At 56.1% G+C, this 69,511-nt stretch overlaps 1 protein-coding gene across 1 annotated transcript; it reads right to left on the bottom strand.

Annotated features, from left to right (window-relative positions):
- Positions 1 to 899: 899 nt before the first annotated feature.
- COL1A1 (collagen type I alpha 1 chain) lies at positions 900 to 27,693 on the bottom strand. Its single transcript, XM_044999148.1, has 51 exons — positions 27,488 to 27,693; positions 25,087 to 25,281; positions 24,471 to 24,496; positions 24,325 to 24,360; positions 24,022 to 24,114; positions 23,847 to 23,921; positions 23,197 to 23,241; positions 22,664 to 22,717; positions 22,310 to 22,363; positions 21,931 to 21,984; positions 21,487 to 21,540; positions 20,870 to 20,923; positions 20,718 to 20,762; positions 20,349 to 20,402; positions 20,125 to 20,169; positions 19,729 to 19,782; positions 19,137 to 19,235; positions 19,005 to 19,049; positions 18,806 to 18,904; positions 18,281 to 18,334; positions 18,071 to 18,178; positions 17,517 to 17,570; positions 16,867 to 16,965; positions 16,476 to 16,529; positions 16,283 to 16,381; positions 15,713 to 15,766; positions 15,150 to 15,203; positions 14,989 to 15,042; positions 14,799 to 14,852; positions 13,825 to 13,869; positions 13,608 to 13,706; positions 13,000 to 13,107; positions 12,165 to 12,272; positions 11,639 to 11,692; positions 11,491 to 11,544; positions 10,937 to 11,044; positions 10,795 to 10,848; positions 9,809 to 9,862; positions 9,217 to 9,378; positions 9,000 to 9,107; positions 8,280 to 8,387; positions 7,669 to 7,722; positions 7,449 to 7,556; positions 6,624 to 6,677; positions 6,383 to 6,490; positions 5,854 to 5,907; positions 4,797 to 4,904; positions 4,415 to 4,697; positions 4,009 to 4,199; positions 3,635 to 3,877; positions 900 to 2,787 (listed from the first exon to the last, which is right to left on the bottom strand). The coding sequence occupies exons 1-51, from the start codon at positions 27,567 to 27,569 to the stop codon at positions 2,641 to 2,643; spliced, it is 4,359 nt and encodes a 1,452-aa protein (XP_044855083.1). The 5' UTR covers positions 27,570 to 27,693; the 3' UTR covers positions 900 to 2,640.
- Positions 27,694 to 69,511: the final 41,818 nt, after the last annotated feature.

The following is a 69,511-nucleotide window of genomic DNA, read 5'->3' on the forward strand; positions in this document are numbered from 1 at the left end:
GAATCCAGGGCTCAGCTGCCCCCCAAGCTCAGCCCCATGCTGTTCCCCAGTTTCCCCATCCCCCTCTGCCCTTCCTGCAGAGGAAGCTGGTCTCGCTGTGGATGGAGAGGACCCGTGTGGCTCCTTCCTTCCAAGCATTAGGGAAAGAAAACTTGCTTTCCCCCGCTCCTGGCAAGGGGAGTGGAAAGGAGTGCCGGGAGCAGCTGGAGGACGCCAGACACGGGGGAGAAGGGAAGAGAGAGCCGGCCGTACACAGCTGGCAGAGGGGCTAGAGAGAGAAGACGGAGGAGCGAAAGAAGGAGACAGGCATTGAGGGGGAGAAAGAGATCCAGGCCCAGGCACTCCGGCGGGGCAAAGTGCAAGGGACGTGGGGGACAGAGGGTGGGGAGAGAAGGAATGCGTTGGGGAAGTGACCGAAAGAGAGAACGTGGCAGACAGAGCGAGAGAGGTGTGAGGGCAGGGATGAGACGGGAAAGAAAGGGACGGAAGGCGGCAGAGGAAGAGAGGGAGCGTAAGAGATGAAAAAGAGGAGAAGGAAAGCGGGAGGAGGTGTGACAAAGCGGGAGGTTGGAAGTCCCACCTCTGCGACTGCGGGGCTCCGGGCACCTGCCTCTGAAACAGCCGGTACTAGCCACCGGCCGCTGGACTACCTGATCCAATTTGGCAACCCCTGTGTTCCTAAGTGGCAGAGCAAGAGGCCGGCTCGGAGGTGAGAGAGGAAAGGACAGAGAGAAAGGAAAGTGGAGCGGAGACAGACACAGCTGGGGACAGGGCTCATCTTCCTCGTTCCCGTTGGCCCTGCCTATGGGGCGCTGCCCATCAGCTCCCCCCCCACCCCGCCCCCCAGGACCTGTCTGCCGATGCGCCATGCGCGAGAGAAGAGTCCAGAGCACCACAGGTTTGTTTGGATCATTTCACATGCTTTATTTCAGCAGTCAAAATAATTAAAAACATCTCAAATTATTATACATATACAAAATAGGTACAGAATCCTCGGTTGCTCTCCCTCCCTAGAACATCTGCTTCTGGCTAGGAATGGGGCTTTGCTGCGGGGTTGCTTTGAAACCCGTGGAGAGAAGCACAGAAGAGGAGGACGGGACGAGGAAAGGGAAAGAGAGAGAGAAAGCAGCAGCAGCGGCGGAGGATGGCGGGAGAGCGAGAGGGGACAGGAGTGTGCATGGAAGAGAAGAAGCAGCAGGATAAAGGAGGGGGATGGAGGGATGGGAAAAGAGAATGAACGGAGGAGGGGAAGCAGAAATGGAATCCACCTGCTTAACTGGAAAGATAGGATTGCACACACCTTCGTTCCCTTCCAAGGCTACTTGGATCTAGTTTGCATTAGTTTCCTGTCCTTGTTTTTAGGGGTTTTTTTTTTGTTTGTTTTTAAATAGCACCTTCAGAAAATTCACAAGTTGACCCTGGGCAGCAAAAGAACTGAGTTTCTTTCCTGAAAACAACAGTCCTATCTCTATAGCACCAATCGGTCCCTATCGCAGCCTCGCCGTGTGTCGGACTGTGCAGTTTTAAACCACCAACAAACCGAAAAGGGACCTAGAACTGAAAAAACATTAACACAGCGAACGAAGAAAAAAAAAAAAAAAGAAAGAAAAGACAAAGTTAGCACCTTTGATTGAAACCTGAAAGCCGAGCCCCCTTCTCCACAACCTGGTGTCAGTTAAAAAAAACAACACCCCAAAGCAACTTAAAACTACTCGGAAAACACAGTTGAGAGGTAACCTTCCATACAACAATAATATACAGTTTGAACATTACATTTTCTCTGCTTTGGGTATTATTATTATTAATCATTTTTCCCCCTCATTGTTCACCGACAAAACGTTTGATTTTTCTCTAAGCGGATTTTATCTCCCAGCTGGCCTGCAAAAAGCGCTTTCTGCTTAAAAGTCAACACACCAAATGCCAGATTTTGGCTGTTTTCCACACGACTGGGTTTTGCTTAGGCAAACAATTACGACACCTGGATTTGACGTTTTTCTCATATTTATTTCTTTTGCCAACTGAACAAATGAAAGGGAAAAAAAACGGTACATTACACACGATTTTAAGTGCCTTCCTTTCAGTGGTATAAAAAATATATATATAGTAAAGACACCAGCAGGGAGAGGTCGGCTGTAGGTTAATTTTGGAATTTTTTTCCAACTCCAGGTTATAAAAAGAGATTTTTGCATTGGCGGGAGAGGAGTAGGAGCAGGGGAGCAGGTTCTAAACCATTTGGACTAGCTTAGCATCGCTCTTGTTGCTGCAGAATTTTCAGAGCAGGTTGTTGTGATTTGGGTGTTTTGGTAGGGTCGATTTTGGATGGTATTTTTGTTTCGATTGTGCAAGTAGTGGTCCCAAGATATTACTTTAAAAAAAATATAACCAAACCAACCCCAATCTGTCTTCAGGGATTAAAAAAAAAAATAAAATAGAACCATGTCAAGCAAGTGGACCCACTTCCTTAATTTTTTTGAAAAGTCATTTATTTTTATTTTTTTGGTTTAATGCTTTTTTTTTTTAATGGAAACAAAATAGTTTTAGAGATGATGGATAGAAAAAAACACGAATTCAAGTCCATGTGAAATTGTCTCCTTTTTGGCTGTTTTTGATTTTCTTTCCGGGGGGGGTTTTAGCTCCGGTTTACAAGAAGCAGACGGGTCCGATGTCAATTCCGAATTCCTGATCTGGCGCGCCAACGTCCATGGGGGCCACGTCAATGACGGGCAGGCGAGAGGTTTTCGTTGTCTTGTATTCGATGACTGTCTTGCCCCAGGTGCCGGTGTGACTCTGTGGGGAAGGGACGGGGAAAAGGAGAACGTTAGGGTCGCTGATAGAGCCGCTCCTCCAGGCAGCAAAGCTGGCTGCAAGGAAACGCTGCCTGAGCATCGGAGAGAGCGTTGCACAATGGGTGGCTAGTGATTAGGGTAGGCGGGGTCTGGGAATCAGGACTCCTGGGTTCTCTTCCCAGCTCTCAGAGTTTGCAGGGGACCCTGGGAGTCAGAGCTCCTGGGTTCTCTTCCCAGCTCTCAAGTTAGAGGGGGCCCTGGGAATCATGACTCCTGAGTTCCCTTCCCTGCTCTCAGAGGGTGCTGGGGTCCCTGGGAATCAGAACTCCTGGGTTCTCTTCCCTGCTCTCAGAGGGTGCTGGGGTCCCTGGGAATCAGAGCTCCTGGGTTCTCTTCCCTGCTCTCAGAGGGTGCTGGGGTCCCTGGGAATCAGAGCTCCTGGGTTCTCTTCCCTGCTCTCAGAGGGTGCTGGGGTCCCTGGGAATCAGAACTCCTGGGTTCTCTTCCCTGCTCTCAGAGGGTGCTGGGGTCCCTGGGAATCAGAACTCCTGGGTTCTCTTCCCAGCTCTCAGAGGGTGCAGGGGGCCCTAGGAATCAGGACTCCTGGGTTCTGTTGCTGGCTCTGACACTGACTCACAGTGGGATCTAGGGCAAGTCACCTTCCTGAGCCACCATATACGAGAACTCTGCCAGTCACGTCCAGGGCTGGAGAGACTGATTCACAGCTCTGCTCTGCCTCTCCACCCTCACCCTCTCCGCCCTCTCATCGCAAGGGCCTGGGGAGGCGTGGGTGCACCAGCTCCCGCTACCACCCGGGCTGGCAGAGCCAAAGGCAGTGGGACACTCACTGTGCATCCATCCTCGGTGACTCCATAGGTGAAGCGGCTGTTGCCCTCTGCTCTGATCTCGATCTCGTTGGAGCCCTGGAGGAGCAGAGCCTTCTTCAGGTTGCCAGTCTCCTGGTCCATGTAGGCCACGCTGTTCTTGCAGTGGTAGGTGATGTTCTGGGAAGCCTCAGTGGACATCAGGCGCAGGAAGGTCAGTTGGATGGCAACGTCAGCTGGGTTGGATCCCTCGCCACCATATTCGAACTGCAGAGGAGAGAGAGAGACCCCCGGCAGGAAAGCAATGTTAGTCCTCAGGTCCTTTCCCCCATTCCGAGTCTCCAGATCCAGCCCTTTCGCTTCCCACCCGTCCCGCCTCGCCAGTCCCCTAAGCTGACCTGGAAGCCATCGCTCATTGTCTCGCCGAACCAGACGTGCTTCTTCTCCTTGGGGTTCTTGCTGACGTACCAGCTCTTCTGGGCAGTGTTAGCCTGGGTTGGGTAGACGCAAGTCTCGCCAGTCTCCATGTTACAGTAGACCTTGATGGCATCCAGGTTGCAGCCTTGGTTGGGGTCAATCCAGTACTCGCCTGGCGGGGAGAGGAGAAGGACGAGTGAATGGGTGAAGAAAGAAAGAAAGTGATGGAGGAAGAAAAGAAGGAAGGAAGGAATTCAGTAGGAACGGAGGAGGCGTGTGAGTTAGTGAGGGGGGCTAAAGGCAGGGCAGGACAAGAGGAGCAAGACAGGCCGCTAAGAGAGAAGGAGCTCAGTGAGGATGCGCCCAGGATGAGGCCGGGAAGCTCACCGCTCTTCCAGTCATTGTGGCACATCTTCAGGTCGCGGCAGGTGCGGGCTGGGTTCTTCCTGGTGCCCTCGGGGCTGCGGATGTTCTCGATCTGCAGGCTCAGGCTCTTGAGGGTGGTGTCCACCTCCAGGTCGCGGTCACGCATCACGTTGGCGTCGTCAGCCCGGTAGTAGCGGCTGTCGGTGTGGGCCTTCTCCTGAGGAGGCTGGGGCAGGAAGCTGAAGTCGAAACCGCCGCTGGGTGCGCCTGGGGGACCTGGGGGTCCAGGAGGTCCGGGGGGACCCTGTTGGAGGAGGAGAGCAGAGCAAGTTGAAGGCAGGAAGCCCTTTCACCCAGCGGCCAGCAGATCCCAACCACCCAAGCCCCAGAGAGGGATACGTACAGCGGGACCGACATCACCAGTGCGACCACGTGGACCTGGTGGGCCAATGGGGCCAGGGAGACCATTCAGACCATCTTTGCCAGGGGAACCAGAAGAGCCAGGGGGACCCTGTTTGGAAAAGGCAAACACAAAATGAGATCGGTGGGTTTTGGAGAGAGGAAAGTGGAGTGAAGGTATGTCCATCTTGAAAGACAGACCAAGGGAGAACATGCCAACTCAATCAAGACCCATCCCATTGCCCATCCGTCCACCCCTCTTGTCTGTTCCATCCACCCAGCTCTCTCACCTAGCTTACCTCCCTCTATTCTTATCTGTCTCACGAATTAACAGAGCACCAGTGACCACAGGACCAAGGACCAAGCTCCACTGGAGATGCACTCAGATCCACTAAAGCCACTGGAATACTCTGGGTTTGTCCAGGTCCAGCTGAGAACAGAACCAGGCCCTGTCCTCGCCAACTGTCTGGGAAGCCCTCGGCACACAGGGAGTGCTGAGAAACCTTACAATGACATCTCCTTATGGGCGCTGTGATACCTGCAGGAGGACTTCGATTTTAGGAGTCTCCTTATCCCCTGGATCATTTTTGTTCCCTTCCCAGCACCGCCTCTGCCTGGGAAAGGATTTTCTAAGGCTGACCCACACTGCGCAGGGCCTCTCTTATTAAGGCACCTCCCTGCTAAGGTGGAAGAGTAAAGGGTCAGTAGAAAGCAGCAGGCATCTATCCTGGGTTCCGTGTCTCCTTGATAGAAGACCAGTGCTTACAAGAGTCTCTGCTGCATGCTCAGAGGCTACACGGATGTTTTTTTAAGCTACTGGCTACACTACGGTCCATGTTCTGCCTCTGGCCGATATCCGTGCCACCCCAGCTCGGGGATCAGGCAGGATCTGACCTTTAAAAGGTGATGCCACCTGTTGTGTTGGACGCCAGCTTGAAAACGGTGCTGATTATTTCATTCATGAGCCCTCTGCCCCCAGCCCAGAATTTCCCAAGGCATCCGGTGTCTGCGCCGGATGGGCTCATGAAAGCGGCTGTTGGCTTCACTGGGGCGGTACTTACCCTTGGACCAGCGGGACCGGAAGCTCCAGAAGGACCTTGTTCACCAGGAGAACCCTGCCCCGAATGGGAAAGCAAACGTCAGTTCTGCAACAACACTGGAGGCCCGTGAGGCCAGTGCAGAGGTGCCTATGAGAAACTCCCACTGGGCTCCGATCAGCTAGGCTGCTCCAGTGGCTGAAGCTCATGAGAGAGGGCAAACAACAGGGCAGCTTTGGAGGTTCTAGGGGGCAGCTGTTGGCCTGTGGCCTAAGATCAAGGGGCTGAGGCAACAGCAGCCGGCCGGACGCCTGCCCTTCCCAGCCGCTGCATGTGCGAGGCCAGTTGTGAGCTGAAGGTCTAAGGGCAGCCTGAAACTGGGGCAGGCCAAGGCTTGCCCATCTCCTCATCAGGTGATGGCCTTCACTGGGATTCTCCCATGATTCCCTGGGGCAGTGAGGAAGAGGGTCCATACTCTTCTCTCCAGAGACCTGCTATGGGCTTATCTCCTGGAGCCGGCTCTATCGGGGGAGCGGGAGGCAGCCATACTCACGGGAGGACCAGGTGGGCCCTGGAGACCAGAGAATCCTCTGTGACCCTTCAAGCCTCTGTCACCGTGTTCACCAGTTTCACCTTTGTCACCGCGGGCACCTTGTGGGCCCTGGAAGAGGAAGCAGAGTCACCTCGCTGAGTGGCTGGGAAGGACACCTCCCTGCCCGTTGCTCAGCAATGTTGCTGCCAAGGCAGTTGCTTTTTCATAGCAATAAAAAGCGGAATCTGAACCCATAACTTACAGAAGGACCACGAGCACCAGCAGGGCCAGCGGGGCCAGCGGGACCAGCAGGACCCTAGGAAAGAAAAGAGAGGAAAAGATTAGGACATTCACTGGGTTCATTAGCGTACCCTTGTGTTCGTTTCTCTGCACTGTTGTGGGGAGTTAGAGCAGGGCAGACTGGGAGTCAGGACTCCTGGGTATCGTTTTCAGCTCTGAGAGGAGAGCTGGGAATCAGGACTCCTGGGTCCAAGGCCTGACTCTGAAAAGGAGAAGTGTCCAGTGATTAGAGCAGGCAGCTGCTCTGCTTGATCCTGTCTTGATAACTGGGCTGATTATTTCATATCTCCCCAATTCTGTTCCTGGGGTCTGTTCCCAGCTCCGGGGATGAGCATTGGCCGGGGGTTGGGGCAGGGGACTGGGAGCAGGACTCCTGGGGTCTGTTCCCAGCTCTGGGGATGAGCATTGGCCGGGGGTTGGGGCAGGGGACTGGGAGCAGGACTCCTGGGGTCTGTTCCCAGCTCCGGGGATGAGCATTGGCTGGGGGTTGGGGCAGGGGACTGGGAGCAGGACTCCTGGGGTCTGTTCCCAGCTCCGGGGATGAGCATTGGCTGGGGGTTGGGGCAGGGGACTGGGAGCAGGACTCCTGGGGTCTATTCCCAGCTCTGGGGATGAGCATTGGCTGGGGGTTGGGGCAGGGGACTGGGAGCAGGACTCCTGGGGTCTATTCCCAGCTCCGGGGATGAGCATTGGCAGGGGACTGGGAGCAGGACTCCTGGGTTCTATTCCCAGCTCAGGGCAGGGAGTGGGTTTTATATTTGGGCGAATGTAAAGAAGCATCACTTACAGTCTCACCACGATCTCCATTCTTGCCAGCGGGACCAACAGGGCCGGGAGCACCAGGGGCACCGGGAGCACCAGGAGGACCAGATGGGCCAGTCTCACCACGGTCACCCTATTTCCAGAGAAGACGAGGAGAGAGGGAAGCAAAGCAGCCAGTTAACATTTGCCTGAAGTTCAACCCCCAGTAAAAGCCTCTTGCCATGACCCTTCGGGGTCGAACTCACCTTGGGACCAGCAGCTCCATCACGACCAGGAGCACCTTCAGAACCGGGAGAGCCCTGAGGACAAGCAGAGAGACCCAGCATTAGGCATGAGCAGGACAGAGGGGCCTTGGATAGGAGACAACCAATGAGTGACGAATTAACCAGGGGACTGGCTGCGCTGAGGCCTGGGAGAGCAGGAAGAGATGGGTGAGGTCTAGAGATCAAAAGAGAAAGGGACCCACGGGGCTTCCGTTTCCTCTCTGGAACTGGCCCATTCCCTGATCCCTCCCATACTCAGCTCCTTTGGAACCCATCCCGTCCTGGGACCCTGGCTGTTCTCCCTTCTCTTGGGCACTGCGCTCCGGGCATCGTGCCGTTGCTCGCTGGCACCAGTCCCTGCAGGAGACCGGGGGCAAGGTCTGTCCTACCCTTCGATGGAGCAGAGCATTCTGAGTGTTGGCCCAGGGGCATGGAAAGGGTTTTCTCTCCTTGTCTTTGGTGCTGCTCCTGGTGATGGTGGTGGGTTCTGGAGCAGCTAGGACACTAATCCACACTGGCTTTTAGCGTTTCTTGGCCTTGTCGGTGTTTGGGCAAAGGAGAGTCCTAACAAGCCAAGCATGGTGGCAGCTCACCTCACGTCCAGCTTCACCAGGGGGTCCGGCCAAGCCAGGAGGTCCTACTGGGCCAGGAGGACCACGTTCGCCGGGGGAGCCAGATGGACCTTGTTTGCCAGGTTCGCCCTGGGGAGGAGCGAGAGAGAGACCAGCCCGGGTTAGAGAAGAGGGAGAGGTGTGGCTGAGACCGAAGAACCCGCTTGTGACGGGAGAGGGGTTGAATCCCCTCTCACCACCCCCACATGAAGACACCCTGTCCCAAACTGGATCCCACGCCCTCAGAGTTTGGGGCTGGAGTTCTGGCTACAGGCTCAGAGAGAGTTGGGGACCAAGCAAGAAGGTCAGATCCAGGGGTGGTGAACTTCTGAGCACCCCTCAGCCTGGGAGGATTGGCTCCACCATCCTCTTCTATAATAATGATAAGATCACAGGTTCCTCCCCGCTATTCCTCCTCTCTTATCTCCTGGCCAGAACAGCTCCCTGGACAAGGGGGAAGAGTCAAGGACTCCATTCCTTGCATGGAGAGCTCCCAATCACGCCAGCAGCGACGCATGCCCAGCTCCTGTCTCTCCCACCCCTTCCCTGCCCTGCCAATGCCAGGAGAAAGTCTGAGCCTCCGCGGCTGGGCCGTAAGATCCACTCCTGCTTGGATCCTTTTTGGGCAAGGGCAACGGGTTGAAGCCACAAGCCTCCTTTGAGGACCGGCTGGAGGGCGTACGGGTTCGACTTCCTACTCACAGATGGGCCAGGGAGACCAGGGAAACCTCTCTCGCCTCTCTGTCCGGGAAGGCCGACGACACCACGCTGTCCAGAAATACCCTGTGGGCCTGGAGTACCAGGTGCACCCTGGAGGGGAGAGAGAGACCCTGGTTACAAACCCACCCATCTTGCTCTGGGGCACACGCTCCGACGACACCTGCCAAGGGGCCTGTGGTAGGACTGAACGGGTACTTACTGGGGCACCATCGGCACCAGGGGAGCCCTTCTCACCAGAAGGTCCGGGTGGGCCAGCGGGGCCAGGTTCGCCACTGCGGCCAGCGGGGCCAGTCTCACCACGGGGTCCCTTGCCACCTTCCTTTCCGCTGGGGCCTGGTGGGCCAGGGAGACCGATGTTTCCCTGGGAGAGAGCAGAGAGGTGAGGTCAGGCAGGGAAGCCCAAGACTTTGAGAGGCAAGCCCTCTCCAAGGGGCGCTCATTTCCGACGGTCCGGCCCCTCAAGCGGAGCGGGGAGAAGGCCTGGCTCCATGCTCCAGTGCCACCATGGGGCAGACGGAGCCACTGCTGGGCTGCAAGTGGTATCAGGCTACCGTGGAAGCTCTGCGGCAGGGCCTTGGCATTCCTCCTGCCAGCTCCACCGCTCCTCACGCCCCTCACGGGTCCCATCTCCTCCCCATTTGGCTTCCAGGCCATCACCCATCCTCCCCAGCGGCTGGAGGCTGCCAGTCCCGTGGCAGATCCCCCCACCAGCCTCCCCATCCCCACCCCTGCCAGTGCTGTCGGCCCTCCCCCAACGCTACCAGCAAGGGGAGCAAAAAGGAGATACTCACAGAGGGGCCAGGAGGACCAACTCTTCCAGCAGCACCAGGGAAACCAGTAGCACCCTGCACAAGGTGGGGAGAGAAGGCGTTAAGTCCCACGGCTCCGTTAGCCACGGATCTGTACTACGAGCACCGCCCAAAACGCTGCCGTGCCCGTGGGCTGGGAGAGGCCTGCAGCTAAGGCTGAGAGTGAGAGTCATCATGGCAAGGTGGAAGGTCAAGATGCTGCCTGATCTGCCAGGTCAGTCTTGCCCCTCAGGGCGAAACCCAGCCAGCTCCGGACAAAGAGACGTTCTCTGAAGCTCGGGTGGAATTTTAAGGCCCCTGACATATAGCGTTCATGGCTAATGGGTTGCTAGTTCAGGGAGCAGTTTCCCTCCATGCAGAGGTCCATGAACGCGCAGGACACTCGGGCAGGTGTATGGCGGGGACACGTTCTCGGAGCTGCACAGAGACGGCCACGTTCAAATAACCTGAGCCATGCGGGAGGGGCATGCCTTCCATTGCACCTAGGGTCTGGTTTTAATGCTCTAGCCAGAGGGAAGCAAAATATTTCTTGACCCAGGGAAGAAGCTGCTCCCACTCCCAGAGGGACAGGAGGAGGGTGGGGTGGTTTTTTTGTGTGGCATTTTGCAACAAACTCAGAAAGCAACCCCCTTTCCCAACCTGCCTCCTTCCCAGGGATGGGGGAAAAGCTGGCCCAGGGCAAAGGCCATGCTGGAAAGGTGGATTCTCACATGCTGCGGGCGGGGGCGGAATCAACCTTCAACCAATTTTGGTGGGAGAAGCCGAATCAGAAGGGGAGTGAAAACTGCTCCATGCAAAACAGAGAGAGATTCCATGAAGGAATCATCAGCTGTTTGTTAGTCCCAGCTAGTCCGTAACCTGCCAGGAACTCGGGCATTTCCACTGTGGCTAAGAGAGGGACATTTTGCAAGGTGGCTCCCATCCCTGGCAGCCCAGAGGCTGAGCACAAAGGTGGAGGAAATACTCACAGGGGGTCCAGCACTTCCGCGAGCACCTTTGGGTCCGGGAGCACCAACAGCACCCTGCGGGAGAGGAAGGAGCAGGAGGTCAGAGGCGGGAACGGAACACTGGCCGAATGGGGAGGGATCGGGGCAGTGGAGAGTCACTTACAGCGGGGCCAGGAGCGCCAGTGGGCCCAGCAGGGCCTGCGGGACCAGCATCGCCCTTAGCACCAGCATCGCCAGATTCACCTTTAGCACCAGGCTGGCCGTCAGCACCCTGTGGAGGAGAGCAGAGCAGAGGGTGAGGGGCAGCGTCCGTGCGGGGAGCTCGCGGAGATGGGGGCGGAGGGTGATGGGGGAACGGTCCTTCACTGAACAAACATGGGCTGATGTGACTAGGCTGTCTCAATGGGGAAAGCCCCGTCGAGCTCACATGGGAGCCAGAGGATCACAGGCCGTAGGACTGCTCCTGTTCCCTCTCGGAGGCCTGGTGTAGGACAACTCGGTGAGTCCACCGGCCAGGGATGAGTCCCATTTCCGTACGCAGGAACAGCGCTCCCAGTATTGCAATGGTAGGTAGGATTGCTTCTGCCCCATAGCCCTGGGCTGCATGGGATTACCCCCGCAGCCCACCCCACTGAATACCATCCTCCCGAGGGAGGTCTGGGTGAGGGGAGGAGCCACTGGGGCCAGTGAGGGCCACCTCTTAACCAGCATACTTACAGGGGGACCAGCGAATCCAGCGGGACCAGGTGGGCCGGGCTCACCACGATCTCCCTGGAAGAGAAGGAAACGAGAGAGACGGGGTCAGCGAGGAGAGGGAGGGGTCGATCTTTGCCTCTGAAGCCAATCAGGGAGGAATGGTACTTACAGGAGCACCACGAGCACCAGTGGGACCAGCGGGGCCGGAGGGACCAGATTCACCCTGCGCAAGGAGAGAAGAGGGAGGAGGTCAAGGCTGGGGCCTGGCAGACCAGGGCTCTTCGGAGGTGCCTCTGGGGCGAGGCTGGCTAGCTCGGGGGTCGCTCGTGAGACGTGGGGAGAGCAAGAAGTTGCCTCCTCTCTGGAAATGGGGGTTAGGGATGCAGGACCCTCCTGGGCACTGCCCTGATTGGGCAGGCCGGGTCCGTAGGAAGCATTCCCGGGGGAAGCTGATGAAGCCCCATGCTCTCACTGGGAGGATCCAGAGGCACCTCTGCACCGAATGATCAGCTGGGGCCTTCCTCTCTGTCTCCCAGGAAACAGAAGCCGGGTCGAGAGCTGCTGGGCACAAATGGGACTGGCTTTTGCACCAATGCCAGGGGCCCATGGCACCAGCTCAGGTGCCCGAGAGGCTAGGAGAGTCACTGCCCTGCTCCTTCCAAGGAGACAGGGAAAGGGGGTGGGGCGATCCTTACCTTGTCACCAGGAGCACCAGCTGGGCCAGGAGGACCAATGGGGCCAGTCAGACCTCTTGGGCCATCTTTGCCGGGAGATCCATCAGCACCCTTGGGACCTGCATCACCCTGGGGAGAGAGGGCAAAGCAAGGTTACCTTCTGGTTACGGAGCACGGAGCAGGGTGGGGGCTTGTGCCAGCTCTGGTGTGGGGGTGGGGGTGGGGGTGTTTATCTGCCCTGCACTGGAAGCCGTTCACTCCAAGCATCCAGACCATTAGCCAGTCAGCTCGGCCAATGGAAAAAGACAGCGCAGTGCTGGTCATGTCCAAGCCATTCAAGCTGGTGGAGAAGACCTCTTCCAAGGGCATAACTAGGCCTCGTGGAGCAGAGACCCCAGCAGCGCACTGGGCAAGAACCAGGGCACTTCGCTGGACTCCTGGAGAGACACACACAGCAAGGCCCGGGAGTTCCTTGGTTTGGGCGGGGGGCTGGCTTTGGCCTATAGCGAATGTCGGACGAGGACAACTAGATCTTAAAGTGGCCCAGGCACCTGGCCTAGATTCTCCAAGAGCAGAGAGGAGAGGCAGAGGAGGTGGGGGCCGGAGCTGGAGCTGGAGCAGAGAGATGAAAGAAGAGCGGAGCGGGGCGAGATGGAAGGGAAAAGGGGACAGAAAGGCAAGGAAGGAGGGGGCACAGAGAGAGCTGGGGAGAGGTGGAGAAGAGAGAAGCCGGAAGAGTGGAGGGGGGAAAAGAGGGGTAACAAGCTGAGCGTGAGCAGGGAGATCTGAGGCATGGTCTCCATGGTGAAGACTGGGGGTCACTTTGCTGGTAGGCCTTCGGGGGGCTCGTACGTACTCTGTCACCCCTGGCACCAGGCAGACCAGCAGCACCACGTTCGCCGGGCATTCCCTGCAGACCGGGAGGACCTTGGTTTCCGGGAGCGCCAGGAGCGCCAGCATCACCCTAAAGCCCCACAAGGCAGAGCGAGGGGGAAAAAGAGAGTCGGGGTTAGAAACGGAGCTATGGCCTCATCACAGCAAAAGCCACCCGCCTTCCAGAGACCCGCGACCCGTCCCCCATTCTCCGGTGCCAGGGCAGGCTGCCTCTGGAGCCATGCAAGGCTGGGCCATGAGTGCTGCCCAGGCCAAACAGGGCCTTCTGCGCCTTGGGCAGAGAGAGGAGAATCCTGCTGTAGTTGCAGGACTGGGGCTAAGTCGATGGGGGAAGATGGAGTCCCCCCTTCCTGCTTTGCATCTGGTTCGAGGCAGCTGCTGGCTGGCTGGACACCAAACCTCAGCCCCCTCCAAAGCAGGAGGATTATATCCCATTGCCAATCCCATTCCAGAGCCTGCTTCCCCTGGACATGTCAGAGGCACTGATTTTCCCCTGGTTTCCCCTCCCATTTCGAGCTGAGCCTCCTTCACCCATCATGGAGGAGGAGGAGGAGGGAGATAGGTACATACCTTAGCACCATCATTACCAGGAGCACCGTTACTCCCACGTGGGCCCTGTGGACCGGGCGCACCTTGGACACCACGCTCTCCGGGGAAACCTCTCTCACCCTAGAGGACGGAGGAGAAAGAACCGAAACGAGTTACTGCGCCATCCCGAGGGGCAGCAGGCGAGAGAGACAGAAGGGTGAGAGATTGCCGATAGCAGAGAAAACGGGTCGCAACTTACTCTTGCACCAGCTGGACCGGGGGCACCGAGGTCTCCGGGGGCACCCTGTCACGGGAGAGACAGAGAAGGCAGAATTAGAGCTGAGGGCTTGGAAAGGGGCATGCTACCTGCTGGAGAAGCCCAGATGTTGCTCCTGAACTGGCTGGGGTGGAGCAGTGAGTGGCCGGGAAGGGGGACATCTGCTCCAACCCCTCCATCACTAATCACCAAGCTCCATCCTCATGAGGGCCAGACTCTGCCTCTGCCTCTGTCTTTCCACCGCTGGAATTTTGCATGGCTCGTACCGGTTAGAGACAGGAGCGCTCTATGGTGCCAGAGCACCGAGTCTCCTCCCAAGCAAAGCCAGGGCCTGGTCTCACCCAACAGAGGATGCGTCAGTTGTTACATTGAAATTACATTTGCTCTTAGCCGAAAGGCTGGTCTTGGGCCCCCGGCCTGGATATCTGGGCTGAATACAGAGAGAATCCCAAGTGGTCACACTGAGATCTGGATCCAGAGTTCAGTGCCACCCCTCACCAGCCCCAGTTTACAGGTGCTCAGATCCAGGGCCTGGGCCCATGTCCACCCAAAAGGCTTTCGGAGAAGAGGTTGGAGGCCTGGAATGAAGGAGTTTCATGGTTGCTGTGGCCTCTGAGATGAGTTTTGGGGCTGGGTGGGGGGGAGAAAGTCTGACAGCGGCCAAGGCCCTGTCTGGAGGCAGCTCTCCCCATTCATTGGCTAAGGGGGAATCTGATACGTTTCATCACTCTGGACGTACGTCCAGTGTTGGAGGAACATCTCCAGCTGGGGGTGGGAGCCCTAAGGAAGTGAGAACGGCCATGAAAGGCACTGATGAGGCGCAGGCCAGCGAGGGACTGGGAGTCAGGGGGCAGGATCTGTCATGGAGACACCTCTCCTTGGCTTTTGGCGCTAAGCGGAGCTCTCCTCCTTCTTTCTGTAAATCCCACCCACCGCCATGGTTTCTTGGCACTTACCTGCTCACCAGGCTTGCCAGATTCACCAGCTGGACCAGCGGGACCGGGCAGACCCTGGGAGGGGAAGAAAAAAACCCAAGAGTTGAGATTTCCTGGGGGAAGGGGGGTGTGTGCAAAAAATGGAACAAAATATGATTGATCAGGAGGGATTCCCCCCCTGTGATGGGGCCTTTAATGGAACACTCTTCACCTGGAATCCAGGAGCACCTGAAGGTCCTTGTTCACCTCTCTCTCCAGAGGGACCCTGAAAGAGGAGGGGAGAAAGTCAGGAGGAATCCAGCGGGGTTCGGAGCAGCACGCTCCCCAACAAGCCAGTGCAGAGGGCAGGGGCGAGAAAGGATTCATACTCACAGCTGCGCCAGGAGATCCCTGGGCACCAGCTTCACCATCTTTGCCAGGAGCACCCTGTGGGGAGAGGAGGAAGAGGTTAGAAAGAGCTCAGGGAAGGTGTGGTGAGCCTACAAGGTTCAGAAGCAGAAAATCTCAGGGGGCTTCAAAGGTTGGCTTCACGGGTTACGTAGTTAACCTGTGGAACTCATTGCCACAAGGTATTAGTAACAAGGCGAAAAGGGCATAAGGGATATAAACCCTCCCCCAGAAGTCCAGGGAATAAGCAATTCTGTGGCTTAGGAAGAACCAGCCACCATAGGCATGTCATCCCAATGCAGAAGTTTTTATATCTTCCACTGAATCCTGTGGTGGTAGGCCAGAGCCCAGATATTGGCTAGACGGACCCCGGTCTGCTCTGCTGTGGAAAGCCCTATACTATATAGGTCCGTTTTACTGTCATGGTAAATTCTCTCTTTCTCATCTTGAAGAAAAGAGGCCTCGGGCTGGCAAACTCCAGGCTGGATCCAGCCCTGGCTGCGAGAGACAGATTGTTAGAGGCCATCAGTACCAAGAAAAATACGTACAACAGCGCCAGCGGGTCCGGGAACGCCTCTTTCACCGGGTTTGCCGGGCTCGCCCTGAGAAAGGGAACAAAATGGCTTCAGTGAAGGAACGCGGTACGCCCCGGGAACAAGCAGCGAGGGGATATCGGGGACGATTGGCTCTCATATGGCCCTAGGATGCAGCCACAGGAGGACACGAAAGGCGCCATGACAGGAAGCAGGCGGGGCTGGCCCTGCGGCAGTTCTATTGACGCTCTAGGCTGCCTCCCATGACCGCCCCAGCTTTGTCTTTCCTCAGGGCCTGGTCATCTCCCCGCCCCATGGTGGGATGTCTTCTGGGCCGCCTGTCTCTGCCGGCAGCTAACCCCTGAGGGAGAGGTTCCCAGAGTGCCTCCCCTCACATAAGGCCCTTCTTTACAAAACGGTACCCAAAGGGGCCACTTATCCATTGTGCTCTGTATGCAACCACTCCCGGGCGGCAGCCAGGGTGACAGGAAGTCCTGAAGGCGGCCATTTTGTCACGTCCCTATCACTGGGCTGGGCGACTCGCCCCGAGGCGACAGTACAGGAAGGGAGCACGTTGATACTCACAGCAGCACCTTTAGGTCCAGGGAAACCCATGACACCAGCCTGACCTCTGGCACCGGGTGGGCCTGCGGGTCCGGGGCGACCATCTTGACCAGCGGGACCCTAGCATGGACAAAGCAAAGGCACGGTTCAGAGGACGCCATTGCAAGCAAAGGGAGAGGAGGAGGAGGAAGGGCCTTGATAAACCACGACTTACAGTGGGGCCGGTCTTGCCATCGGGGCCTGGGCTACCTGGGCTTCCAGTCAGACCCTGAAAAGGAAGAAGAGCTGGGTTAAGCCATCGGGCGTCCGGCCTCCTTCGCTGTGCGCGAGGGGTCAGAGCAGGGTAGGATGTGGTGGGCGAGGGCGGGCAGCGCAGCCGATGGGTCGCTGCAGGGGGTGGATGTGGGATGGCCTAAAACGCCCAGTTGCTCGAAGCCGGCTGCACCCACAGAGCGCTGGCACCAGAAGAGGCCGGGGGAAGGATGTGGGCAGAGAGTTCACCTTGAGATGGCGCTTGGCAGAAATAGCAGCAAAGTTCGGTGGGACTTCTCGGGCCGCCCCTCCATCCCGCTCAGAACCATTGCCCGGCTCCTCCACCTTCTTACCTTGGCGCCGGGCAGACCAGGCTCGCCAGGACGTCCAGATTCACCAGGGGATCCTTTGGGACCAGCAGGGCCAGGGGAACCGCGTTCGCCAGAGGGACCCTAGGGTGGGGAGGGAAGCAGGAGAGAGGTTACACGCTGCAGTAGAGACCCGTGTGGCTTCTTCTTGCTGGCACGGCATGACGAGCCAGCAGGGACCCACCGTGTCACTTGACAGAGGAGGGTGACTAAACAGAGCCGAGTGGGCACTGGATGGGCATTGAAAGAGCTTTGCCAGGGCTGGCCACAAAGAAATCACTGGGCTATGCCATGGGGTGAATAACCCTAGTGAAAGGGTCATCCTAGCGTATGTACCATGTGGAGACGAGCCAATTCCCACCCCCAAATCCAGAACGTGGGGTGTAAAGAAAGGGGATGGGGCCAGGGAGCGGCTGGGTAATCGACCAGATCCCACAGGGCAGAATGCACCGCTCCCAGAAAGCCCCACAAACTCCCCCTTCCACAGGCGTTAGCTGCTCCCAAGCCCCTTGCAAAGGAGGCCCAGGTGGGAGCCTGCCTCCGAGCCCCTTGTGTATTTCAGTGTGATGGACATCTGAGCCTCTTCTGTCTCTCTCACATTAGGAGGGAGCAAACGGCGGGAGACTAGCACCTACCTTAGGACCAGAAATGCCATCAGAGCCAGGGAAACCACGGCTTCCAGGAGCACCCTGCAATGGGACACAAGAGAAACCAGTGAGGTAAAAGCCCACTCAGCCAGCAAGTGAAACAGGGAGAAGATGGGAACGGAAAGGGAGCTTCACAGAACCCCCCATCCCAATTCCCATCCCCTCCTGGGATTGCAGTGGGGAGCAACAGGCCCTAGCTGCCAACTTTGGGGGTGAAAATTTGAGCGGGGAGGCGACTCCAGAGTTGGTTGGGTTTGGGATGGTGATGGGGCTGGATTGCATGTTCAGCTGATCTGGGTCTGACCTCCTCCCAGAACCTGGGCGTGTGCCGGGCTGGGATTTCAGGTCAGGCCCCTTATGGGATCTGGATTTGGTTCTGGGTCCAGATCTGAATTTCCCATCCCAAGATTCGGGAGGTGCTTGGATCACTGAGAAGGTAGGTCGGGAGCCCTGTGTCCGAGAGACGGAGCTCCGGGTCTGACCGGAGGACCCAGCACCATGCCAATGGGCATGATCTCCAGGGAAACACAGCTGTTACTTACACGTTCGCCAGCAGGGCCGGGCAGACCAGCAGGGCCGGGCTCACCACGGGATCCTCTCTTGCCTTCTTCACCAGATGGACCAGGGGGGCCTTGGACACCAGCAGGACCCTAGAAAGCACAAGCAAGTCAAAGCGGTGAGTGTCTCCCTGTGGCTAGCAAACCAGACTGTGGGCAAAGCTTCTAGCAGGCCCCAGCGGGGCTGGTACTTACAGGTTCTCCCTTGGCACCAGCATCTCCCTTGTTGCCTTGAGCACCAGGTTCGCCCTGAAGGTAGAAGGAAAGAGAAACGAATTCATATCAGACGTCTCCCTGCATGAACAAGGGCTTAATGCTGCCTGCCATCTATGTTGCACCCTCAACCCCTTTTCGGCGCCAGAGGGAATGACAGACACAAAAGGCCCAGCCCCGTGAAGGGACAGGGACCTTCGATATTCTGGAGGGGGAGGGGAACTGTGCTGGCTGTAACCCAGGTCAGAGGATCCCCGTCCCAGGGCAGAGGGTGGAGCAGAGACACCTCCAGCAGAGACAGGTGGCTGATAAGGAGGGAGGTGCTGGTAGATGCAGAGCTGCAGAGGTGAAGGCTCAGAGAAGGAGCCGAGGGAGGGGATGCACTGGGCGCTGGGGTGCCAGGGGCAGAGATCACTTCACAAGGCCTGGCGCATCCCTGCCTAGCCCTGGATGGTGAAGAAGGCCAATCTAATTCAGCAGAGACGGGGAAGGAGGAAGGACACTTACGCTGTTACCCTTGGGACCAGGAGCACCGCTGGGACCCTGGGGTCCGGAGGGGCCACGAGCACCGGGGAAGCCGGGAGCGCCAGCGATGCCAGGAGAACCCTACGGGAGGCAGAAGAGATGGTGAGGCAGCTGGGAAAACCTGGCTCCTGAGAGCCGACCCGCTACAGAGGACGGAAGGAGGGGGGAGATGGCTACTTACAGTTGCACCTTTGGCACCAGGTTGACCATCGCTACCAGGGTTGCCCTAGGAGAGAGAAGAGAGGGAGGGTTATCACCGGAGACGACAGGGCAACGGGCAAGAGGTGGGAGGGGATCGTGCAGTTCCACTCACAGCAGGGCCGGCAGCGCCAGCGGGGCCGGGGGCACCGGGCTCACCACGGGCGCCCTGTGGGCCTTCACCACCACGACCGCCTTGGGGACCAGTTTCACCCTAGAGGACAAGAGAGGAGAGAAAGACCGGTGAGCACAGTGACTGCTGGGAGACCCCCACACACCCCCACGCTCCGCGGAAGCCATTTGCCCTCAGGCCTGACCAGGCTCTGACTGGAACTGAATGTCTTGCTGCACCGAGGCCTGGTGCTCCATCCCTCCAGCCCACTCGGGGGGTGGGGGACTGACTGGGGCTCGCCATGTTTGCTCAGGGGGCAGCTGCGAGGCCTTTGGGGATGACTGGATGCAACAATCGTGCTGGTATCAGCTTAGCAGGGGGTAGGGTCGGCATAAGGCAGAGATGGACCCGCAAGGCTCCTGACCCACGGTTTGGCGAGGGTTATGGGGCCAGGCCATCTGGACAGTATATTTGAACTATGATGAAACCTCTAGTTGAAGGCTGGGATCAGCTTCCACCCAAGCCGGCTGCGGGGCAAGCTCCCACCGCAGCGATGGGGAGGTGCCCCCCGGCGAAGAGGGGCTCGTGTCCTTACCTTAGTACCGACAGCGCCAGGGAAGCCAGGGGGGCCAGCTGGGCCAGTTGGACCCTAGGTGAGAAGGAAGCGGGTTAGAGAGTGATAGCAAGGAACCTCCGGGGCCGGCAGGTTCTCATCACTGCAGCCATCTTGGCCTTGGCCAGAGATCTGGGCTGTGCTTTGACGTGGGTGGGAACAGAGGCCGGAGGGAGGAAACCTTCCCATCCGGGCACTGGCCAGTTCCTGAGCGGGGCTGTGCTGTTGCCACCTGTGGGGCTCAAGCCAGCAAAGCTCCAGGAGGGGAGCGACATGGAGGTCGTTGTGGCCAGTGTCCGTGTGGCCGCACCACCCAACGGCCAGGGCCCCGCGGCTGAACCATCTCATCTCAGGGCAGCGCGAGGTGAAAATACTCACTGGGGGGCCAGCACCACCGGGAGCACCGTCGTTACCACGAGCACCCTGCCGGGAAGAGAGGAGAGACGCACTGGTTACAGACAGGCTGGCCCAAGACCCAGAAGCTCTGAGAGGAGGAGCATGATGCACATTGGAGCTATCCCAGCCGGCATGGCCCAGAGAGGTGCCACCGGGGAGGATGCTTCAAGGTGCCCGCAGCCCAGCAGTGCAGCACCGATACTCACAGCGGGGCCAGATGGACCAGGGCGGCCTCTCTCGCCAGGAAGACCACGGGGCCCCTAGAAAGGAGGAGAGATGTGAGTTCATCTAGAGATGCCACTGTCATCATCTGCACCCTGCCCTCTCCCCCAGATCTCCCAGCCCTGCCCTGCTCCCCACCCCCTGTGGGGCTTCATGCTGGTAAATCTGCCCCACTTTGTTCTCTAGTCCCTTGGAAAACCAAGCGCTCCGGAGAGCCAGCTCGACCCTCCCCACGACCCCTCTTCTTGCAGGTCCCTGCTGCTCTCATAAGCTCAACGCCTGCCCCCCTCACCACCTCCTAGTCCAGACTCCTGCTATCAATGGGCAACAGGAAGGTGTGACGAGCTACTCACTATTTGTCCGGGAGCTCCGTTCTCACCAGGGCTACCAGGCTCACCCTAGAAGGAAGACAAAGCTGGGGTCAACGGCTGGTTCCCAAAGGGGACAAGGAAACTTTTCAAGGGAGCAGAGAGGGCCAACATGCCTCCTGGCAGAGGGACCTTACCTTGGGGCCAGCTGGACCGGTATCACCCTTAGCACCATCAAGACCGCTGAAACCCTGGAGGGAAGGGGAAACAGAAACATAAGTGTCCAGTGATGAGGGTCAGGAGAAGACACTGTCCTCCCAGGCGGAGGCATGATTGAAAATCATCTGGCTTTGCAATGGTCCCTCACAATGTGCATGGTGGGGTGGGGTGGGAGGGTAAGGCCCCATCTGTTTGCCAGCTGAGTGGCATGAGAAGGGGGGAATTCCTCCAAATGGTGGTGAGGACAAGGGGCTCCATCAGACCACTCCTGGTAGAAAGGAACTTGCAGGACTGCCTTGCAATAAGGCCAGCTGAGGGAACTGTGGTGCGAGCTCAGCTACTGCTTATGTTTCTGCCGGGGCCAAGCATTGGCCTGCTAAACCCACAGTTGTGAGTTCAATCCTTGAGGGGGCCATTTAGGGATCTGGGGCAAAAATCTGTCTGGGGATTAGTCCTGCTTTGAGCAGGGGTTTGGATGAGATGACCTCCTGAGGCCCCTTCCAACCCTGATATTCTATGGTTCTATTTTTGGGGTTGTAGGGGTCCACCTTTCCTTTTCCTTTTCCAAGTGTAAAGAACTAGAGAATCAACTTACTCTGTGACCCTTCATGCCTGGCAGGCCAGCAGTTCCGGGCAGACCACGGGCACCCTGGGGAGAGGAAAAGACAACGATTTAGAGACAAGGACACCAAGGCCGCCCCACATCAAGCCAGTTACCGCCGAGGGGAACCCAGCGCCCCAGGCAAGGTTGGATAATTGGAGCATCCCTGGTCATGAGCATCTCTTGCTGTGATCATGACTCCTAGCCATTGACAGTGATCAGCTTTAGCCAGGACCAGCTTGCTAGAGCCAACCGTCTTCCCCAGTGAATGGCAGTCATGTGAAGTAAGCGAAACCAGACAATGAGACCAAGAGGTTTCGGGCAGGTTTGCCCAGCCAGTGCTTTTCCAGCCGTGTCACAATGGTGATGCTGGTCAAAGGTAAAAACCCACCTTAACCCGAATGCCAAGGGGGGAACCAGACAGAAGGGATGTCTCACCTGGGGGCCGGGAGCACCACGTTCGCCAGGACGTCCAGGCTTTCCAGCTTCACCCTTGGAGAAGGAAGAAGAGATGGAGTCAGGTCAGTAGTCCACCCGGCTCGTTTGCAGTGACAACTGATCAGATGCTAAATGCACTGGGAAAGGGACTCAACTCTTCGCAAAACCCTGTCTGGGGAGAGGTCCCATTTTCTTTTCTCTCGGTGTTGCACGGCATCATGGAAGCCAAAGGCTCACCTGGCTCGTGCAAGGAAGCCCATGTACCCGACAGGCTTAGCACAGCCACAGCTATCTGGCTAGCAAGCAAGGCTATCCCCTGCATTTGGGGGCAGGGTGGGGGATCTTCTCTAGAGGGACTTTGATTTTGAAGGACACTTACATCATCTCCGTTCTTGCCAGGTGGACCAGGTGGACCACGGGGACCCATGGGACCCTAGAAGAGGCAGAAGAAACATGCGTTAATATTCGGAGACCGGGCAAGACTTTCCCATTGCCACCCCCCCACTAGCCATTCACCCCACAGGCCTGGGACGGGTTCCCGGCTTGGCTAGAGAAATCCCATTCCCCGATGAAGTCTTTTCCGCAAAGGTAGGCCAGGCTTTGCATCAGCTGCCCCCAAGTGGCAGAAGAGGGGAGGTGCAAGGACTAGTCCCAGGCTGGGGCCGGGAGGTTCAGCGTGCAGCCCATCCCGTTATGAAAATGAAGAGCGAGAAGACGATTGACCATGACTTACAGAAGCCCCAGCCTCTCCAGGCTCACCGGGAGGACCTTGGAAACCTTGAGGACCCTAGAAGAGTAGGAGGAGAGGACGGGTTAGAAAATGAACATACCCGCGCCCAGTTGCTCACGCATCAGTCCGATTTCCCTCCGCTGCTGGCAACGGCTGCCTCGCACGGAGCATCTGTGTCTATCGCGGTGCGAGGTGTCTATCGCCGTCCACCAGGAGGGAGCCAAGCCCACACTCCTCCCCCACCCCAGGCAACTAGGGTGACCAAATGTCCCGATTTTATAGGGACAGTCCCGATTTTTGGGTCTTTTTCTTCTATAAGCTCCTACTACTCCCCAGTCCCCATCCCGATTTTTCACACTTGCTGTCTGGTCACCCTACAGGCAACTTCCCGTCCCTTCACTGAGAAGGTCTCTGGGAGCTGAGGAGCCTGAAAGGGCACTGGGGGTAGCTCGTTCCCAAAGGGGGCAGTTACAAGGCGCTGGCTGAGGGCTCAAATGGGCCATGTTTTCTCGACAGGGAAGATGTGAGGTACTTACAGGAGAACCAGGAGGGCCGGGGAGACCACGGGGACCAGCTGGGCCCTGGAAATGAAGAGAGAGAAAAGAATAAGTCAGGTGTGGAGATGAGCTGGAGCAGCCCAGGCCCGGCCTCCCCTCCATCTTGGTTTTCGGTGACCTCCTGTTTTCCAGCAGGCCTCTCTCTTCCCTCGCCACCCACAGCCGCCTGGCTCGGGGCTGACTCTCCCTGGCACAGACCATGCCGCCTCTTGCTGATCTTTTCCCACCCCTCCCCTTGTGGCCGGAGTCCCTGGTGACCCCCGGAGGTCCCAATCCACGGAGCCACCTGCCAAGATGTTCTACTTGGGGAAGAGAGCAGGCCAGGTCTCAAGCTGGCCTAGGATTAAGGCAAATTCAAGTATCCCTTGCCGATCCTGCGTAGCACTGGCCAGGAAAACACCAGCCCCAACCAGCTGGTGGTCCTGTGCCTGCCCCCAGGAAGAGATCTGCTGCCCCCTCCCCTCGGCCTTGTGCGTTCTAAAGCCAAGCTAGGCCAAGCTAGCTCCTGTCCCTCCTGCTACGTAACTCCGACTCCACTCCCTCCCATCCTTTCTCCCTAACGTCTTCTCCTGTCTCAGTCCTGGCCCTCAGGCCGGCCCCTGCCCCAGCCCCTCGAGGGGGACGCTCACCATAGGGCCGGGCATGGACAGGCCACCACCAACGGATTTCTCGTCATAGCCGTAAGACAGTTGAGGTGCGAAGTTCTATGGGAGAAAGAAAGAAGGGAAAGCCGGTGTGAAAATACTGTGCTGCATTCATCCCGTGCCGGGGAAGACCTGAGTGAATGATTGGAACCCAACTCACTCCGCCAAGGCCTGGAGGTCCTGGGGGGCCTGGGGGGCCAGGAAGACCAGGCTGTCCGGGAATGCCATCTCTACCAGGTTGGCCTGGGGGTCCCTGCAAAAGAAGAGGAGAGAACCCAGAGGTTAGTACTGCGGTAGCGTCATCCGGGCATGAGACAAGGCAGGATAACTGGACTCGGTCGCCATTGTCCACAGTTCAAAATTTTTCTTTAACACGGCCATGGAAATCTTTCCCCCTCCCTCATCCCCATTTCCTGACCAAACTCCAGCGACCAATGGCCAAAGCATGGCTGGAGAGACCTACCCTGTCTCCTTTGGGGCCGCGTTCTCCTTTGGGGCCCTGGTGGGGAGAAGAAAGAGAGGTGTTTAGAGAATTAGCGTGGAGAGAAAAGACCCTTCAGAAAACAACAGGGAAAAGGTTTGTGGAGGAAGGCTACGGAGTGTCATTACCTCTATTCCAGTGCCTTTTGGAGAGGCTGCGGAGAGAAGGACAAGGGATCATTTAAAAGGGTCAAGTCGTGTGCTTCTCTAAAAGCCACCCCCACGCTGCACCCTGCCCTGATATAAATGACAGTAAAATGCACCCCCGTTGCTTGAGTAACACCTGCTTAAGTAGCATGGCTGGCAGAAAGATGCACAAATGTTCTATCTGCAAAAGACCTGCATGTCTCACTCACTGTCTCCCTGACCGTGATGCACGCTAAGGAGAGGTCATAATTGTGTCCACCACAGTTTATGCTGGTCCCCTGGGCACCTCCGCCAAGAAATAATCAGTCCCGTTTGAAATGTCTCTTTAGAAAGAAACGCCCTAGAAGCTCAAAGGCGAGGAACAGGCTTGCTATGCCTTATCTGTGACGCCATAGCTAGGGGCTCTAGCTTTACCAGGGATGATGGTGAAGCTAGCAGGTCTCCAAGCTAGGCTCTGCTGATGTCCTGGTCTCCAACCCCCTCCCTGTCTCTGCATGTGTAGGAGGAGCTGATTGTATCTGGTGCCAGCATATCCTGGTGCTTCGCACCTTATATCAGGCTAGACAGACAGAGCATGCACACGAGTGTCAGTCAGTACCATCGGCGCCAGGGCAGGTAGGACAGCATTCTCCGGGTGCGATCTTGGCATTGGGGCAGTCTGCGACGTCGTCGCAGGTCAGCTCATCGCACAGGATGTTCCCGTTGTCGCACACGCAGAGCTCGCAGGGTACAGGTTTCCACACTTCTCCTTCGCTGTATGTTAGTCCGTTATGTATGCAGCTTCCAGATGGAACTAGAGAGACAACGAGAAACAGGAGGGAAGGGGGGGGCGTCAGGAGCGTAAGAACTGAATCAGGCCCTAGCCCAGAAGCTGCAGGCGAGGAACCCCCAATCCAGGGACAAAGAGGCTGATTAGACTCAGTTCCTTTTTTATCCAAAGGCGTTTTTCTTTCCTGTCCAGTTCCCCCAACGTAGGCCTTTCCTGCCCCCCCACTTCTCCTGGAACCTTTATACACTCATCTGCTTCTCATCAGTGCAGCTCCATGACATAGGAAACATGCCAACACCACAATAACTATTTCCAGTGTCTCTGGAATTTAAACAAAACCCGCGGCCAATTGTTACATCCAACTATAACCTCAGCTTGCTGGAGCCGAGGCCAAGCCAAATGAAAGTCTCCTAAAGGGAAGAGGGCTGGACTAGAAGTGGAGTGGGGAGAAGGGAGGCAGGGGTCCAGAGACAAGCCGTTCTGTGGAGGGGCAAGGCGGGGGAGTGAAATCTATTCTGTCTGTTGCTTGGGAAATGGGATCAAGTGAAAATGGTTTGGGTGGGAAGGCGAATGAGACCAGGGTGGGATACGAGGCCAGGCGAGCCAGGTTGTAATTAGATTCAGGAGATGACACATTCAGGCAGGCAAGATCTGGGAGGTGGCGGCGATGGATCAGACCCAGTAAAGCAGGAGGTGGCCTCAATAAAGAGAAGCCCGTGATGGGGAAGAAAAGCGGGCCGGCTGTTTTTCTCAGCATGGAATTGCTTCCACGCCGGTTTCAGGTTTGGTAAAATCTCGGCGTCGTTCCCCCACCGCGGGGAGACAAACGGGATCAACCTTCCTCGCGTGTGAAATCCCGTAGGGCGGGATCACGGCGGAGAGGCCAGATGTTTCTACTCTGTCGTCCCCAACTTCTCATGTCTAGCTTAAATTAAAAAAAAAAAAAGCTATGGCTGGCGGAGTCCCTGGGAGCCAGCGGTTTTGCAACAGGAAACTGCTGTGTTGACACCCGCGGGGTATGCAGTGGGGGTGCAGTCAGTCACTCCGCCTGTAGGTGGCAGGCCAAGGCTGGATACATGCCTGCAGCAGGACCGAATTAGGGATGTTACTCCTAGCATGGGGATGAGGGAAAGTTTGCTCAGCAAACCTAGTCCACAGCTGACCCCGGAAATATGGCCCCTTTGGTGAGCGCTGTCCAGTCCCAGGGCTCCCAATGGGCCCCAGGGGGCGGTGATGCAGTCCAGAGAGGGCTTTGCAGGAGCAAGGCCAGGTGATGGCCACCAGAGGTCGCCATGGGACACCCCCCACACACACCATGAAACTTCACTGCAGAAACATGAATCCAGTTCCTTAGCATCCAGGAGGTTTTGTCTGTGAAGTGATGTCTAGACTCCTCCGCTTCTAAAACATTTTCCTTATGAATCATCTGAGACTTTTCTAATTCTTTCCTGATGGCTTTTGCAGATCAGAAAACCCCAGCCCCCCGGGCTCGCTCCCCGCTCCCTTCGCTTTCCAAGGCACACCATGGCTTTTCCATAACTGGCTTCCCCCCTCCCCTGCCTGCCTTAGCCTCCCTCCCATGACAACCCCTCCTAGAGGCTGATTGTGCTGCTTCCCCCCCCCCCACCCCAACTTGGCAAGGAACCTCACAGCTTCTAACTGATACAACTTGTCTGCACAGAACATAATGAACACGCCCAGTTCCCTTCTGCAGCTGGTTAACTTTGCTGGTGGAAGGGGCTGTTTGCCACCACCGAGCAACTTCAGTGGGGGAAGAAGAACGGACATCAACAAATACATTTGTCCACTCCCACTTTTTAAGCCACATATTCAATCCCCTTCTGACCTCACCCCTCCCCCCCCACACAATTCCAAAGGCTCTGTAAAGTTGAGAAATTCTTGCCAGCCTCATCCCATTTTAAGACACACAATCCTTTTTTAAAAAAAAACACATTTCTCCCCATCTCCCTAACCTGATCTTGCAAACGCAGTTTCCTAACTAGAAAAGCATGCAAAATCCCCCCCCCAAACCCATCCAACTCATGCAAAGGCATTAAGTGTTGCAATCCCACTCAAGACTTTTTCTTTGCAGAGCAGTCCAGCTTTGCATCCCTCTTTGCTCTGAAGTGCAAGGTTTACATTCCCCCCCCCTGTGCATAGGGGAAACTGCTTAAACAGACAATTTCTCTATTTCTCGTACAGAAAGTTAGCGAGAAAGTTTTTTACTTACTGTCTTCTTCGCCTTGACCTTTGGTGAGTAGTACAGTCGCTGCTATCAACAGCAGTAACCGAGAATCCACAAAGCTGAACATGTCTAAATATTAGACATGTAGACTCTTTGGGCCCCTTTGGTCTGTTTTAGAGTCCAGTCATACAGGGATGATCTGACTATGTAGTTCCAATCCAGACCCCAGCAGAAACCTCCTACTGACTCTGTAAGAGCCTAGGTTCCCTTTTTATATGATCCAGCATCCCAGAGAGGTGGGTCCCAACCTAGCTTGCCTCTCAGTGCAGAGGGGAGCCTGGACCAACCCCTCAGCCAATCAGAGGAGCTCAGCTAACATAGTCCCAGGCGGGGACACACACACACACACACACACACAAAGTTGGGAGGCAATAGCCAACCCCCTTTCAGTCCAATCACAAGGGTACGGACCCATCTATGTAGACTTCCAAAAATCACTGGATCCTCTACGTTGGCAGGGCAGGTTGCATGGACAGAAGGGATGTGCTGGGTTCTAGTGACACGGAAAAAGACCCAGAGGAAACCAGGGGGAAATTCTTTTGGGGCAGTAGCCCCCTTTGCTTTTGACAGGTTAAAAGGTTGGACGAGTGGTTCGTTAGGAACAATTCTGCCCAGAGTGGAAACCCATTGCGTGGCACCACCAGATGGAATGCGGTGGGTTCTAGGTGTCCCAGGGATGCACCAGTAAAGGGGTTTGGGGGCAGAGATTATCACCTTTTCTTTTGCATGTCTCAAAGTGTTTACAATGGTTTTTCCGGGTGGGAATTGCAAACAACTTCCAGATAAGGCGGGGGAGCGAGCTGAATCCCTGCCTCGCTGTGGCTTTCTCTAGCAGGAAACCTGCCTTGTTTTGGTTTTTGAAATAACCGTAATCCTTTGTTAATTACGAGTAATGGCTCAAAAACTGTATTAAAACATTGTCCGATGGGACCGTTCTACTTGTTAAATTGTGCTGGAAATGACAGAAAAGGACCAGGTTTGAAAGGATCTAGAAAGAGGAGGAAAAAAGAGAGAAGAGAGAGACAGAACCACTGGAAAAATGCTGTAATTTCACAAAATTAAGCTCTGCAAAATAATGTCTTTAACATCTAGAACAAATATGCACATGGGACATTAAACATCGTAAATATAATCGTTCATTAACCCCAACTCTGTGTGTGTATATATAGATCTAAACAGCTATATCGATGTAGATCTATACCTATGTATATATTGCAATATACACCTTGCATACAGGCATTGCACAGAGCAGTAATGCAATACACAATTGCTCATGAGCGTTTTTCTAAAAGCAGAAACAGTGTGAAACCCTAAATAAATTAAAAAGCCCCATTGTTTGTCTCTGATGGAGATTTCAGTGGGCTGGTAAAGTCCCTGATTTGTAACTTTTCATTCTCAGCCCCTCGGCAAAGCAAAGTAAAGGAAAAAGTCACCCAGCTGCCAGAAAGTGGGACACTGAACTTTGAAAAGAAAACTTGGTGCCATCTCGGTGAGAATGCAACGGCACCGAATGATAAAGGGTTCGAACTTCAGTTTCATCTGCTGAAATACTGAAGGTGGATTTTCTAATCCACTGGCTAAACTACAGCAAAGGAGCTTGCTCGCTCTTTCTTTCTTTCTTTCTTTCTTTCTTTCTTTCTTTCTTTCTTTCTTCCTGGCAGGGCTCCACAGCTGTTTCCACATTTGAAGAGCCACGTTGGTTGGAAAAAGAAAACGCACCCTGACAATAATACATACTATACTGGACAATTTTTAGAGGCTATAATTACCCGCAAAAATATATATGTTTACCAGGCAATAGCAGACTGCCGGATCTTTAGTAAAAAAAAGTGGCAGAGGAAAACACAGAGTGCAGAGAATTCTTTCTAGGTTATCTAGACAATGTGGCACTTTTTTTGGGGGGGGGTAAGGAGAATGCTAAGTTTGCCTTTAGCCATAACATAAGGATGTACCTAGGGGTCATCTCTGGATATAGCTGTTGGGATTGCTGGCGGAGCGGTGCCAATTTACGCCACCCGAGGAGCTGGCCCTGTAAATATTCTCTGTGCTCCAGGGGCCAGATCCTTCCGGCCCCTCTCCATGAATCCTTAGTCCTATTGACTTTGTTGGACTCACGGACAGAGTAAGAATTTCATCCTGCCTCTGCCCAAGTCGATGATAAAAGCCCTGCTGACGTCAGGGCCTGAGGATCAGGCCCAAAGAGAGCAATGGGGGCTGGAATCTGGCCCCTAGATGATCATATTAAGCAGCAGCCCCCACCCCAAATGTGTACGTTATTTGGCATGGCTCACTATTCCTTCCAGAGCAGAAGGCATCTGAAAGACAGATCCAGCTGGTGTAAATCAGCATCACTCCATTGGCATCAATGGGCCAGACCCCCAGTGGGGGTAAATCAGCATCACTCCATTGACGTCAATGGGCCAGACCCCCAGCGGGGGTAAATCAGCATCGCTCCATTGGCGTCAATGGGCCAGACCCCCAGCGGGGGTAAATCAGCATCGCTCCATTGGAGTCAATGGGCCCGACCCCCAGTGGGGGTAAATCAGCATTGCTCCATTGACGTCAAGGGGCCCGACCCCCAGCAGGGGTAAATCAGCATCGCTCCATTGGCGTCAATGGGCCCAACCCCCAGCGGGGGTAAATCAGCATCGCTCCATTGGAGTCAATGGGCCCGACCCTCAGCGGGGGTAAATCAGCATCGCTCCATTGGAGCCAATGGGCCCTACCCCCCAGCGTGGGTAAATCAGCATCGCTCCATTGACGTCAATGGACCCGACCCCCAGCGAGAGTAAATCAGCATCGCTCCATTGGAGCCAATGGGCCCGACCCCCAGCGAGAGTAAATCAGCATCGCTCCATTGGCGTCAAAGGGCCAGATCCCCAGTGGGTGTAAATCAGCATCGCTCCATTGACGTCAATGGGCCCGACCCCCAGCGGGGGTAAATCAGCATCGCTCCATTTACATCAATGGGCCAGACCCCCAGCAGGGGGTAAATCAGCATCGCTCCATTGACTTCAATGGGCCCAACCCCCAGCGGGGGTAAATCAGCATCGCTCCATTGGTGTCAATGGGCCCGACCCCCAGCGGGGGTAAATCAGCATCGCTCCATTGACATCAATGGGCCCAACCCCCAGCAGGGGGTAAATCAGCATCGCTCCATTGACTTCAATGGGCCCAACCCACAGTGGAGGTAATTCAGCATCACTCCATTGGTGTCAATGGGCCCGACCCCCAGCGGGGGTAAATCAGCATCACTCCATTGACGTCAATGGGCCAGACCCCCAGCGGGGGTAAATCAGCATCGCTCCATTGACGTCAATGGGCCCGACCCGCAGCGGGGGTAAATCAGCATCGCTCCATTGACGTCAATGGGCCCAACCCCCAACGGGGGTAAATCAGCATCGCTCCATTGACGTCAATGGGCCCGACCCCCAGTGAAGAACCAGGCCCTAGGCTAGGCAATGCTAAAATAAGATAGCAACATTTGCAGCATCCTAATCCCCCCGTTCGTCATGCACCTTCCAGCGAGTGTGGGGTGAGGACTCGCACACTCACTGCCCTGGTGGCTTAAGAAGTTTTGCATTTCTATTTTTTTTGGTTAAGTATTTTTTTAATGCCTGTGTGTGTTCTCTCTGTGCAAACAACAGGGAAAAAAAAAGGACACGTGGAAATTGGGACAGAGAGCGGATCATATGGTGAATGCTACAGTTTTTTTATAGGCTGCCATTAAATGCAAAGAGAGCTCCACCAAAAGCAGCGATCTGTGGGAGGGGTGGTTTCGACGACACACACACACACAACTCTCTGGCCGGCTTTCAACCCTGTATCTATGCACCCAAGACACGTTGCAGGCGAAATCTCCTCCAATCGTGCCTTTCGGAACTTGGAAAACCTGGCGGCTTGCCAGGGTGAAGATGTGTCTTTAATTTTTGCAGCATGACAGAAAAGAAAAGAATGTCATCTTTTTTATATAGATATGTATGTAAAGAGAGAGGGAGAGAACGGGGGGGGGGGGGAGAAAAGACGCCACCTCATCATTTGGAATTAACGATCGTGGCTGTTTCAGGAATGCAATGGTTTTGCAGAGAGAGAAAGAGCTGGGAGGGAATCGAACACGAGAGAGGAAAGAAAAATACCCCCCCAAAAAAACTGGTAAAGCCATCAGGAGCTTAGGAAAAGGAATCCGAGGGACAGAGAGAATAAACAGAGGCGAAGCAGGAAATATATGCTGATTTCTGCATGTGGATATCTCTGTTGCGAGGGGCTCTGATGGGAAGGCGACTTTTTCGTGGTGTCACCCCGACCGTGTCCAAAGCTCTGAACCCAAAGCCCGGTGGAATCCTTGCATTGACGCCAAGCAGCATTTGGATTCCTTTTAATAAGGAAACTCAGGGTCCAGATTTTCCAACGGGGTCTGCACGGGGAGCGCTGAGCTCCTTGGAAAATCTGCCGCCCGATGGGAGCTGCCAGGTGCTGAGTTCTCTTGAGAATCTGGCCTAAATGGAAGCCAGGTTCTTTGGACAAACGGCCCTAACTGTGGTACTGGGAGACCTGGCTCCCCATGGTGGGTGCTGAGCGCTGGGAGATCTGGCCCCCTTTGCAGGTGTTGAACCTTGGGAGATCTGGCCCCCAGCTCTTTGGAAAATGTCTCCGTTGGTGCCAAATCCATCACCGTTGTCCCACATCCGTGGAGTTACCCCGGGTGCTCGGCCCTTTTCGGCCCCTTGCAGCGCCACCAATCTAGAAGGAAGATCCCGTCGGGGGAGGGGGTGGATCGTGGAGCCCTGCAACATCACCAGTTGGAGTATCTCATTAGACGGACCCCCCCCTTGAAATGCTCTGCCCCTCCCCAAGCCCCCCCCCCACACACACGTGCCACAACCGAGCTCCACGGAGCAAAGCGGAGACGTGGGACCTGCCTGGGGCAGAGCGTTGGACGCTAGCCGAAGCGATGCCTTGTGGCTGGTAGCTGCCGGAGTCCACTTCCTGCTCCTGCTTCATGGCACCCTCCTCCCACTCCCCATATTTCCTCATGGGGTGTAAGCAGGGCACGGGCTGCTGCAGTCCCGAATTCCCCTGAGGACAAGGAACGTGCCCCCTTTCAGGGAGTCCCCGGGGGGCCGAGAGGATGGAAAACACAGCGAGGTGAAATAGCCTGGTGGATTCCCATCCCAGAGAAGCCCTTTCTCTCCGCTGGCTTCTAGGGCCCAGGAAATGACACAAGGTAAAAAGGGCTACAGGACCCAGGTCCCCAGCTGGTGTCAACTGGTGTCGCTCCACTGAAGTGAATTTACGCCAGCTGGGGATCTGGCCCCCAGAAGCCCTGACAGCTGAGAAATTACAGTGCTCAAGAGGTGGCTTAGCTTAAAGAAGCCCAGCTCCTTTCCCTGCAGCTGTGAAATAACCCATGGTCTTCACGCCAGTCTGACCACTGATTCCAGGAGCGATATCTCCTGACTCACGCTGGTGCAGGGCAGAGGGGTTGCAAATCCACTCTGAGTCCTGCAATGCATGAAAAAGTTTCAGGCTCCTGCCAAAAGCTACGTGCGAGGAGAAACGCCATGGAAGATGGGTGAGATTCATCACCTGCATGGAATTCCAAGGGTGACTCATGGCTTTCGAATGGGAATTGACAAGTGTACGGGACTCTGGGAGCTTGGGCTGAGATGTTCTTGGGGGAAGGAAAGTGGGACTCAAGGATCCAGTCTCTCCACACTGGGCTGGAATCCCAGGAGACCCAACTGCAAGACTTCAACTCCAACCTCCCCCTCATACACCTGGTGTTTTACAACAGAGCCCAAGAGTTGACTCCCACACCAGGTGGACTAAAAGTAGGACCTACAGAAAAACAAAGCTGAACAGGAACTGATCTCGGGGAAGGAGAACCTGGGTTTTGTTTGCTCTCTGCTGGGATAACTGGAGCAGACACAAGGCATCTGGGATAAGTTAACTTGCATCAACAGAACAGACACATGGGTTGCATTAAATTCCCTTTTTTTCCCTCCAGTTAATCTGAACGCTGAAATGTCTCCAGTGCTTTATGCTGCTGGCACTGGGAAGCCTCCATGTATGTGCAAAATTTTCTTCTGCTTTCCTTTAAGTGGTCCTGCCAGCAAGAACTCTATATTAGCCCAGGCCTGCTAACTTTGCAAGATTGCACTGTGCACATTCTTTCTTTCTTTCTTTCTCCCCCATCCCGCCATTTCCCCTCCTGCGAGTTCAGATAGGCACATTTCTTTTGGGTTTCCTTTCATGTGTGCGGTCGCGCCGGCCTGCAACCAGGTGCAGAGAGCTGACGTCTGCAGGTCGAGTCCTATCCCTGCCTTGGCGTGTGTGTCTGTGCGCGCTCAGCCAGACTCACTCCGGGCTCCCGAGCTGCAGGGTTGAATGTACCCTCCAGTAGCAGGAAAAGTTAGGGAGGAGCGGGGATTTCTGAGGAGCTGGAGGAAGACTGGGAAGCCAGGCAGAGAGGACACTGCCTTGGAGGTGGGTGGCTGGGTGAAAGTGTCGATCTAAGGACTAGATCGGGGGCAGGGGGGCAGGACTCCTGGGTCCTATTCCCAGTTCTGCCACTGGCTCACTGTTCCTTCACCTCTCAGGCCCCACCTGGACATTTAAAGCCCCCCCGTACACACACCCACACCCTTAGGGTGACCAGACAGCAAATGTGAAAAATCAGGACGGTGGTGAGGGGAGCCTATACAAGAAAAATATCCAAAACTCAGGACTGTCTCTATAAAATTGGGACATCTGGTCACCCTACATGTGCTCCCTGATATCATCACACACTTGGAGACTATCAGCAGGACTGGAGCATCCCGATCTGCCAACCAAGTGCCCTTAAGATACTAAGGCTAGCGGGCTCAGGGAGTAGGCACCTAATCCCCTTAGGCTACGTGGGAAATCCCAGCCCACTTCAACCAACCCATTCATCAGATAGGAGTCACGGCCCCGCTCCTGCCGTCCTTCCACTGCCACTGTCTTCAGCGGGTCCCATCCCAGCAGCACTCCGCTGGGCAACGGAGAGAGGAGAGGCTTGGCCGGAGGGTTGCCATGTGCGGCGTGGCATGGGGCGGTGCCATGGCAGTCAGAGGTGGCATTTTTGCGCTCCCCAAGCAGGACAGGGCTATTCTTGCCTGTCAGACGGGGAACTGGTAACTCAGCAAGCCGGAGCGACTCACCCAGCAAAGCAAGGAGCTGAGCTCGGGAGCGCCTGGTCAGCACCCCAACCACTGAGCCAGGCTGCCCCCATTAGAAAAGGGTCAGGGCTGATTACTCGTGAGGTGTCGAGGGAAGGCTGCCCCATGCATAGACAGACATGCCCTAGATCTGCTCGAGATAGCTTGCTAAGAATAGTAGTGTTGATTTCATGACACAGACTAGCCACCCAAGTACCAGCCCGCTGTACCCCATAGTCAGGTGGCTAGCTCATAACACCACCCACGCCACATCATCCTCACTGCTATTGTTAGACCTAGTGTGTGTCTATCTGCCAGAGTTGGGAGGCACGCACCCAGCTGCAGTGTAAATATTCCCCATGTCAATTATTCCAAAGAAGATAAATTGCATGGAATTCAGTGTACTATGCAGATTTTTCAAACAGCTGAAAAGCTTAAGTCCTAACTGCCCTGTGTGGATATCATAGAGTTTCACTGACTTTGCATCTTACTGATTATTGCACCATATTGCTTACTGATTTTTGCCTTACCACACCTGTTATTGTTCAAATCAATGTAATGCACAGATTCACTGACTTTTAAACTGTACAGCTAATAAGGCCATGTGCATGCCCCATGAAGCCTATTTTTCAAATAGTAAAGTGCTAATGTTGAAATAGACTGTACGTGTGCAAAGTACAATTTTCAAATCTTCATAACTGTGATAAATTCAAACCAAATGTCATGACAATTTTGAAAGGCGCTTCTCCCAAAAGGCAATTTTCCTGCCAGCTTTTAGCTTCCTATTCCTGCCTACTTCAGTGCCAGACCTGATTTTTCTTAAAAATAAAATCACAATCATTTTAATAATGGGAGAAATGTTATTTTCCCCTCTCATTCTTAAAAATGGCTGAACTGTTTTTGCTCAAAATTTCAAGGGAAAAAAAATCATCCCCAAGAAGAGGCCAATTTTGGTAAATTTCAGGCCAAAAAGTAATAGTTTTGTAAAGTTCTGAGCAGTTGAAAACAGAGCAATAGAATGTAAATGCTTAGACACCTTTACCCACATCTGCTAGCTAGAACTCCAGTTTCAGATAGATTAAATGGATTAGGCCAGGGGTAGGCAACTTATGGCATGTGTGCCAAAGGCGTGCGGCACGTGAGCTGATTTTCAGTGGCACTCTCACTGCCTGGGTCCTGGCCACCGGTCTGGGGAGCTCTGCATTTTAATTTAATTTTAAATGAAGTTTCTTAAACATTTTAATTTTTTTATTTACTTTACATACAACAATAGTTTAGGTTTCAGAGTAGCAGTCGTGTTAGTCTGTATCCGCAAAAAGAACAAAAAGTACTTGTGGCACCTTAGAGACTAACAAATTTATTTCAGCATAAACTTTCATGGGCTACAACTCACTTCTTCGGATGCATAGAATGGAAGACACAGGAGAGCTTTATATATACAGAGAACATGAAAAGGTGGAAGTAGTCATACCAACAGGAAGAGTCTAATCAATTGAGCTGAGCTATCATCAGCAGGAGAAAAAAAAACTTTTGAAGTGATAATTGAGATGACCCATAGAAGATGTGAGGAGAACTTAACATAGGGAAATAGATTCAATTGGTGTAATGACCCAACCATTCCTAGTCTCTGTTTAAACCTAAGTTAATTGTATCTAATTTGCATATTAATTTGAGTTCAGCAGTCTCTCTTTGGAGTCTGTTTTTGAAGTTTTTTGTTGCAAAATTGCCACCTTCAAGTCTGTCACTGCCACCACCACCACGCAGCACAGAGGCTGGGTCAGGCCGGGCTCTGCAGCTGCGCTGCCCCAGAAGCTCGCAGCCCAGATGCCCAGAGCTTTGCGCTGGCGGCAGAGCGAGTGAGTTGAGGCTGCGGGGAAGGGGCTGGGGCTAGCCTCCCAGGCCAGGAGCTCGGGGGCCGGGCAAGACAGTCCCACAGGCCATAGTTTGCCCACCCCTGAGTTAGCATATAAAATGTAGACACTTTACTTTGACAGAATGGGCAAGAAAAATATGGGCCCAGCCAAAGCATAGAAGCAATTTGATGTAACCTCTCTTCAAGCAGGCCATTTTAACGCTTCCCTTTTACATACTATCTTCAGGGGCTTTATGTAAACTCCCCATCAGTAATGATTAACCTGGGAAAAGCGTAGGATAGAAAAAGCAGATGTAGATCATTCAAATAGACTGTTGCCAAGTCTGTTGGCATCTATAGGAAACCAAGAAAGTCAGCAACTCCAGTGCCAGTGACGACTCTGATCATTAAAAAAAATCCCAGCGGGGTGGGGGCGTCCCCGCCCGATGGCCGCGGAGCTCTTCTCTATTTGCTTTACTTCTGAAGGGTTTAGTAGTCTCACTGCATTTCATAGGTAAAAGGAAGTGAGTGCGCATGGGGCTTGAACTTTGTAAAACTGAGGAAACGTCTCCCTTTTTCTGTCTGTCCTCCCAACTGGAGAGACTAACAGGGTAGATACCATTGGCTCGCTGACCCAGCCGGAGGTGGCGGAACCATACCCCAGACCAGAATCCATGACTGTGGTTGTAGATCCAGCTCCTGGGACCCAGCCAGAACCCATGCAAGGATCAGATCAGGCAGAGCAGTCAGCATCACAGCCTGCGCTTACAACCCCACCAGAGTCAGGAGCCAGCACCCAAGGAGCTCCATGAATCCTGCACCTGCAGCAGCAGCTAAACCGGTGCAAGGTCTATTGGAGCCTGAAATACCACCTAGCGCACCAGCGTAGAGCAGTTCACAGTCAATGGAGACACCCATATTATCTGCATCACTTTGTGTGACCCAGCCGAAGTTCACAACATAACGAGGAACTAACGTCTTATGGAGCAGTTCCAGGGAGAGCAGGAAGCGGATGACAGCCTCAAGGGAGTTTGGATGGCAGCCCAGAGTAACCTACCCACCTCTCAGCTCTTCTAATAGGTCCAGGTTTGTTGTAGAAGTAGGACTCTTACACAAGGAGACCCTTTCTGGTGGGCGCAGGGAGGACTGGCATCCTCAGAGACAGTAGTTCCAACTAAGTATAGGGAAAAACTCTTGAGCTTAGCCCACGATCACCCTAGTGGCCATGCTGGGGTGAACAGGACCAAAGACCATTTGGGGAAGTCATTCCGACTGGGAGGGAATCAGCAAGGACATTTCTACCTATCTCTGGTGTCATGAGGTGTGCCAGAGAGTGGTAAAGCCCAAGACTAGGTCAAGGCCCCTCTTCAGCCACTCCCCATGATTGAGGTTCCATTTCAGCATGTAGCTGTAGATATTCTGGGTCCTTTCTCTAAGAAGACATCCAGAGGAAAGCTGTACATACTGACTTTCATGGCCACAATGCCAGGGCTGGTGTCGGCTGTGGCCGCAAGGCCAGGGCCGGCGCCTGAACCATCTGAACTGAGGAGTCTGCTACAACTTTGACTTAAGGGGCACGTGGCTTTCAGCTCATAAAGTCAAGGCTCTTACACTAAGATTCAAATGTCCAAGGTTCAATCCTGCCCTCTGAAAACTAGGGCCTGTCAGCGTTACAAGTGGGGGCTCATCTGAGATGTCAACTGGGAAGTTTTTGAAGCTCAGAATGTCCTTCAACATGTCCTCTCCCAGAAGTACACCCACAGGTGTTTTACCTCTTCCAGGGGCCGTGTAGATCAGGGGTGGCCAACCTGTGGCTCTAGACCCACGTGCGGCTCTTCAGAAGTTAATATGCGGCTCCTTGTATAGGCACCGACTCTGGGGCTGGACCTACAGGCGCCAACTTTCCAATATCCAGGGGGGTGCTCACTGCTCAACCCCTGGCTCTGCCACAGGCCCTGCTCCCACTTCACCTCTTCCTGTCCCATCCCCTGAGCCTGCCATGCCCTCGATCCTCCCCACTCTCACCCAGAGCCTCCTGCACGCCACAAAACAGCTGATCGGGAGATGAGGGGAAGGCGGGGGAGACGCTGATCGACAGGGCTGCCGGTGGGTGGGAGACACTGGGAGCAGGGTGGGGGAGCTGATGGGAGGCTGCTGAGTATAACTGTGGCTCTTTGGCAATGTATATTGCTACATTCTGGCTCCTTCTCAGGCTCACGTTGTCCATCTTGGTGTAGATTATAACATGCAAACACTTTGCCCAGGATTCTAACACCCTAGTGCTATTTACTTAAACACACAGAAAATACACAGATTGGAACCAAAATTGTAAACCCGATATGCAATTCCCTGTCTGTTTCCTCAACACACCAAACCATTCTATGGGCCTGGATTAGGGTCACTTGGTGTCATCCAACATCCTTTTGTTGCAATGCATCACTTATATGCACAAAAACCCAGCCTTCTCCCCCGGCTCAGATAACCTTACCTTGGCCAGTTTATCCCCTGCCTTCCTCTGCCCCAACTGTCCTGTGGGTCTTCCCCCAGTGATTTCTTTTAGAACCTTTTGTTCTCTGTCAACCTTCAGGAACTTTCCACTCCTAACCCCCATTCTCCTTAACATCAACTTGGCCAAACTGCTTCCCTACTTAGCATAAGTATGTTTCCCATTGTCCGCAGCCTAGTGAGTACCTGCTGTAGGTCCTGTCCATCAGGATGGATACGCATAGAAAGAGGTTTCCTATGATTAGGAAATTTCATGACGACAACTTCATAATATCAACTAGAATTCACAAGTCTTACAGACAGACCCCCCCGCCCAACATGCACACAAACAAATAAAGACATACAAATCAGGCTTCTGTACACTCAAGTCAGCAATTCTATCCCTCAGTTTTCTGACCAACTGGTGTCACCCCTCCACACCCTCCAAATCAGGCTCGTGTGCTCCTTGCCACCAACAACCAATTTGGTGTACAGAATGTATTAAACTTTCAGAATTAACATGAACAATGCCTACAAATTACCTAAAGCCAACATTTAAAATGATAGTAATAAACCTGCTGGTGGCATCAGATCTAGTGAGGATCTACCTCTCTACCAACTTCTAGTGGTGGATAGTAATTCTGAAAATACTACTTGGCACTGAAAGGATGGGGGCAGGGAATCTAACAGGACCAGAACTGAGACAGATGCAAGGCCATGCAAGTTCATAATTATACAGCCCGAAAATAACACTAAGGTTTAATAACGCTTAAAGATACTCATATTTTGGATTTATAATGCTGAAAGATGTTATTCTTTATTCTTTGGCACCAAGAAATGCATTTTTCCACAGTATTTGCTCAATTCTTAACCATCTACCTGTGACGTGTGTTAAAATGACCGTTTGACATGTAGCAACTCGCAATAGCTCCACTCTACATGAATTTCTGCTTATGTGACCTTGATGTATATTAGAGTTAGGTGTCACTAGCATTGCAGCTCTTGCCGCTGGCGGGCGTGTTTCATTGTGGCTGAGTTATTGCATATCAAAGTTGTGGAGTGGGTCATCTTGACTCTACCTTGCAAATTGAAAAAAAAAATTCACTCAAATATTTATTTTTGCAGTAAATTAAAGATTTGACATATTAATAAATTCTCAGAAGTGTAGAGAAATGAATTATAATTCATATTCCTTCCGTACGCACACAGGAATTGAAATGATGATATCTTCCTTATTTTATTTGTATTTTTTTCATTTTTTCCTTTCTTTTTTTAAATTTTATTTTTTTCCTCGAATTTGGAACTCCATTTAACTTGGCGTCCTAGGTGACCGCCTAGTTCACCTATATGAACGGGCCATCCCTACACACGCACTCTCTCTCTCTCTCTCTCTCTCTCTCTCTCTTTCATTCCTTCCTGTGATGGGGTGTTTACCCCACTGTTGCCTGGAAAGGGTTGATGCAGACTGGCTGAATGAAGGAGCCCACCTGAGGAGGAACAAGCTGGACTGGGACTATAAAGACACGAGATTGGAAGCAAAAGGGACTGGTAGGAAACTCTGTAGTTCCAGCCTTGGAGAAGGGAGGTCTGGTTGGGCTAGCAAACCTGGAGTCAGGCGAAGCTAGGGCTCAGGAAAAGGCAGGAAGGTTCTAGAAGAGACCAGACCTTGACTGTTGACTAGTGGGTCCCTAAGCTGGAACCTGGAGGAGGGTGGACCCAGGTTTCCCTGCCAGCCACTGAGAGAATGGCATGATGAAGCAGTGAATGGGAAGACTGCCTAAGGCTGCTGGTAAAGACAGACTTTCCCACCCCAGGAGGTCTGCTCTGGGGTCTTCCGTGGCCCCGCTCCCCTGACCAAAGCGCTGGCTGGAGCACGGCAAGCCCCGCGGCCCCGGCTGGAGCTCTGACCGGAGCACGGCAAGCCCTACCCTGCAGCCCTGCTACCCCAGGGCTCTGGGGGCTATTTAAATGGCCTCTGCTGCCCCCCCTGCCTGCAGCCAGCTCTGCACCCTGTGCCCACAGCCAACCCCTGCCAAACCCCCAGTCCTGTCTCCAGCCAACCCCTGCCACACACCCCTGCAGCCCTGTCCAAAGCCAGCCAACCCCAAACACACCTCTGCCTGCACTGCCCGCCCTGCCCACACCCAGCCCCGCACCCCCCTGCCCTGTCTCCAGCCAACCCCTGCTGCACCCCCCTGCCTGAAGCCAGCCAGTCCCGCACTCCCCTGTCTCCAGCCCTGCCAACCCCTGCAGCACTCCCCTGTGGCCCTGCCTGAAGCCAGCCCGCCCCACACTCCCCTGTCTCCAGCCAGCCCTGCACCCCTTGCTCTGCCTGCAGCCAGACCCTCCCTCCAGTCAGCCCCTGCCCTGCCTCCAGCCAGCCCCATGTCCACTGCTGCCCTGCAGTTCCCAGGGCAGTAACCCTGCACACCTACTTCAATGAGGGGGGCAGGGAGCAGCTGGGACTCACATATGTGCACCCCCCAGGGAGTGGTGGGGACCCACACATGTGAAACGGCCGTCATTAATAACCAATCAACAGCATATATGATGCAATGTACATAATATATAATTTTATTATTTATATAGCTATGGAAAGCAAATAGTACATGGAAGAAACTAGAGGCTTTTTTTTTTTACACTTTTTTTTAGTCATCCCTCCCAGGGCCCCGCCGAAAATGTTCGAATTGGGCCCCGCACTTCCTAAAGCCGGCCCTGCCCACTTGCACCCATTGGTTGCTGCCCACCCCCTCTGCTGCAGCGCCTCTTCCATCTGGTGCCCAGCACCTGCGGGCCCCAGCGGGTAGGATGCCGGATTGGCACGCCCGAGAGGCGCTGGGGGAGAGTGGCCCCACATGGCCTTTGCTGCAAGCCTCCATCCTATGCCCAGGCCAGCCCCAAGGGCCCGATCTGCTCCGGTTTGCCACGGGCTTCGATAGGTGAACGAACCGGCACCTCCCACACTCCCACACAAATACAAGAGCGCTCCCCCTCCACTGGAACAGCGAGGCTGGAACTGCCCTGCCACGCCAGGGCGCTGCTGAGCTGAGAAGCAGAGCAAGAAAGTGGAGTGGCTGAGCTAAATCAATGACCAGCAACCGGGGGCGGGGGGTCTGAACCCAAACCATTCTGGGCTTCACCTCCAGAGGCGAAATAACAATCCCTGTCCACAGGGCCGGCTCCAGAGCCCAGCGGGGCAAGCACCTGCCTGGGGCGGCCCTTTCCCGGGGGGGGCGGCAGGCTGGGCCGGCGGACCTGCCGCAGTCATGCCTGCGGGAGGTCCACCGGAGCCCCGGGAGCAGCGGACCTGCCGGAGGCATGACTGCGGAGGGGACGCTCGGCCGGCGGCTCCAGTGGACCTCCCGCAGGCATGACTGCGGCAGCTCAACCGGAGCCGCCGGACCTGCGAACTGCCCGCAGCTGCGGGAGGTCCAGCCGAGCCGCGCGACCAGCGGACCCTCCGCAGTCATGCCCGCGGGAGGTCCGCTGCTCCCGCGGCTCGGGGGCGCCTCCCGGGCATGACTGCTTGGGGCGGCCAAAAACCTAGAGCCGCCCCTGCCTGTCCAAATGGGCGGAGGTTTGGGAGGGGAGCGGGCGATTGGGGTGTGGATAGTGCCGGGGGGTGGCTATGGGCCTAGATAGAGGATCTATCTGTATCCCCGCTCCAGGGGTGTAAGGCCATGGTATCAACGGGTGTAACGTCCGAAAGACAGTCCCTCCAGAGTCCTGACTGGCCCTTTGGAAGAACCGAAGCCGGGGCAGCCCCTAAGGACGGGGCCTGTCTCTCACTGAGCGTCTGTACAGCACCTAGCACCTTGAGCTCCGCTGAGGGACGCTAGTCACGGCTGTGATAATAAAGTCGGGTCTGGCTGCAGGTGAGGCGGTGGCGTCTAAGAGTGGGTTTGGGGCCAGGGACTGGGAGCTCCTGGGTTCGAGGGCCCCACTTTATCTGGTGCTTCCCAAGAAAGCAAGAGGCTCTCGTTGGCTGCCCGCTTGTGGAGCAAAGTATCAGCTCGTTATCCTTCCGCGTCACCTTCCACCTGCAGGCCCCTGAGAGTAATTGCACGAGCCCCAGAACCTCTCTGTTAACACCATCCACCCCGCTTTGCAGAAGAGGAAACTGAGGCAGACAGGGAAATGACTTGCCCAGGGTCACACAGCCCATGGCAGCGTCAGGGATAGAACCCCAGAGTCCCGACTGCCAGTCGCACCAGAGAGACCACCAGACCCTGCTTTATTCTCCCATGTACCTTAACCCCTTACGGCGCAACGGCAGCGTTTGCACAGGGCGAGCCCGTGATTCAGAGGGGAAGGGGTTAACAGGGAACCCAGCTCGCATGGTTATTTAGCATGACCGTGGTAGCGACCCGGGACCAGGTAGGGCCGGCAGCTGCCACCAGAGGAGTCACTGGCAGAATCTAGGAGTTCGGTAAAAACAGACTTAGGAAGGGGCCCGAGGCAACTCTTCTGGTTTGTTAGTTGGTGGAGAATCCAAGGCCTGTCCCAGCTTCTCCAGGCTGCTCTGCAGTGGGGAGGGACCTGGCCTGGCCAGACGCCGCTTCGCCTCTCTCTGCTTCTGTGTTAATTGGAGGCTGGAGCTGTCCCTCACTGAGTGTCTGTTCAGTGCCCAGGGCCAGGGAGGCCTGCAGCAGGGTCTAGGGCAAGTCACTTCCCTGCCTGGTGCCTCAGTTTCCCCTCCTGCCCTTTGTTGTCTCCATTTGGATTTTAGTCTCTTTGGGACTCTGTCTCATCTGCACAGTGCCCCCCCCCCCCCGGTCAGTGTGCTGCTGTAATAGAGGACTAGCCAGCCAGGCTGAAGCCAACAGGACTTGTCCTGGTATCAGTCCTAGCCCATATTCCTCCACCTCCCCGCCGGTGGCTGAACGCAGCCGATCCAGCAAATGCCACGTGTGCCCCTGCTCAGAGAGAGGCGGGTTGCACCCCGCCACTGACTGCGTAGCGTAGAGCTGTCCACCCAGCAGAAAACATCAGCCTCTGCCGCCCCCCGGCTCTCCGAGACAGCATCCGGCCGGATGGCCGGCTAGCTGGCGTTAGGCTCCCACGTGGCCAGCTTCAGGAGTTCAGGCGTGGTCCGGTCCGGCGATGCCCAGGACACCAGGCCAGCCCACCGTGCAGCGGCGGTGCTGGGGAGGGTGCTGCAGGCATGCCGGGTGGTTGCTGTTTTCGTGCCGGGCTCCCTGGGGGCTTTCTCCAGCTGAACGCTGCTGACTCAGAGGCGATTGACCGGCTCGAGGCTCTTGAGCTGCTTTCTAGCCGTGCTGGCCTCCCCCACGTGCGCAATCGGTCCACAGCTTCGCTGTGATACCCGGGCAGGGTCACGTTAATCTCCTGCCCGGGCGCCAGCATGGCTGCCACCTGCCCTGCCGGAGCCGCCGCATCTCCGCCCTGACAGCTCTGCCCCCTCGCTCGGGACTTCGGGTTTCACCTCTGCATTGTGGGGTGGCTTCCTTTGCGCCACCCGCCCCCCCAGCCCATTCTCCACAGCCAGGCAGCGGAGCTCCTTCCTTGCTCCACACCCCGAGCCTCTGCCTCCGGCAGCAGGCTCCGCCACAGGCCACAGGCCGGCCGACACCCAGTCTATTTCGGGCCGGGCTGCCAGGGCGCTGGGGAAGCTTTTCCCAATTCACCCTCAATTGTGGCGGGCGGGGCTCCGCCCAGCCATCGCTCGCAGCGAGCCCGGGGGCTATTTCCAGGGGCCGTTCAAAGGGCCCGGGGCGATTTCGTAATTGAACACTTGTTTGCCAAGAAGGCGCGAGGCCCATTCGACGGGACCGTAAGCAGGGCCTTGGGGAGCCGAGCCGGGAGGGAATGCGCTTGCAGGGGGCTGGGAAATCGTAGCTCCGCTCGGGTCACGTTGCAGCGGGGGTGGGGGTGAGGAGACTCCCTCAGGGGGAGGAGAAGGAAGGAGAGAGACACCAAAGCCCTCTTGGGAACCCGGGCTGCTTCCATAAAGCTCTTTGCAAGGCCCTTAAAATCTGCATCGGTCCCTTAGTGACCTGCTGGTTTAGTGCCTGAGAGCCTGGCACCTGGTTCCCAGAGGATAACAGCCTGCTACCTAAGCACAGCTAATGGAGTTACCCCTCTAGCTCATTGGGTCGGTGCTTGCCCTTGTGGGCCCAGCAGACCTGGGTTTGATTCCCCATGGAGGGTGGGCTGTGTGCTGGCGCAGGAAGGGAGGAGAGGGGGTCCCCATTCTAGGCTGCTGGTGGTTGACTTGTGCCCTTCAGGAGCTCCTCTGATCTGCGTCTGGTGGCTCATAGTCCCTCTGGGCCTTGAGGTAGCCAGGGCCGGCTCCAGTGTTTTTGCCGCCCCAAGCAGCAGGAAAAAAAAAGAAGCCATGAGAGGGACTCGCCACGGAAGAGCTGGACGTGCCGCCCCAAGCACATGCCTGCTGCACGGGTGCCTGGAGCCGGCCTTGGTGGGAGCCAGGGGGCACCCTGGGACAGCCACTCCAGGGGGAGCTCTTATCAGTGGGGCTAGAGATATCTCCGGGGGGGAGGGCAGGATTTCAGCTATTTCAGGACACCCCCTACCAGCATCGCTTCAGGGGAACACTCAAACGGCTCCTCATGGCCTGAGTCTCTGCGACAGGACAGGAGAGGTGGGAGCTGTATTCTGCGCCTTTGACCCCTGGATGTCTGGGGGCCGGTGAAAGTTCGAACAGTCCCAGGGAGCTTTGAGAAGATTCCCCTCCCATCCCGTTAAGAGTATCTCCACCTTTACCCTCTCGTCGGTGTTTCCGTTCCCTCCCGGACGGTCCCACGCGTGTCCGGCGGCCCTTCCGAGCTGCGTTTAGAGCTGATCCTTCGAGCTCCAGCAGAGAACTTTCCCCGTGGGGTGCTTTTCACCAGGATTGCTCTGCTTTTAGTGCGTGGCTGGTTCGGCTGGTGGGAAGCTTCTCTTCCGCGCTCGGAAGGATGGACGGCGAGCCAACCCCTGTTCCCCGCCGGAGCTGAGAGGGGATGAATTCAATAGCTCACAAACCCTTCCTTCCCTGATAGGGGGGAAGGCCCTGGTGCTGTGTTCTGCCTGATTCCCTGAGCACAACCCAGCTGTGACGGGAGACACCAGCGATGGCCTTTCGTTTGACATCAGTGGCCTTGAGACTAGGTGCTTGTGACAAAGTGGGGCTGTTCTTAATGTTTCCTCTGAATACTGTGTGGGTGCCTCAGTTTCCCCTATGCATTAAAAGTCTCCAGGGTGCATAAATGGCTAACAATCTGTCTCCTAGCAACAAATGGCAAGGGGATGGCTAAAGGTGAACAAAGAGATCAGGTGACCTCCTGGCCTGGGAAAGAGACAAAGGCCAGTGTGGCAGGGCTTTTAAAGCCCTGCCAAAATGCTGGCTACCGCCTGCTCTCTGTGGGCCAGTAGGCCAGGTGTGGAGATGCAGGTACTCAGCAGGGAGCCCAGCTGCAAGCCCTAACGAGGGCTGGCTCAGACGAACACGCTGGGGCAGGAGAGGGCTGTAAAAGCCCTGGGCAAACCTCAGTGGGGAGGCTAGGCTGGGAGGAGACAGGAGGGCAGGATCTCTGTCTCCGTGCCAATAAGGAAGCCTGAAGGGCCAGGAGACCCTGGGGAGGGTCTGTGGGGCACTGACTGTTGGGGGATCTGGGCACTGCACGAGCACTGTAAATAAAGACACTGGGGTGAGTCAACAAAAGAGGGAGTGAACAGTCTTTATTAAACCAGCCTAAACACAGGGTGCAGGCACAACAGTGGGAGAGCCAGAAAGGAGGGGCTGGAGGGGGTTTCAGTTGGGAGCTGGCTGGGGACGGGGAGTGAGTACAGATGGGGTTGTCTGGCTCGCTGCCCCCCAGGATGGACCCGGCTGAGGGGTCCAGTTCTCTGTACCTGCAGGCTCTGTTTTAGACCGTGTTCCTGTCATCTAATAAAACCTCTGTTTTGCTGGCTGGCTAAGAGTCACGTCTGACTGCAAAGTGGGGGTGCAGGACCCTCTGGCTTCCCCAGGACCCCGCCTGGGCGGACTTGCTGTGGGAAGCGCAAGGAGGGGCATATGCTGAATGCTCCAAGGTCAGACCCAGGAGGTGAAGCCGTGTGAGCTTCTTGCCCTGAAGACAGTCTGCTCTGAGGGAGAGGAGGCTCCCCAAAGTCCTGACTGGCTTTGTGGGGAGCAGGTCCAGAATATCGCCCGGGGACTCCATGACAGCGCCCAGTGCAGACAGTTTCCCATTTGGGAGTGGAGATGGATTCCCGTTAGCTGGGCTTAGGCGCCTGCAGCATTTGCTTCCCGGGGGAGGGTGCATCTGAGATCTTCCTGGCACCCGTGTTCCTGGAGAGACACCATTATGCTCTCGCCCGTGGATACTCCCCCCAGAGCCTTTATTCTAAGAGGACTATGTTGCCTTGGGTGACCACGTGGCCATCAATTCTCTGGGGGCAGCAAACGGCCAGGACCCCACTGGACTAGGTCCCGTACAAACGGTCCCAGAGAACTCACCCGCTACGGGAGATTGTATTGCTAAGGAGGCAGTGTGGGCCAGTGGCTAGTGTGTGAGTCAAAGGGCCAGGGTTCTACCTCACGCCGGCCAGGAGAGGATGGACTTTTGGCTACGGCATGGGGCTGAGACTCAGGAGATCTGGGTTCTTTTCCCACCCGTGGTGTAACCTTGGGGAAGTCCCTTCCCCTCCTCGTGCCTGAGTTTCCTTCTCGTAAGAGGGGGATAATACTGACCCACCTCTATGGCATGCTTTGAGATCACGGGGTGGGACGCACTGGCCAAGGGTTAGGCCCATCCTGGGGGAGGCGAGGAGCGGCATCACCTGACAAGGCACAGCTGTGCGACACGGTTTGGACCTCCGGCCTTGACTGACACAATCTGCAAGAAAACAGGGGTGAGGGCGTGGAGGAGATCACCAGCCATTCGTGGAGCTGCCCGAGTTTGGAGGCTGCAAAGTTGCCTCCTGGGGGATTCGTGAAGAGCTGTCAAGACTGGGGAGCTTGGTCCCAATATAATGGTGTGCAAACCCTGCTGGAGACGCGCCACCCCAGGGATAAAAATATCCCTGGTGCAGATGGGCCCAAGGGCAGATCTCCTTGGTCTCATCCCTCCTCCTCCCATGGGATGGGCATAGCTCTTTGCTAGTACTCTGCACCCAGGACATGCACAGCTGCACCGGGATTTTTTTCTCTGGGGAGGGGTAACAGCACATCTCCCAGCACCAACGGCCCCTTTGGCACAGGGCTTTGCAGCTGCCTCCCGGGGACGCAGAGGCCTCAGCAGAGTGGCAGAATCTGCCTGTGTGTGTGCAGAAGTGGAGGTGGGACTGGGGCATAAGGATCCTGCCTCTGCTTCCCGGGGCGCAGAGCCGGCCCTTGGGCTAAGATAGGAGCAGGGTGACCGGAGGGGTGTCCAGGGCTCCTCTGCTGTGGCTGCAGGTTCTGGTTGGGACGGTGAGGCAGGGATCTTGGAAATCCTACTATCAAGCCCGTTCTCCGGGTGTCTCCCTGGGAAGCGCGGGAAATCTGTGCTTCTGTGAGCCCAAAGAAACCATCCCCACGCCCATGGGCTGCACTCTCTTCTTCAGCAGTCCCCTCCAGGGTCCCCCCAAACCCTCTTGCCCGGGCTCGGGGGGAAGCGGTGGGCCTGAACTGGTGGGGGTGGGAGCTGGACCCCCTGCAAGGGAGAGTGAGAGGAGGGGAAGGACCAGGCGAGCGAGAGGATGAGGAGGAAGAGCTGGCAAGTTAAAACAGACGCCGGCTTCCTTGCTGAGCCGGAGGCGAATTCATGCTGGCGCGGTCTCCCAGCTCATGGGGTGAATGCAGCCCCCTCGCCCGGGGCTGGAATTCCTGACGGCGAATGTAAGGAAGGAGGCGCTGGCGGGGGGTGGGGGAGTTGTAAATCAACTCGGGAAGAGGAGCAGCGACCGGAAGGAGCCTGGGGAGCCCCGAAAAGAGCTTGGGAAACTCCCAGGTTCTCTGGCTTCACCCACCTGAATTTCAAAGGCGATTCGAAGCAGCCGCAATGCGGGGGCTGCGGGGCGTCAGGTCTGGGGATGAGGTCTCCGGGGGTTACCGTGGGGCCTGTGCTCAGTGGTCAGCGGGGGGCTGCCCCAGAAGGGGCCAGGGGGTGGGAGTGGCAGGGGCAGGTGGAATTAGAGAGAGGTGCAAGGAGGGAGGTTCAGACCTGCTAGAGTAGCAGGGGGAGGGGCAGGTGTACCAGCTGGAGTGTATCAGTTCAGAGCCCACGGCCAGATGGGGGCCGTTCTCATGAGCCTCTGCCACTAATCCCTGCTCAAAGCCCGGATTTCTCTTTGGGCTACAGCACGTTGTCAGGACAGACGTCCAGTCCTCCGACAGAGACTTCGGGGGATGGAGACTCCGCCATGCCCCGAGGAACGGTGTCCCGGTGATTAATTCCCCTGGCGGCTGAAGATCTGTGCCTCGCTTTTCATCCCAGTTGGTCTCGTTTCTGTTTTCCACCTGCTCTCGGAAACCTCTTCCGCGCGGACCTGCGTCCAGCAGTGATCACGTCACCCTGTAACCTTCTCCTGGGTAAACTCCCTCAAGCATCTTAAGTGTCTCATGGCCCAGTTGTTGCAGTAGCTTAGGCCTCGAGAAACCCAAGTTTAATTCCTTGCCCCATCACTGATATCCTGTGCGGTGTGGGGCAGCGTCTCTGTGCCTCAGTTTCCCCACTGTAAAGTCAAGGATCCCAGCCCTGCTCTGCCTCACAAGGGTGCTGGGAAGATAAATACATCAGAGACTGTGAAACGCTCTGAGGAAAAGCAGAATCCTGCGTTAGGACTGTAGCTCTTTTCTGAGCCCTTTCCAATTTTGGCTCGTTCTTTTGGCGGTGTAGACACTAGAACTGAACGCAGAATTCCAGTAACGGCCTAGCTAATGCTGCAGACAGAGGTGGTACCATTTCCTAGTCGCAGCTGAGAGTCCCCTGCTTATATATGCAAGGATCACAGCACGCTAAGCGCAGGTTTGCCATTGCTGGACCCGGATCTCACAGCCGCTGCACTAAGCAGACCTTCCGACTCGTGTCTGCGGCTTGAGCTGCGTCCACACTGCAAAATGGCAGGACTTGGACCTGAGTCTCCCGAGGACTCAGGCTCTGAGCCACCCCGCACCAGGGTCCTAGGACCCAGATCCTGAGTGTCTGCTGACTCGAGTCAAACTGCTTTGTGTGTGGACAGAAAGGAAACTTGGACTCAAACCTGAGTCGGAGCCCAGGATCAGAGTGCATTGCACTGGGCACTCGCGTTCTACCATCATCCTTAAGCCTGTTTCAGAGTCGCAGCGGCCAGGCTGCAGCCCCCATCTTGTGAGCATCACCTACAACTTTTTTCCTAGAGATCTGACCTTGTGTTTGGTTGGATGAAAACTGTGACAGACCCAGAGCAGTGGGGTCCAGGAGTCTGCTAGAGGGCAAATATACCGGTCACTGGCTGAGTAGTTTTCTGTTCCCTGAGTGACCAGAGCAGGAGCTGCACTAGAGTAATCAGGAACCTGCTAGAACCAATTAAGGCAGGCAGGATAATTAAGACACCTGGAGCCAATTAAGAAACTGCTAGAATCAATTAGGACAGGCTGGCTAATCAGGGCACCTGAGTTTAAAAAGGAGCTCACTTCAGTTTGTGGTGTGCATGCGAGGAGCTGGGAGCAAGAGGAGCTGAGAGGGAGAGGCTGTGCTGCTGGAGGACTGAGGAGTACAAGCGTTATCAGGCACCAGGAGGAAGGTCCTGTGGTGGGACAAAGAAGGTGTTGGGAGGAGGCCATGGGGAAGTAGCCCAGGGAGTTGTAGCTGTCATGCAGCTGTACCAGGAGGCACTCTAGACAGCTGCAGTCCACAGGGCCCTGGGCTGGAACCTGGAGTAGAGGGCGGGCCCTGGTTCCCCCCAAACCTCCCAACTCCTGATCAGACACAGGAGGAATTGACCTGGACTGTGGCTCCTACCAGAGGGGAAGGTCTCTGGGCTGTTTCCCGACCCACAGGGTGAATCTGTGAGGCGAGGAAATCCACCAATAAACGCAGGACCCACCAAGGTAGAGGAGGAACTTTGTCACAAAACACATTGATCAAATGCGTCCCCTGTTCCAAGTGATCCAAATTAGCCTGAATAACCGACCTGTCCCCGTCATTACTTACCACTCCACCAGTTCTGGAGTCATCTGCAAATGTTACCAGCAATGATCCTCCAGACCACGGCTAAAGATGTTGAGTAACATTGGGCCAAGAAGAGACCCCACTAGAAAACCTCCCCTTGGATGATGATTGTCCATTTAGAAGTACTTTTGGAGATCTATCAGTTAACCGGTTTTGAATCCATTTAATATGGATTTTGTATATGCTAATCTTTTTTCTCAGAATGTCATGTAGGATTAAGTCAAATATCTTAGAGAAGTTGAAGTCTATTATATCAAATCCACCAAATTTGAGCTCTCACTGAAAGACAATCACAAGTCTGAGTAACAAGACGTATTTCCATATAACCATGTGCTACCATCCTTTATTTCTGGCCTCTCTGTATCCCATATCAGCCTTGGCATGATTTTGCCTGGCATTGACCTATAATGGCAAAGGGGATGAGCTGGTACCTACTGGGAGTTGAACCCTAGATATCCTGTTTACTAAGTACAGACATTCCCCATTTCCTTCAAGACTTGCAGACTTTTTGCTGTCTGGCTCTCTGTGCACAGAAAGCCACAGCTGAGCTGACAGAGGGCTTCTAACATGCACTTCTCCCACAAGCTGCCATGATCAGATACTGATTAGTGCTCTGTGTTTCAGTCACAGCAGCTTCAGCTCAACTCTGAGTCCATTGCCATTTTAAATATCAGACCGACATTTGCTCTTCTCTAGTCCTCTGGGACTTTCCCGCTGACCCAAGATTTGTTAAAAATCAACGTTAAGGATTCAAAGAGCTCCTCAGATAATTCTTTTAATACTCCTGAGTGCAAGCTCTCCAGGCCGGCAGATTTTAAAACGTTGACAGGTTCCTGCTTGACATCCTCCCTCCACTGATGGAATACAGTGTTTCATTATCTCTGTAAGATCCCAATACATCATCCAGCTTCCATCCAAACACAGAGTAGAAATATGTCTTGAGCATGCCTGCCTTTGCTACGTCACGGTTGACAATTCCTCCATCCTTACTTAGTGTCGGACCTCTTCCATTGCCAGGATTTCATTTGTTCCTGATGCAGGTAAAGTTAGCGGCTGGTGGAGGAGATGCGGCTGGGGGCAGGTGTACCCCGTGCGGTAGATGAGGTGGAGGTAGGTGAACTGGCTGAGAAGCCGATACAGCAGGTGAGGCGAAGAGCTGTTCTGGCAGCGAGGGATGTGGTCTGGTGCCTTATGGGGGAACAGAAGCAGCAGGTGGGCTTAAGAAACTGCACAGAGCCAGCAAGGACAGAGAGGAGCTGCTGCTGGGGGTCCGGAGAGCTCCATGGGGCACTCAGATCACTTGAGACCAGGAAGGGTTCTCCTGAGCTCCAGAGCGTGTTCTCCCTTGCCCAAGAAAAGCCACCAGAGGGGACACCTGCCCTCCAGGACTCAAGGATTCCAGTTCAGCCCACAATGGAGATACAGGCCAGGTGCAACATTCGAGTCCAGGGCATCCAACCCCTGGGGAAGGAGGGGGAGGGTTTGGGGTGGGCCTGACTCACTTGGAGATCAAGGGAGATACTTTCAGTGGCAGGGTGCAGCTCCCACGCTCTTGCTCCCCAAGGGGCTGTTTGAGCATCAGCTGCATCCCATGAATTCCCTGCTCTCAGCTCCAGAGACTCAACCGGGAAATGCGAAGGGCAGACACATGCACGGGGAACATTTTCCATAGCGGCGTCTTTCTTTCTTTTTCTTTCTTTCTCCAAAGTACAAAGCTGCTGCCAATAACTTAACAGGCACTAAAAGGTTTCGAGGAGGAGCTGGCTAAAGAGACCCTCTCAGCTATTGTCAGAGAGGAACAATCCATAGGTCTTTGAGGCCGGGGCGGGGGGCATTTGGATCATCTACGCTGCCCTCCTGCCTAGCCCAGGCCAGAGACCCCCACCCAGAGAGTTCTGTGTCCAGCCCAATGAACGGTGGTTCCTCTTTGCTGGTGACCCACATAACCAGCCACAGAGATCATGCCCCGAGCCTACGCTCATGGCACCCCAGGGGCATCAAAGATCTTGCGGAGAGGTAAGAGAACTGGCCCCTGGGTCTAACCACCCTTCGCCCCTTCCTCTTTTGGGGTGTGGGAGCAGAGTCCTGGGGACCTATTCAAGCCAGCTTCCCTCACTAACGAGAGTGGAAGGGAGCTGGGGGGGAGACGCTGACCCGGCCAGGCCTGATCCAAAGCCAGTGGGACTCTTTCCATGGGATTACAGGCTTCGGATCGGGACCCCAGAACCGGCAGCTGTCGTGAGGCCCGGATGCAATGGAACTAAAGGCTGGTAAATTTCGCCAGCCTGCTCTGGGTAGCTCCGTGCTATGCACAGATTGGGGGGGAAGGCACAAGGAGCAAGTGGGGGGGGCAGGGAGAGAGGTCAGCCGGCCTTAGAAGGCAGGGGTCTGTATCACAGCTGGCTCCCCTCTGCAACCACGGTTGGCCCACAGCCTGATGGGGCCACGGAGGCTCTCCATCCTTCCGGGTGGATCGGCCAGCTCAGCACCTCTCTTCCACCTTCATCCTCAGCCTTGTTTGACGGGGCAGCTGAGGCCGCTGCGCTTTGCCTCCCCGGGAGTGACTGGCAGCGCCCGGGAGCCTGTCAGATCTTCCCATTGTTTTAATCACTACCACACTGGAGAGCCATGGGGGTGGGGGGAGGAGGGACGGGGCCTGGTTTCAGAAGGGGGGGTGGGCGGGGTGGGGAGGAGGAGAGCTGGTGGGAGGAGAAACAGCCACATCAGAAAACCGTCTTGGCACCGAGCGCCTCTTTGATTCATTGCAGCTGGGTTGGGGCTGGAAGGAGCCCGTCCGCCCAGCCAGCGGATGGAAAACGCAGAGAGCTGCAGGCCAGGCGGGGAGGGGCAGGGCAGGGCTGGGGGGAGGAGGGGGGGCAGGGGAGAAGCGCCTCTTCCAAAATGCATCAAAGGCGGGGTGATTTATGCAGCAGGCCTGGCCCTTCCAAGTGACCTCATTTCAAACGGCTGCTTCTTCTCCCGGCGGAACCAAGGGGCCAGTGCCACGTGTGACGGGCGCTGGGAGCCGTGGGAGACGCTGGCGTCTCCAAATCACACTCGCCTCCCCCGTCCCCACCTTCGTCGCTGGCTTAAACTGGGGGCAGCGTCTCCCTTTCAACCCCCCGAGCCTCCCGCTTCTCGGCTTGTCGTCCCCTTAATGGCAGGTCATCACGGGCATTATTGAGGCGAGTGCCTTTGTCACTTGACCATACCCCCGGTTAACTAACTTTTGGGGGAGCCGTGTGTCTAAATCCTCTCTCTGCCTTTGCAAATCTTTTCTGTCAGCTGGCGCCGTAAGAGGTGGCCTGCTCTTAAGAGGCCAAAAAAAAAATGAGTTACCCGGTTCGTTTAATATAAGCCAATCCAAATTGCCCCTCCAAAGGATAAGAGGTCGTTCAGCGGTAGCTTGATTCAGGGTACCAATAATGAGTTCCGGGGCCTCTCGCCTCTGGATCGCTGGGTCCAGGTCAGCGCTAATTTAGAAGTTAGTGGTTTGATGGCGTTGGGGTGGGCGTGATCTGAAATGAGTTTGAGGAATCTCAGGCCAGGTGCTAGTGCACAGATGTTCCCCGGGCTGGAAAATTGCTAGTGAAATAATTTTTCAAAGAGCTCAGCGCCCATTTAGGGCAGATTTCACCAAACCTCAGCACGGGGCATGCGGAGAGCTTGGGAATCTGGCCCCGAGCTCTTGCAAAAACACGGCCCTAGCTAAGGAGCACCAGCCTTGCCTTCCAGCATGGTGCAGAGGCACATCAGCACCATGAAAGGGAGAAAGATAACGCTGCCTTCGCTTGGCTGTCCCTGGTCTGTGGCTAAATTTGCTCTCTGGGGCGGTCAACACAACGCTGAATCCACACCGAGAATTTCAGAAAGATCCACTTTCTTAATGCCCCGTGACTGTGTTTTAAAGATACCTCTTAAAACGTCCCATTTTCTTTAAACGTCCCATTCGAAAACCGCTATAAGTTCAGAGGAACCGCGCGGCTTGCAACTCGATGGATGTAACCCACATTCCCTATGGGGTGCTCCTCCAGGACTTTCTCGCTCCCCCTCTCTTTTTTTAATAGATTCCATTTGGATTTCTGACATGGGGGGGGGCCAAAAGTTTCTCCAGGGTAACTCTAGCGAAGACGCGGGAGTTGGTTAAACCGCAGATGAATTTGAGCTATTGCCACTGCAAAGCTGGGAATGATTCTAACATTTCTACATTCCACTGTTGCAGAGCAAACGCCTTGGGTGCGCTGCAGTATTCATCCTTGGCCGTTAGTCACCGATAGCTTCAATGAAGTACGGGGCTTGTGCGAACAGGGCCTGATCCTCCACTTCCAGGGCCTGATCCGATGCCCTCCCCCACCCACAAAAAATCCTCCGATTGACTTCCCTGGGCTTTGACTCAGACCCAGCTTCAACCCCGGAGTGCCTCCTTCACTGATTTACCCGGCGTAAGGGAAGGAAGAATCGTTTCCTAGGTCTCTGGCTGTGTTCCAGGGGCTGGCTGAGCAGTCATTTAAAAGGAGACTGTCAGATTCATTAGGATTTCTTTAAAAAAAAACCCAAACAGGTTTGGAGCAATAGAAAGATTTTGATGAACTAATTCCATCGCAAACAGCACTGGTGGGAAAAGACATGGCCCCTCGGGGGGAACCGAACATTGCAGACAGCCCAGATCGTGAGGGGCGAATCAGCTGGGGCCAGCCCCTCGGTGTCAGTTTAGGAAATCAGTGGAGACCTGCGCTGATTTAGGCCAGCTGGGGATCTGACCTGATGTGTTGGGGTACGTGTGATAGACAGGCCTTCATTCCACACCCAGCACGCTGCCCCCCTCTGCAGACCCCGCCACCCACCCACCCACCCTGCAGGTATGAGCTGTTTGTTTGCAGACCGGAGTGCTCAGCCCTGTCCTGTTCACACAGTGCCTGCAGTCCCGCCTGGAGAGACAGGCTCCAAGGGCCAAGCGTTTTCGGTCTGGGTGCGGATCCACGGGGCCCCAAGCTCGGGGGAGGGGCATCATCTTAGAAACATTCAGTGGGGGGAGGGCAGAGTTGTGTCAACACATGGGACATGATGTGGGACGGGATCATCTCCTGCCCAGGCTGGGGGAAGAAGTGGACACACAATGGTGCATAGAGACCTATGAAAAGTTGGTGGGGGGGAGCATTTGTCCCCCTTGCCCCACAGTCAGTGACTCCCCCGCACGGGGGGGGGGGCACGGAACTGGGGTCCTGGGTCTGGTTCCGCTGTGAACGGGAGGATCCAGGTGAAGCTGGGGGAGAGCTGTGCCCTGCCCCCTCGGTTACTTTAACGCCGGGTGTAAATCGGAGCTCTCCGCCTCGGCATCTCTTCGCTCGCTCTAGTGACCAGATGGCCTGATTTTATAGGGACAGTCCCGATTTTTGGATCTTTTTCTTCTTTAGGCTCCTATTACCCCCCACCCCCGTCCCGAGTTTTCACATTTGCTGTCTGGTCACCCTAGCTCCAGGTGCTGATCTCAGCCAGGGTGACTCCGGAGTGAGCCCACCGGAGGAGCGGACGGATTCACACCCAGGCAGCCGAAATCAGAGTCCAGCCATGCGCCAACCTCGCCTTCTCTCTCGGGTCTTTTCACATCTCCCAGGCCCACGTCAGCATCTCACCCCTCCCGCCCCACACCTCCAAACTCGGATCATCCCCCTTCCCCTCTCTGATCCTGCCTCCAGCCTTTCTCTCTCGCCGCTGCGGACTGGCAGGAGTCGCTGCCACAGAATGAGCTGCAGCCCGATCTGCCAAAACCTGCCCTCCATGCTCAGCTTTGACAGGGTCTGAGTCATGCAGAGAAGTATTTGGCCTATTTTCTGTAGGGCTCACGGAAGGGCAGAGCTAAGTGGCCCTGTGCTGCCAGCGTCACTCCGGGCATCTTCAGTGCCACCAGCACAGGGCGTCAGGATCTGCTGGGGGGGGGGCGGTCCTGTGGAAAGGAGCGGGGCCCCTCGGGATGCAGCAGGCCTGGTTAGCTGGGCATTGGGTGGAGCCGTCGGGCCAAGGAATGTCCCCCACCAAAAAGCCTGTGTTAGCAACGGGCTCCTTGCAGAGGCTTCCAACGGAGATCAGAGCCCTGCCGTGCCAGGCGCTGGTACAGACGCCAAGTGAGAGACAGTCCCGGCCCCAAAGAGCGTCCAGTCTGAATGGACAAGACCGAGAACAAGCAGGAGGGGAAACAGGCTCCGTAAGGGGGAGGGACTGGTGCCCGGTTAAACAGCAGAGCCGAGGACCCTCCCCTGGTCCAGCGCTCTGGCCAAAGCTGCCGCTCAGATCTACCAAACTCGGTGCTGGCACCAGCCGGCCGATCCTCCCACTAGCCCTGCACAGGGAAGTCCTGGCGTCATGACGAGTACAAAGGTGCGTTCTTGACTTGGGGTAAAATCCTAGTGGAGCCAAGGCAGCGGGCGGGTTTCGGACAAGTCCGTGGGCCGAGTGAAAGGCTGGGTCTAATTCTCCCTGCTAACCCCAGGGACGGCTCCCCCCGCCTCGTCTTCACTAGGGCTTCACTTCATGTGAAGAACACGCCTTCGTTTTTCCTCGTGTTATTATGGGGCAGCAAAGGCGGGTGTCAGGACCAACCAAAGGCCGTCAGTGTCCGGCCCAGGGTCCAGATCGAGGGGTTGCCATGTGTCAGGCTGGGGCTAAGGATGCCTGGCCAGCTCTGCCTCCCCAGAGCGATCTAATTAACCATAAGCCGTGGCGGGGGGCCTGCTGCCAAGCCCCGATCCTCTCACGTCTCCCATTCGCTCGCTGGCTCACTCCGCACCCTGCCCTGCCCCTCGCATTAGCACGGGAGCTGCTTGCCTAGCAGCGATGCTCGGGCGTGAGGATGTCAACCTCGCCCGGCCTTAAGGAGACAGAAAACGAGTCCCCCCGGTCGTGCATTTACCCAGAGGTCGCATGCCTGGCCGTGCAGTCTCAGCACCCTGCAGACACATCAGCGCACTGAACTGTGCCACACCTAGGGGAGGTAGAGAAACGGCCGCTTTGTAGAAGGAGAAGCAGAGGCACGGGCCGGCCTTAGGGCACACAGGGAGCCAGGGACCCAACCCGGGAGTTCCTGGCTCCTCCTCCTGCGATCAGCCCAATCAGCGTTGGCCAAGGGGTAAGGCACTGGATTGGGACTCCGGAGACCTGGGGTCTCTTCCCTGTTGCCTGACTTGGGCCAGTTGCTTCTCCTCCCACCATCTGTCTGGTTTATGTAGGTGATAAGATCTTCCAGGCTGGGACCATCCCCCGCGATGTGCAAATACAGCACAGAGCGTAACGGGATCCTGATCTCAGTTAGGGGCCTCAGTGTTCTACCCCAGCGTAAATTCGAATCACTTTCAATCCGCAGCACCTCTCCGGGCAGAGCCATCCCGGCCTCTGCTGGAGCACGTGGCTTCGGCGCCAGGAGGGCGGCGCTGCATGGGAGATGGGGAATCGTGTCTTCGGGGCTTTGAAAGGGCTGATCGGGCCGAGGAAGGCGAATCCAAACTCTCTGGGGGACTCGGAAGTTCTTGATGGGGGTATTTCAATTGGGGAGGCGCTGAGGCGGGTGGCGGGGATGTGTGCACGGTGGGGTTCCCTCCCCAAGCAGCAGCCCCCAGCCGGCGTTGACTCTTGAGAGGGGTCTAGGCTGCTGGGTGCAGTAATTGAAAGCAGATCATCTCCACCCCCCGGCCGCTGAGAGCAGCGAGGAATTTGCCTTCAGCTTCTGTACCCGGCACATTTTTCTGGGCTGTTTCATTCCTTCTGTCTCCTCCTTCCTCCCATTGCCGAGATCTCTCCCTCTCTCCTCCGGCCTCGGCCGCTCCCGCCCCAGCCCCACTCGTGCCAAGGCCCAGCTGGCGCCCGCCCCGAAAACGCAAGAGGCTTCTGAAGTTTCCAGCCGGGAGCTGACACGTACCCGGGGCTGGAGCCCAGCACCTCTCTGCAGCTCCACGTCTGCAAGTCGGGGGAGGGGGGGCGGCCAGGCCTCTCAGGGACTCATGCCCTGGAGATTGGGGCAAGGCAGTGGGGGGAGACACCCCAGGCCAGGGCTGGCATGCCCAGGAGGTACACGGGGCGGTGGGACACCTGCTACCCTTCCCCTTTGGCCAGCCAAACTCCAGGCTTCATCTTCATCCCCACTCCATCCCCCTCTCCCTCCCTCCATCCCCACTCCTTCTTCCCCTCATTCTTCCCTCACCCCTTTCCCATCTTCCCCCTCCCTTCGTTCTCCCGTCCTTATCCCTCCCCTCGCCACACACACGGCATGGGCCGTGCCCCCTCAGGGTACCAGGGGAGCAGCAACCCCCATCCCCCATCCTGACACAAGAGTGAAAGATGGCAAAGCTCCATCCCATATTTGCACTGGCTAAGCTGGAGCATCACTTCCCCCCACCCGCTAGCTGCGAGAGGCCGCTCCTGGCCTCACCTGGCTGCAGCTGCTCCCCACTGGGAGGGAAGCAGTTCCCTTGGTGGGCCAGCATCTTTTATGATGCTCCCTAGAATAAACCCAAAGGGTCTCAATCGTCATGCTTCAGGGCATAAACTGGGCCCTAGTCTGAGGGTCAGGAAGGACCCTTCCCGGGCATATCATGAGCTCACTACATTATGGAGGGATCGTGTATTCCTCTGAGCACCTGGCACTGAATTGCAGGATCACCCTAGTCAGATGGAGCATGAGTCCAAGGTAGAGGGATTCCCTGATCCTGGCACCAGGTGTCGTCACTAGTGTATGTTAGAGCAGCCTTGAGGCGGGCTGCTCCAGCGGCCGGTGATGGCATGTGCTGGCCACACCGCTTTGCCGCCAGCCACGCCCCATGCACTGGCAACCAGGACCCACTAGGATGGCTCTGCCCCACCTGAGGATTTCCCTACCTCGGGCAAACCTCAGGGGGACCGGCCCTGCTGCCTTTGCCCTGCCAAGACAGCTAGGCATGGACAAGAGGCTGAGCCCTCGCAAGCAGGCCGTGCCACTGCTGGAGCCTGGCTCCCGGGCCACAGGGACCAACTCTCCCTCCCCTGGCACCCTTCGGTGGTCACCTCCTGCTGTGGAGAGCAGTGACCAGCGAGGGAAATGGACACCCACCCCAGGCACAGGGCAGCAGGGACACGGGCTCTGCGCTGGGCTAGAGACCTCCCCCAGGCTGGATGTGTTTAGACATCCCCCTTGCAGAGGATCAGACGGGTCCCGGGGGTGGGGAGGGGATGCTAGCTCCCGGGACAAGCAGCGGCATGACAGCTCCAGCTGCAGGGTTTAGCTCCCAGAGCCTCACGCCCCCTCCCGCCAGTTCCCATCCCCTCCCCCCCAACACACACACTCTGCTCTGGGGAAGGAACCTGGTTTCTGTAGGTCAGGTAAAGCTCAGGAATATTTGCTCACACCCCTGCCTGGGGGCGGGGGCGGGGGGCAGGTCTAAATAGCTTCCGCTTGAGTTTCCAGGCCGGAAGAGGCTGGAACCTGACTGACCCCCAGCGAGGGCTCCCCAGCCGCAGCCTGGAAACGCCCGAGTAACACGGGGTCTTTTCCTGCCCATTGACTTCACCAGGAGCCGCGCAGGCCTGGCCCCCGGAGGGAATGGCTGTAAGCCCGGGGCTCCCTGGGAACGTGGCTGCCAGTCCCACGGAGGTCATAGAGGTGAAGGCCAGAAGAGACCCCCCTACCCCTGCCTGTCACAGACCACCGAACACCCTCCCAAGCAGGCAGGGGACCAAAGTGTCCCAGCTCTTGGGTGCGACAGGAGGGACTCAGTGAGATATACCCAGTAGCATTGGCCCCGTTGTGCTAGGAGCTGTACAGACACACAGGAGGAGGCTGGGCCTTGTCCTGGAGCACTTACAATCTCCATAGACAAGACTAAGGCACAGAGACGGGAAGCGACTCACCCCAGGGCAGGGGCAGAGCTGGGATAGACCCCAGGTCTTCAGAGTCCCAGGCCAGGCCACCACCAACTAGCCTGCGCTGCCTCTCCCCCGTAGCCTGCGTTTCGATGGCTCAGTCGTGGTTCTGATCAAAGCCCAGCTCTGCAGGTGACCTCTTCGGTTTGCTGGGGCGGGCCGTGCACCTGTCTCCTCGCAGGGCTCTTAGAGATCCCAGGGGACACCCCTTGTAAGAGGAGGGTGTTTGCGGCCAGCACCCTTCATTGAACTTCCCTCTCTCTCCCCACGGGCCGTGCGCGCGCTGGTCTCTGCCCTCCCAGGCTGCATGGCAGCAGGCCGGCCATTTCTCCAGGGATGGCGGTTGTGCATTTTGTCCAGCTAGTGCCCTGGAAGCTCAGCGAGTTTTCCTGCTGGTGTCAGAGTGGGGATACTTTCCCTCACCAACTGCCCCCACTTCCCCTTCCTGCATTTCTTCCACTTCAGGGGGAAACGTCTCTCTTTCTCTCCCCATCCCTCCGTTTTTCTTTATTTCTTTCCTTCCTCTCCCCTTTCCCTTTTCTCTTCACCTCCCTTCACTCCCTCTTTCCTACCCAACGTACAATACAAAGGGGCTGACACTTCCTTTAAGCAAAGCAAGCAGGGGTCCTTGCATCTCTTGGGGAATACTTTCCCCTCTGTGCTACCCCGTGCTCTGCTCCCGAGCCCCACTGTAGGTCAGGGGCATGATCCTCCCCCCACCCCCCCCCAAGTGATTGCAGGTGGGAGGTTCAGGTGCTTTTGTCAAGCCCACCAGCATCTCAGCCCCAGCAGTGGGGACCCAGTAATCTAGCTCCCCATCCTTTCTCCTCTCTTAAGGGGCTTAAGCTTCAAGCCAGATTTTCTTAGAACCCTGAAGCTGTTACCTCCCCGACCCCCACACGCAATCAGTCAACCTGAGCACCACCCCCCGTCAATGCATTGATCTTCCCAACCCCTGCAAGACTATCTTTAATGATAGGGATCCGAGGCCTAGAGAGTCCCATAGGAGTCTGTGGCAGAACTGGGAATCAAACCCACATCCCCACCCGGGGGCCCTAACCATTAGGCCATCCTGCCTCCCTCGGCAGCGGGAAGGGAGAGCGTTTTCCTGAATGTTTCCCACATCTGCAGCGAGGCAGCTAGCAAGGACCGCCCCCGTTGGAGCGAGCGGGGAGCTCGGATCCTGGCCGTGGCGTGCCCAGCAGGAGGGGGAGGGGAAGAGAGGAATTTTTATGCTAAAACTAAAAAAAAAAAGCATCCACGTCTCAGCGGTTGAGAGAGACGGCAGCGTCCACCCCCACCCCCACCCCTCCAAGGGATCCCGCCTGGGCGGTCGCAGGCTCTCAGGGTTCCCAGCGTGGCGTGACAGGGACCCAAGCAAGCGGAGTCATGTTGCTGGGAGCTGAGCGGGGGCAGCCTTGTAAAGTTGTCTTCTGCACGGCTGCCTCAATGTGGACAAGAGATGGGGCTGGAGGCGGGAGAGGGGATCAGAATTCTCCTGGGCTCTTCCACAGAGCTTTTCATCCCTAAATCTCAAAGCACTTTACTAAAGAGGTCGTAGCGTTATCCCCATTTTAGCTGGGGAAACTGAGGCACAGAGCGGCCATTTGCCCACGGTCAATTAGAAAAGCGGGGGTAGAGCTGGGAAAAGAAGCCAGGTCCCCTGTCTCAGTCCAACACCCTATCCACTAGGTGTCTCTGCCTAGACAGGTGCTCGCACAGATAGGTAGATGTCTCGTGGCTGCAAAGAAAATATTCAAAATGCTTAAAAAACACCTCATGATTCTGACGCCAAGCTCATGAATTTGGGGGCCTGGCGGATGATTTTCGAATACTTGAGGCTGGCAAGAAGGGATCGGGTGGGAGGGGAAATGGGAGGGTTCTTTAGGACGTCAGCTGGTCAGGAATCTTTCGGGGAAACTTTTTCATCAGAAAATGCTGATCCATCAAAAAGCATTTCTCGAGCCCAGGCTGGGATTTCTGCTGAGAGCGAGAGACAGACGGCAAAATCCGCCACCTTCCAGTGTCGTCATCGCCGTGTTGGTCCCAAGATATTAAAGAGACACGAGGCAGGAGAGGTGATGATGTCTTTTAAGGACCAAGCTCGGTTGGTGAGAGAGACACGCTTTCAAGCTGGAAAGCTGGAACGCTTGTCTCTTGCCAACAGGAACTGGCCCAATAAAAGACGTTATCTCCCCGACCCTGTTTCTGCACAGACACAGCCTGACTCCCCCCCCCCCCCCCCGCTGCAGAAGAGCTTGCAGCCTCGGGGTTCGCCCGCTCACCTGGGAGATACAGGGTGTGAGGAAGTGGGAATGTTCTGGCTGTGTTATGTGAATGCTGAGGGGGAGTATTGACCTGGGAGGGTTGCAGGGGAGTTGGGCTGGGACGGCCTGCACTGGGGAAGGGAGGATACCTGAGCATGCAACCTGAGAACCCAGGAAGGAGGTTGAGTGAGAAGCTGGAGGGTGTTTCAGTTTTGGAGCTGACTGGGAAATGGACAGGGCTTGGGCTTCCCAACCGGGCTGTGGCCTCCCTGATGGACCTAACTAAAGGGGGTCCTGTTGGCTGTACCGGCAAGCCCTGTTTTGGACTGTGTTCCTGTCATCTAAATAAACCTCTGTTTTACTGGCTGGCTAAGAGTCACGTCTGACTGCGAAGTGGCGGGGGCAGGACCCTCTCGCTTCCCCAGGACCCCGCCTGGGCGGACTCGCTGGGGGAAGCGCACGGAGGGGCATATGCTGAATGCTCCAAGGAGAGACCCAGGAGGTGAAGCCGTGTGAGCGTCTTGCCCTGAAGACAGTCTGCTCCGAGGGAGAGGAGGCTCCCCCAAGTCCTGCCTGGCTTTGTGGGGAGCAGGTCCAGAGCATCGCCCGGGGACTCTGTGACACAGGGTCAAAACCCTGCTACAAGGGAGAGCAAGGGCATGAACCTAGGCGAGCGCCCTCCCCACCGGCCTCTCTCTTGCTCATTGTTTTTCCACTCCCAAAAGCCGACAGGTCTCGGTTTCGTCCCGACGCGGCCCGGCCGCAAATTCAGAAACCTCCACGTTTTTCACAAAATGAAATTCTTGTTTTCCAGCCAGCCCGACTTCGGGTCTTCCCCAGACCCTCCAGCGTCTCCCGTCCCACGGCGAAGCACCCACAGCACCCAGCCCCCTGAGCACCGAGTCCCTCCACGCACAGCCGGGTCACCCAGGGCGGGCAGCCGGGTCACTGCTGGAGTTAATCCACCTCCCCTTGAGGCTGTAGCTAGATTGACGGAAGACCATAGACCATAGACCATAGATCTAAACTTAGGTCGGTCTAGCTACACCTCTCCGGGGGGTGGATTTTTCACACCCCCGAGAGTCGTAGCCACGCCGATGCCAGTTTTCAGAGTAGACAGTTTCGCCTGTCCCGTTCCAGATGTCACCAGCTGCCTCGCCCCGGCCCCCAAGCTCTGTACTACATCATCACTGGTGAGCCCCCAAACGAAGAATTATTACATTAGATTGGGATCGAAAGCTCTCTGGGGGCAAGGATCGCCCCGCTCACTATGGGTCTGTGCAGCACCTGGCATGATGGGGCCCAGATCTTGGCAGGGGATTTTAGGCATGAGTGCCTAGATAGCGACCCTCTGCCCTCCAACCACGGCTCAGGGAATGGCGAATGCTTCCTGAAAGTGCACAGCCCAGGCTGTGGTGGATCCAGCACCCCACGGGCTGTCCCTTGGGGGAGCTTCCAGCTGGGGACTGGTGGCAGCTCCTGCATTTTTTCCTTAGACAGCTCACTCTGTCCCAGAAGGGCTGCCAAGGAATCGCTGGCTGTTGGCGTTCACCCCGGCGGTGAACTCACTGCACATGGACAAGCCAAGACTCCCCTCTCGCTGCACATTCCTCGCTCCTTTCCCAGGCCAGCAGAGAGGGAAGGGGGGAAGAGTCCGGTTCACTTCAGGAGCTCCACCACACCGAGAGCAGGCAAAAGGATCCCAGTCCCAGCCGCTAGCTCTCATTCCAAACCACCTGGGATTTTCTTCACCTGTCACTGCAATGCAGCCACCTCTGGGACGGGACGTGGCGGCTGTTTCAACAGTGCACCGAAACGAAGCACATGAGGTTAGGGTGTAGCGTGAGATAGAATATCATCTCCAAAACAAGGGGGTGGGGGGATTTCAGGCAGGCAGGAAGTGTCGGGTTTGTCCAGGAATCTGTAGTTAATCCCTCTCAGCCGAACAAAGCATAGGTAGGTGGCATTTTGGTTTCTGCATCAGGTACCCAAAAACTTTCCATTCTGCAGTTGGCATTCACCATGCAAACACCTTGCACTCTGCCCCTGGCATCCGGCGTGCAAACATATTGCACTCTGAAGCAGGTATCTGGTGTGCAAACACCTTGCACTCTGCAGCTGGCATCTGGTGTGCAAACACCGTGCACTCTGTATGGCACCCAGCGTGCAAACACCTTGCACGGTGAGGCTAGTATCTGACTCTCCAGCATGTAATCACCGTGAACTGAGAGACTAGATGTATGTGCAAGAGGCCGCAAGCACGCCGCTCGCCTCTTGCAATGGGCAGGTGGCATTGAGCCGTCAGGACCTCAATGTTGTGATGCCAATTGCGATTCCTCCCCAAGTCACTTGGCATAAATTCCTCCCCAGACACAATGTGTTTAAAAAAAAGTCTCACGGACATGTCCCTCCCAGAGCCAAGGGGCAGCGAGGGGCCCTGCCATCTCGGAGCATCACCTGCTTCCTGCCTGTGCCCTGCACCTTGGGATGGAGGGGCTCCTGGTTGTTCCAGCCAGGATCTCGCTGGTGTCGCCCTGTGCCTATCTAGCTGTGCTGCTTGCATCGCTGCTGAACGCCCCATCTCCCGGTAACGGATGGGCGTGTGGTGCCTCTGCCACCTCTCTGCCTTCTGCCAGCAAAGCAGCGTCGTCGCCGGTGCCCTCCGCTCCATCCCTGCAGACAGGAAGGCAGCCGCCAGAGCTGGTTTCCCAGGCTTGGCAAGCAGCCAGTCAAGGAGAGTGTGAACAGGTTCCCCTGCTGCGAGCAGCCGGGCGAACGGAAGGAGGAATGAAAGGAAAGGAAACAACCCGCGAGCCACCTGAGTGCACCTCCAGGGCTCACAATTCGGGGATGGATCTGCCAGGTGAAACCATCGCCGGTCAGTGTGAAAGAATCCGCAGGGGCTGGTCTCTTGTAGAGGGGGAAGAGCGAGTGGCAAACATGGGGTGGGGATGCTGAGTGGGGTCAGAGTACCTGGAGCTTCCCCCACAGCCAGTGCTCCTGCCCTGATCCCTACAGCGCCTCCTGCTGGGGGAGGCTGGGACTGGAGCAGCCAGGAGCTCCCCCCACAGCCAGTGCTCCTGCCCTGATCCCTACAGCGCCTCCTGCTGGGGGAGGCTGGGACTGGAGCAGCCAGGAGCGCCCCCGACAGTCAGCGCTCCTGCACCTTCCCCCACAGCGCCCCCTGCTGGGAAAGGCTGCGACTGGGGTAGCTGGGAGATCCCCCACGGCCAGCGCTCCTGCCGTGCTCCCTACAGCGCCTCCTGCTGGGAGAGGCTGGGACTGGATTACTGAGACTACCAACTGGGGAAAAGGAAGGGAGTGTCTGGACTGGGTTTCTTATCTCTCCGGGCCGTCTGGAGCAGCCTTGCTTGGAAATCCATCTTCTGGCAGCCGAGCAGATGCTTTCTGCAAAGAGAAACCACCAGGATGCCTGAGAGCTGGTCTAAGGATGGCCAGTGTTTGGACCGAAGGCTGAACGGACCTGCAGGAGGGAGCCAGAGCAGCTTCCTTGGTGGGGAGGAAGGTTCAGTGTGTAGCTAGGGTCAGTACAAACCGATCACTGCACAAGCACCCAGGCACACACTCCTAATCACACACTCAGCTACACAACCCTCTCTGCCATGAACACATCCCCCACAGCCCTCTCACAATCCTGTCTCACACCCGTGCATGCGCACACAGTCCTCTCTGTCACGGACACACATGCAGTCACAATCCTCGTTGTCACACACATGCACCACAGAGTCCTCCCTCTCTCTTTCTTAAACCCCCCACCCCACCCCATCGCACAATTTTCCTAGATCTCCTACCGAGCACGCTGTGACACGCGGCTGTGTCTTGTGTCTGGCATCTAAACGTAACACCTTCTCTATGAGAACATCCTTGGAAAGGCCCTGGAGAGAGGGAGCTGCCAAGAGCTCATGTGCTCAGCCGAGGATGTCTAGGGGAGTTTGCTTGAGGGAGACCCCTACCCCACAGGAGTGTTGATGGGGAAGGAGGGGTGAGTGGTTAGCTGTCCATCTCCAAGGGTCTAGCTTGTGACACCAGTTGCCATGGTGATTAACCCTCCATCTCTAAGGGTCTAGCTTGTGACACCAGTTGCCATGGCAATTAACCCTCCATCTCCAAGGGTCTAGCTTGTGACACCAGTTGCGTGATGATTAACCCTCCATCTCCAAGGGTCTAGCACGGGACCCCAGTTGCCATGGCAATTAACCCTCCATCTCCAAGGGTCTAGCTTGTGACACCAGTTGCCATGGCGATTAACCCTCCATCTCCAAGGGCCTAGCTTGTGACACCAGTTGCCATGGCGATTAACCCTCCACCTCCAGGGATCTGGCACGGGGACACAATTGGTTTGGATCAATGGGACGCAGCACCGGGTGTCAGGATTCATGGCCTGCAGCAGAACCAGGCTCTGGGCAACCTAATGGGTGCGGCTGGCCCAGGGTAGGCTGCCTGACTGGCCATACGGCCTGATTGCTTGGAGGGGCTCTTAAGCTGTGCGGCCGCAACAGGTCAGTGACTGCTCAGAGCACTTGCCTTTGGCCTGCTTGTTCCCAGCCTTGCGCCGGAGCCTTGTTTTAGCCTGGGTCCCAGCTCTTACCCTTAGCTCGGCCCCTGGGCTCCAGTTCCTCATGAGCAACTCCTGCTCTAACCACTAGGCCCAACTCCTGCTCCCACTACTAGGCCTGGCTGCCCAGGCCCCAGTCCTTGACATGGGGCCAGTGGTTAGGAGGAGGATTAGCCTCCAGCCCAGAGAGCCTGCCCGGGGATGAGGATTTCACGGAGATTCTCTCAGTCGCAGGCCAGCCAGCAGTGGAGCAGCAGTGACAGTGTGTAGCTAGGGTCAGTACAAACCGATCAGCCTCTCCAGGTGCAGGTTACCTCCTGTCTGGAGCAGGGAGGCTGCAGGGGACCGCTCGGCATCTCAGCCTAGATCTCTAGTTCAACTCTGCCCTCACGCCGTGCATGGAGCAGACTATACATGCATCATGCGGCTGCGCATGGGCCGCGCAAGGTATGCTGTTCAGGAGAAAACTCCGGCCCATCCAGAATGATAAAGGAGTGTCTGGGATGATGGACAGCCCGCCGGGGGGACCCATAGGAACATGCTGTGGTATATGGGCGCATGGCGGGAGAGGCAGCCTCTGGGGATGTGCCGGGATGCATGGGCCCCTGTAGAGATATACAGAAATAGCTGCTGGGAGCCTCTGAGGATGGCTGGGTTGGTGGCTAAGGAACCGGATGGGACTCTAGAGATCTGGGCAAATCAGCACAGGACTGAGGTGGTGATTTTTTTCAAAGCCACCAATGGGATTTAGCTGCCCCGCTCTCCCTGGAATCAAGGGTCTAAACCCCTTAGGCAGCTCCAAATAGCTCAGCCTGTGCCTCAGTCGCCCAGCTGTACAATGGGGCTATCGATGCTGGTGGAGGGTCAGCCCATCCCTCTTGGCGAGGTGCCCCTTTACCGTGGCAGCGCCCCGGGAATACAAAGCAGTGGGAGGGGACAGAGTTAAGCCCCCAGCCGTCCCTTGATGATTTCACACCCACCTCCAGGAAGCAGCTTCCCGGACTGGATCGGGCCCGATCGGAACAGACACTCGACCCGCATGCTCAGGGCCGGATCCTCTGAGGGCGTTCGCTTCGCTCGTTGTGTTCCGGGAGGCTCCATGCCACACGGCCCCTGTACCGGGAGGAGGGGACACGCTGGAGCACCGCGAGGGTCTGAGCCGTGGCGGTTCCCTAGAGCAAAGACACCAGCATTGCGCTACTATGTGTGAACCCAGCCAGGCCTGGCTTGTGCTGCAGCATGGAAATGGGGGGCAGGGGAACCCCCCATTTCTCCACCCCTAGGAAATATTTGGCTTAAGTTTTGCAGGCGTAGCCCCAAGCCTAGCTGCAAATTAGGTCCGCTGGGATGGATCCGCAGCGAGGAGCCAGGGGGCTGCGAATAGGGTGACCAGACAGCAAGTGGGAGTGGGGGGTAATAGGAGCCTATATAAGAAAAAGACCCTAAAATTGGGACTGTCCCTCTAAAATCGGGACATCTGGTCACCCTAGCTGCGAACAACGACATGGTACAGCTTCATTTAGGGGCAGTGCAGTGACTCAGTCCGGTCTCCTTATTAATATTATTATTGTTTTTTATTTCTATTTCCGAGGCCCCTAGGAGCAGGACC

This window comes from Mauremys mutica, chromosome 25 (genome assembly GCF_020497125.1).
Source record: "Mauremys mutica isolate MM-2020 ecotype Southern chromosome 25, ASM2049712v1, whole genome shotgun sequence".
Taxonomy (NCBI): domain Eukaryota; kingdom Metazoa; phylum Chordata; order Testudines; family Geoemydidae; genus Mauremys; species Mauremys mutica.

Excerpts from the sequence above, each read along its gene's own strand:
- COL1A1 (XM_044999148.1), bottom strand. The coding sequence starts at position 27,569 with ATGTTCAGCTTTGTGGATTCTCGGTTACTGCTGTTGATAGCAGCGACT. Across the intron at positions 11,545-11,638 it reads CTGGTGCTCGTGGTGCTCCT|GGAGATCGTGGTGAGCCCGG; the intron begins GTAAGTACCATT and ends CTTCTCTTCCAG. Across the intron at positions 7,557-7,668 it reads ATGGAGCTGCTGGTCCCAAG|GGTGACCGTGGTGAGACTGG; the intron begins GTGAGTTCGACC and ends CTCTGGAAATAG.